This window comes from Carex rostrata, chromosome 18 (genome assembly GCF_964058835.1).
Source record: "Carex rostrata chromosome 18, lpCarRost1.2, whole genome shotgun sequence".
NCBI classification, from domain to species: Eukaryota; Viridiplantae; Streptophyta; class Magnoliopsida; order Poales; family Cyperaceae; genus Carex; species Carex rostrata.
The window spans coordinates 7,672,877-7,744,965 of record NC_135935.1 but is presented as its reverse complement, the minus strand read 5'-3'; the positions used below and the strand labels follow the sequence as shown (position 1 = coordinate 7,744,965).

The window sequence follows — 72,089 nt, the reverse complement described above, 5'->3', positions numbered from 1 at the left end:
AATATAATATTTTAAACACGGCCAATAAATAATTTCTCGAATTATATTCCGGTCGTAAAATTTCAATATAATTTGCTGATTCACTTCCATCACCTTTTTTTTTCTCAATCTCCATCACATGTATATTTCTCGCTTTCTTTCTCAGGCCAAATTGAATTGAAAGATTTTTGTTTTTTCTCTTAGAATAAAATACTGACTGCTTTATTTATTGAATTGAAAAAAAAAATTACATCAACCTTAATTGTCTCCTAGCTGCATCTACAGCTAATCCTTATCACAAGTCGTACAACATATATACCAGTCTATCTCTCTCTCTCATTTTCTAATCTTTATTTTGAAATAATTTAGGACCTAGATGAGAACCTTGCTATTATCTGCGCTGCAAAAAGGGGGATAACTCACATTGTTGATTTCCTTTTGCAAGTGACTGAGTCCATCCAAGGAGTGATATGGACCACAGATGGGTTGATTTGCGGGTGAAATAGAATTCCTCTGTTATCTATAACATCTCTATTCCTCTTCTTCTCCCTCTAATTTCCTTAGCAACTTATTTGATCATATATTTTATTAATTTATGAGTACATATATTGTGGAGTTTGATTGAATTTATGAAATAATTTGTGTGGTGCATGTAAAACAATACAATACAAAGATACATAATAATATACTTAGTTTTCTCCAATATCATAGACTAAGTGTTATTTCTAAATGTAACTTAGAAATCATATTTAAGTATGCTCGATTGATACATTTAAAGATCACATTTTCATTTTTAAAGACTACTTTTCCATTATAAATTATTTGGTACTACACTACTCACATATATATGATGTTTAGGAAATGCACTATGTGTGAAGAAACAAGACACATAAATTATTAAAAAAGAAAAATGGTACTGAAAAAAAAAATATTGGAGAAAACATTTTATTACAACTTCCAATCGGAAAAAATAAGTTTTGATTCATTTTACACATGCTATTTTTTTTTTTTTTTTTTTTTTTTTTTTTGGTTTGAACACATGTTGTTAACACAAATTAATAATTCCCTCGCCGAAATCGGTGAAATTATGTCTTGTGCCAATCATATGCAGACAATTATGATTTTCTATATGAAAAAGAATAAAATTACAACTTATTTTAATGACACCACAATACTTAATTTGTTATATCAATAATTTAAATTTTAAGTTTCTGTAATAAATTTTAATAATTTATTTTGTTCTATATCATATGGTGTACTTGTGCACCAAAATTTATAAATTTATAATCAATTGATACAAGATAAAGAGATGAACATAACTAACAACAACAACCAACAGTTTGTTTTTTATGTACTGGTTTTTCACTAAACGAATTCTAAATATTTTTTCTCACAATAAACAAGATCAACGGTTCGTTTTAAAATTTTAAAAATTAAATTGTTAATGCATAAAAAAAATTATTGTCACAAAAAAATAGTTTTAAGTGGTTTCCTAGTACTTCAAATTATACCTATTATGCAATAAATTTCAAATAATAATTCTTCTTTTATTTAAAGTCAGTGCGTTATATCCCTAGCAACAACTTTAATAATTGGATAATCAATTTAGCAATTTTCACACTGTTTGTTAAAAATCAATACTGATACAAAGTACAAAATGAATGTAATGGATAAAGAGAGATATAAGAGGTAGGACAAATAAAACTTTATTAAACCTTTGTAAAACACAAATAAAGCTTGGAGAAATTTTCCTTTATCACACTCTCAGTGACTTCCAACTAATTAAATTAATTTATGCAATTTTCTCCTCAATTTTTTTTTTAAATATCTTCAAACTAAAAAGTTATAAGCTGCCTTTGTTCTTTGGTTGCTTTTTGTGTTGCATCTCCAGGTGGATCCCTATCTGAAATTTCTTTTTGCTTCTGAACAACATTTCTAAGCCTGCCATAGTTTTTGCCAAACCTAGACCGCCTTCGCTTTCAAGGGAGACACTCAAATCTAATAACTAATCCTTGTTTCCAGCTAAAATACATTAGAATTTGAGTGAGTCTATGCTACTATGCATATCACGGGTTGATCCGTAATACGGATCAATATTTTTGTTTTCGAAATTCTAATTATCGATCCGGACCGTTCAACATGATCCCCATAATCACCTGATTTTCTACCCATCTTAAAAATAGTAAAAAAAATTTAAGAATATAAAATTCGGTCTGCAAGTACATATTCATATGAAAATAATTTTGAACGGTTTGGATCGCTGTTAGAATTTTAAAAATGAAAATATTGATTCGTATTACGGACCAAATCGTGAGATGCATAGTACCATAGACTCACTCTTAGAATTTGGTCTTGAATTTTTTTTAAAGTATCAAGTTAGTCCTCAATTTTATTTTTAAAGTACAAAGTACAAACCAAGTGAATTGATATCAAAACTTATGTTTGTAGTTTGTACCAAATAATCCTTTAATATTAAAATTAATTACTCAAGTTAGTCTTTCTCAATATAATTACCTTGATTCTTTTGAGTTTTGATTTTTGAGAGGAGTTGAAAGACTTTAATTTTCGTTGAAAATTAAACATTTAATTTTCAGAATTTTTTTTATGGTTGTCGGCAACAAATATATAAATATATTGATCCCGAAACTTTGAATTTTTCCTTTCGAGTATTCATCTAAGGGGAATTTCATGTATACCCCTCAAAATCTCAAATTTACATAATCCCCCCATAAAATATTTAATATCATATTTACCCTTCTAAATCTTAAAACCTCACAAATTTATAAAGTACACATTTTATCCTTTATTAAAAATAAAGTTATGTAGCATGTATAAGAAAAATGTAATTTCTTATAACTTGTCAGTTTCTGAGGACAAATAATTCATTTATCTATATGTGACGCGTAAACAGTGACATTCCAGCATACGCTCTGTATACATCATAAGTAAAAAAATTAACCTTACTCTCTCAACCGACCAATTAGCTAGAAGACTGAATATTTTACCGAAATTTTTATAAATACCCAAAAATAAAACAAAATTATGAAATCTACCCAATTTTTGAAAGAATCTCGAAAAATACCCAATCCGCTTACTGAGAAACCGGATTTTCAATTTCTTTCCGATAACCCAATTCCCGGAATTGGGAAAAATGTCCGGTTACTTGGTAACCGGAAATATGGAGAGTATCCGGTTATTCAATAACCGGTTTTTTTTTATAATATATATATAATATATGTATATGTATATGTATATGTAGATATAATATATGTATATATAATATAATATATGTATAATACATGTATATGTATATCAAATTTGACCTCAACTGGTAAATCAGAAAGTCTGTACTGATACATAGATCAAACTACAAAAGTAATTACACCAGCATGTAGAGCATTCAAAAATACACAAATTTGACACAAATTTCAATTTATTTGGATTTTTCTACAGTTAGTTATGAATTTTCAAAGTTCAGCTTTTGAAAAAACTTTAAACAGCCATAACTTTGGCTAGGAAAGTCGGATTTCCGCATATGAGTACTTTTCAGAAAGGTAGGGACGAGACGGATCCAAATATCACCCAGGGAAATTCCCGGGCATCCAAAGCATCAGAATTTCAAAAAAACGTCGTTTAGTACCTCAAAAATTCAGTTTAAGTTTTCGTTCAACGATAGGCATACAACGATCAGTATTTTGTTTATAAACGTAATTTGGATTTTTTTTTATAATATATGTATATATAATATAATATAATATAATATAATATTATATATATATATATATATATATATATATATAGGCTGTGGCTAATTTGTTGCCGGCATATGAGTACTACCGTTTTTTTTATTTTGTGATGTCCAAACAACAAATTCAAACCGTTAGATGTTTAATCTATATTATAATATACCTGGAGACCAAATTTTACATTTTTTGGAATTTTTTTACTATTTATTAAGCTAGTTTGAAAACCGCTGATTTCAATGCTGCAGAAATTTAATGAAAACAGCGGTTTTCAAACTAGCTTAATAAATAGTAAAAAAATTCCAAAAAATGTAAAATTTGGTCTCCAGGTAGATTATAATATAGATTAAACATCTAACGGTTTGGATTTGTTGTTTGGACATCACAAAATAAAAAAAGGGGCGGTAGCACCTCCGGCTAAAATGCTGCCGGTAGCAAATTAGCCGGTCCCTATATATATATATGTATATATAATGAGGAGGGTTCAAATGCACCAATATTTTCTGCTCCAAATTCGCTCCAAATTTTTGACCGTCCAACTCATTTCAGATTAATGACTGAGATTTTTCTTTGCCCTCCGACTTTTCATTTCCAAAAACGCACGATCAATCCTCTCCAGTGAACACTCCCACCCCCCTCCCTTTCTCTGTTTCGCTCTCTCCTCACCCCTCAACCTTGATGCTGAGCTTTCCCCTCGTTCTCCTCAAGCTCTCTCCCTTCCGTCGATCCAGCACTTATTTTGGAGCCTTCGTTCCCCTCTCCTCTCTCCATTTCTTGGGCGATCCAGCCCTCATTTTGAGGATTCTGTGCCCCTCTCCTCGTTTCCTTGCTTGCCCTTTAAAAGAGAAATCGACCTCCGGCTTGGCCTTCGTGGCCCTCTCCTCTCTCTGTCTCTCCGTCAAATTAAAGCATGCAAATTCATGAACATTATTTTGCATAGTATTAATCAAGAAAGAAACAATGCTTCCAGTATGATCTAGGACTTTCTATCTGCATCCATAAGAAGCACACAATTTGATTATTTCTTAGCTAGCAAAAAGAAGGAAAAGAATCACATAATCGTTTTTTTGGTTGAACCCAAATTGATTTGATTATTTCTCAGCTATAAAAAAAAAGAATTGAAAACCGTGTGAAATTCTTCATCGTGAAAGGAGAGAAATTTATTTCTTTCACTGGAGAGGAAAGAAATTTAATAGGAACTTAAATAAAGTACGTCAGAGAATGAAGATGAGGGCTCGATGGAGGTTGAAGGCATGGCTGGTTCACTGCTAGGCATGGTAGAGGCCGGGGAGCAAGTGCATCGATAATTTCGTACACTGAAGAAGGATAAATGTTAATTATTTCATCGTGGGAAGGAGGAAGAGCCATGGCGACTTCATTCACAAGAGGGAATCGGAAGTGATCTCCACTGGAGAGGACAATAGGTCATTCCTGCCTATTTTGTTCATTGGAGAGGAAAGAAAAGAGTTCAACACACGTTTTTAGATATGAAAAGTCAAGGGCGGAGAAAAATCTGAGCCGTTAATCTAAAATGAGTTAGACGGTCAAAAATTTGGAGCAAATTTGGAGCAGGAAATATTGGTGCATTTGAACCCTCCTCATATATAATATAAGAGGAGGGATCAAGTTACCACAATCATTTTCTACATTTTCAAAGTCTAAATCATTGATCCAAACCGTTAGATGTGATCTTGTCACACTCCAGATTTTTACCATCCGGAGCGTGATTATATAAGCATCTTCACATCTTTCTTTGGCCCGTCAACCTACGTCACCAACAGAAATGAAAATAAAATAACAAAACGGAGTCAGCTACAAAGCTCAGTAACTGGTTATTTAACGACACGCTTCTCTATAATTGGCTTAATTTAACAACCATTCAAATATATCAGATTAATCCACACAAATTCACATCAAATTATCCACGCATAGTTCATCGGCGATAGCACGTCAGTCTAGGTTATCCATAAAACAAGTCACATCATTTTCAACCATCGAACCCGACTGCAACTAGCAATCCCCGTATATCGGTCCCGACCACGACTACCAGCCCCCGTGTATCGGACAAATCAAATTCCAACCTCAGATCCGCTATCCCGTTAAATATGTCATCATAATCCAATATGCAATACCAATATCCAAATCAACCATACAAAACGAAAACACAGATTATAGAGAAGTCCGGTTACCTGATAGCGAGATATTCAGAATTTCAAATCGGTTTGCAACAACAGTTCAGCAGTACTACGACGTAGTCGGAATCAAATTAGCGATATAATAATCGATATCAAAACTTGTACAGATCAATATGCCTTTTATTTTTCTCTCAATTTTGTTCTCTTCGCAAATTTATTTCCATTTTTATTTCTTTCTGAGCAGGCAAAGAGTAGAAAGGCTATTTTAAAGGGATTTAGACAGAAGATCGGTTATTCAGGAAGTCGGTTATTTAGAAAGTCGGTTTAATGCATATCATCTCCGTTATTAAAAAAAATATGTTTCTATTTGATTCTGAAATGAATAGGTGCGTTAAAGAGGAGTTATGGGTGCATGGTTAGGGCCGATTGGTTTCTTTTTTTGTATTATTCTAATTTTCAAATGGAAATAAATACGATTATATATTTATGATAAAAAATTAGATTTAGAAATTGATCACCGGAAAAAGAATGGAAATTAAATAATTGTAGCAATTAATAATTACTATAGTTTGTTCATCTACGCAAATTAATTTATAATTCTTCAATTAAATAATGAAAGAAAGGTAATAAAAAGTATTAGTTTATCTTCAAATAATTAGAATTCAGATATTAGCAAATTAAATTATTATACTAGTTACCTCTTTATATTTTCATTAACACAAACAAAATATTTTACTAAAAGACCAACGATTTTCTTTATTACAAAATTAAAAAAAATCTTGTAAATATAAATTACAGTGATTCAATTTTTTTGGATGTAAATCTACAATAAAATATGCTTGAAGACCAAATTTTATATTTTTGAAATTTCTTTACTATTTATTAAGATGGGTACAAAATTCAATGGTTTGAATTTGACTAGTTTTTGTACCCATCTTAATAAATAGTAAAAAAAAATTCAAAAAATATAAAATTTGATCTCCAAGCACATTTTATTGTAGAGATCACATCTAACGGTTTGGATCGACGATTTGGACTTTGAAAATGTAGAAAATAGTTGTGGTAACTTGTTGTAACTTGTTCCCTCCTCATATAATATATGTATATATGTATATATTATACATATTATAAAAAAATGAGTTTATAAAAAAAAAAAAACCAACCGTGGAAAATGAGTTTATATATACATATACATATATTATATCTACATCTACATATACATATACATATACATATATTATATATACATATACATATACAATATACAATATACATATATTATATATACATATACATATATTATACATATATTATAAAAAAAAAATGAGTTTATAAAAAAAAAAAAAAATCGGTTACCAAATAACCGGACCAAAACCAGTTATTGGATAACCGGACACTCTCCATATTTCCGGTTACCAAGTAACTGGACATAGGCATCAATTCCGAAAATTGGGTCACCGGAAAGAAATTGAAAATTCGGTTACCCAGTAAGCGGATTGGGTATTTTTCGAGATTCTTTCAAAAATTAGGTAGATTTCATAATTTTGTTTTATTTTTGGGTATTTATAAAAATTTCGGGAATATTTTTCTTAAACATGCTACATATTTTTCTATTTTTTTAATAAAAATGTAAAATGAGTTTTAATAGAAACGTCAATAAATTGGTTAAATTTGAGAGTTTTTGAAATTTAGAAGGATAGATATGATACTATCAATTTTAGATGAGAAACACGTAATTTAAGTTTATAATTGGGACAACTTTGTAAAATTACATTAGGCAAACTTAAAACATTTTAGGTTTCATGTAACAATTTCAACACTTTCACATAAATTCAAAATATAAAAATCAAAATAAATTCATTAAATGTGATTTACTTATCTTTTTTACGCTTTACTCTAATTCAGATTTTTCTTAAATAATATCAAGAGCTAATAAAAATCTATTAGTACGGACAATTTCTCTATACTATACTGACTATTTCAAGCTTTTTATTCTCACTAAAATCAAGTCAAAAATTTAGAGAAAATAATATAAATCCTAATTAAATATTTATTTTCAAACACTAGAAGGCAGTTATGGATACGTCGTGTCAATGAATCTTCCATCTGAATTTTGAACATGTGATCTCCCACAAATGATCTTATCTTTAATTGATTTTATAAATTTAACTTTGTCAATAACCAATTCTGATAGTTTGTTTTTATTAATAATATTAGTTTTCCTAATCTCCACCTCAAGTACTAATATTATCATTAATTAACACCTTAAAATGTTGGATATTTTATTAAATCATTAAAATGTAATAAGAAATTAATGGACCGGCAAACTAACATTTATGTTCCACATTGTGTATAAGTTGCTAAATCTTCAAAGCGTATATTTTCCTATTTTAAGATAGACAAAAAGATTGAATGTCCAATACTCTGTTTTGCCATGTCTCCTAAATAGGGGTGCAAACGGGTCGGATATTATCCAACCGTATCCATATCTGAAAATTTGATATGGATATCCGATATCCAAATATCCGTGCAGATACGGATACGGATAAATAGTAGATATATACTATATAATTTAGTATATATTATGAAAAAATTTATGTTATTTGCCATTATAAAAAACAAATATTCATATCCGGATCCGAATCCGAAAAATAAAAACGAATACAGATATAATTTTACCACTATCCAATCCGTTTGCACCCCTATCTCCTAAACCCCCTTGATCCAAAACCTTCAACTATAATTTAACACTTAGTGGCTTACATCAAAATAACAATTTAAAAGGATTCTAAAAAGGGTATATTTCATTAGCACCTTGTTTTGATTGTAACATTTATAAAAATGGCGTAAAAAATAGTAGCTTTGATTTTGCCTATTCGATACACATTCATGCTGCCTTTAATAATTCATATGCCTACATTAATATTCCATTACACATGTGCTTTATTATTATTTTTCTTTTGATCAAATAGTAACTTTGGTTTTTCTCATTTAAACTTCTCCGTTGCTTTTAAATATCCATATGCCTACAAAAGAGGTAGGCATATAATTAAATGAGAGATTACTTGAATATTTCTTTTAACAATTTAGATACTTTATAAAAAAAATAAAAATAAAAAATAAAAAGTTAATTTGAAATCCAATGTTATAACATGCCTATAAAAATTGATGATAATTGATTTATGTTTCATCATATAGAAATTAGCGGTCCATAATGCAGAATCAAATGATACTCAAATTTGTATGCAATTTAATGCGTTCGTTCAATCTGCGTTAAAATTAATACAAAATTTATACGCCAAAGCTAATTAGACGTTTGGTTTCTAACATAAATATTAGCTTCTTGAATATATTAATGTTTGGTTTCTAACATAAATGAAATGAAGCAATTTTCTAAATTTAAATGCTAATAATGTGTATTACATGGGATATTATGAATTAATTAGATAATTTCATGTCAAATACTTTATTCTTTATTCTGTACAATGTACTGACTATAATTAAAACCAGAATTATTTTTCTTTTAAGTATGAGAAGAGGGCTTGGTCACATAATTAAGATCCATTTTTTTTAACATTCTCAACTTAAAAATAATATCAGGTATCATAAATTTCAGCTAAAATTTTGGTACATATACTAATACCATGTACTATGGATAATTAGCTACTCCCTTATGCTTGCTTTATAACAAAAAAAAAATCTTAGCTTAAATTTTGCAAGAAGCTAATATTGTTTGACTAAGTCAATGTTTCTGAGAAAACCAATATTTTAATAAATTATGACGTAATTTTGATTTTACTCGTATATATCAAAGTTCTAAATAGCGATTATATAGTATTTAATGTCCGAAAAAGCTATAACTGGCTATTTACAATCATTATAAAAGAAAAGCGGTTGTTATAGTTTTTGAGGTCCGAAAAAGTTATAGCACAGCTATTGCGTAGTTATATCTAGCTATTTAGAATCCTACTATATATGCATGTAGTAGTGCAATAAAAAATTGAATTTTTTTTTCAATATATTTAACTGTTTCATCGGAAATTCGGAACTAGACATTCAGATTATGAGGATCAAATATGAATGGGGGGTCGAGCACATAAAAATTTTCTAATACTAATGGGAGTCAATTTCATACTATCCATAATATTTTAGTTTAAACTATATTAAAATTAGAGTATAAATACAAAAAAATAGAAAATGAATTGAGTCAATTTCTGTTCATTGAATGTGAATTCGCTCCTGAAAATTACAATAGTTGGCTTGATATATAGTTTCCACCGTCCGATTGAACCCTATAATTTCATCTACTGATCAATGTAGAAATAGTTTCCCTTCAATGCTAACTCATCATTATTCTCACATTATTCTCTGCATTCCACACTCAACTAAGATCTCGCATGAATCATTGTTTTGCATAATTTTTTAGATTGTGCTCCACAAAATTCACGCAGAGAGGAACGGAAAGGAAGAGAAAGAAAGGAGACAACACACGGTTTTTCTCGCTACAGTGATTCTTACATTCCTATTTGGGAGGTATAAATTTGAGAAATTTGTAGTGTTACCCTCGCTGTAGTAGCACCTTCCCTCATTTTTCTCTCTGATTTTGTTCTCTTCTCTTTCGTTCCCGTTTCTTTCCTTTAATGAAGAGATTTCTACCCTTATGTAGAGCACAGCTTTAGTATAAACAAAATTATTCTATTTCCAACTAAAATGCACACTTATAAGAACTGATATTAGTCTAACATGATTGTAGTTCAAAGATTTGACCAAGTAGTCTCTTATAAATATTTAAAATTGATATGTAAAACCATCATTTATCTAAAAATAATTAATATGCACGATTTTAAATTGATATGTACACTTATATTTAAAGAGACTTATTAAGGTTAGCATGCATATTTGTTTCAGCAATGATGCCCATTTAAAATTAAAATTAGCATACACATATACAACAAGATAAATGACAGTTCGGATAAACAAAGAAGTGATGCCATTGACCCGTTAAATAAAAATTAGTTGTAGATGGATTTAACTTAAAATTTTCCTTATTATTGTTATAGCATACGGTGTGATGGGTCATCAGTAAATAACTAATAACCATAGTAACAATACACGCGAGTTATTCGCGAATAATTCGCGTTTAATTCGTTATTTTTACGTTTCCGAACCGAACTCTAAATAAAAGGCAAAAAACGTATAATACGTTTTATTCGCGAATAAAATGCGTAACGAATTATTCGCTAGAAAAATGCCAAAAAAAAATATAATTTTTTTTGGGTTTTTTTTTTTTGCTTTTTTATTGTACCGAATTATATCCAAATCACAAACTTTTGACTCCGTCAAACCGAACCCGAACTATTTGTTTGATACTATGTTAATAACGAGTTAGGCTAATATGACATTGGTGTTATTTGAAACTAAATAACACCAAATCTTAAACCCTTAGATCTGCTTTAAGATTCGTAATATCCGCTTTTACTGTTCAAGTACTTTATTTTGTACGAATCTTAAAACAGATCTAAGGGTTTAAGATTTGGTGTTATTTAGTTTCAAATAACACCAATGTCATATTAGCCTAACTCGTTAATAACCTAGTACATGTCACATACCGTAGCGTGGCTACACAACAACCTGTGCACAGAAAATCTAAATTTGGATAAGGTTATAGTGCAATAATGATTGTGTAATGTGTATGTATATTCTGATATTTGGTATCTTCTTGAAGCCTTGAACTATCATTCAATGTATGACCCGCATTCGTTGGTAGAAAACTAGAAATGAAATAGTGATCTATCCTTTATTTAGTATACAATTGTAACCACTTCCAACTAGCTTACTGTCACTTTATTGCTCTAGATGTGATATTATTGTATCCCATGTTCAGATAGTATGATTACCTCAGTCAAGGAGCACTTCAGACCAGGAGCGGAGTCAGACTTTCGAACTATGAAGGTCAATTATATATAATTTTTCTATGAAGAATGAGAGTCAATTTTATAATATCAAGCCATTTCATTCTAAATTGTATAGAAAATTATATTTAAATACAAAAAATTAAAAAAAAATGAGGATCAATTGATCCTCATTTCGTATTAATGCCTCCACCCCTACTTCAGACACGACTATAACAGCATTCAATATAATAACTAAACAAAACTATTTAAGTGTGCAGAGTTTGTACTAAGAAAAACAAAATTTAAAAAAAAAAATTGGAAGTCAATTTTATAAATATATATATATAGAGTATGGCTAACGCGCTTCCTCTAGCATATGGGCCGAAATGCTTCCGGTGGAAAGTTGAAATTGCAAAATCCAAAAAGTCGATCTGAACCGTTCATCTTCTTCTCCATATTAATATCTGCTTGGAGACCAAATTTTACATTTTTCTGAAATTTTTTACTATTTATTAAGACATTTTGAAAATCGCTGATCCAACGGTAGCTTCTGATTTTTACTGTTTGGTAAGCCACCGTTGGATCAGTGATTTTCAAAATGGCTTAATAAATAGTAAAAAAATTCAGAAAAATGTAAAATTTAGGGTGTTACAAGTGTTCTCTATATACAATACGTGTGAGAGGAATCCAGAATCCAGATGGGTGGAGAATAATTTGACCACTTGGAATAGAATGGTTTTTGTGCAAGCCATGTAAGCACTTTTTTATGAATTTGAGTAGTAATTGGGTAGTTCCCTCTTGGTGCTCTCATTTTTGAAAAGTGAGATTGCTGCCTTTTTGCACTTGAAATGCTGGTTTTGGGTCAATTTGCCAATGTCCAACGATCCAGCTAAGAGTTTACATTTCTGGGATCTTGATATAGAAACCTTGAGGGAGAAAAACTTTGGCATGACCAAGTTTTAGGATATAATAATGGTGCCACTTGACCTTCAATTATTCTTTTGGCTGGAGCACACTCAAAAAGAAGTATTGAGTTGAGTTGAGTTGAGTTGAGTCGGCGCAGAGCAACTACCGAACAAACGTGTGCGAGAGAGAGAGGCGTGTACCGTACCGGGCAAGGTTTCATGCTCATGTTCCTGGCAATTATTCACCAAAGGAACCAGAAAAGGAAATAAAATGAGTTTCACTGTATCCAAACCATTTTTCTGTATCTCGCCATATTTAGATGGAATGACGTAACAGGGCCTACACATTTCTTTTGTGGTGTGCCAATTCCTTTAAAGAGAGAATAAAAATGCAAGACAAAAGAATGGTATTGAACTTTCATGAAAGAAAAAAAGAAAGGTTTATTTTTTTCAGTTCAGAGAAATTATTTTGCAAAATTAGTTGAATTCGTTTTTGCTCAGCCACCATTCTGTGTCGTGTCAATTAGTCTGTAGTTGCGTTTGATCCTCGTAATTATTAATTTGATAGATGATCAAATAAATTACTTTTCAATGATTTTATATTAAATTCTTATTACAACAGATTGTATGAATTTACCTAATTTTCCCGCTCCATGTTGGGTGTCTTGAGACCAGCTGATAGGTAACTCTTAACTATGTTGTTAATTTCAAAAGTAATGAAGTATTAACTAATGTGAATTTCAGGTATTATAATAATGGAGGCTCCTTGCTTATTTTAATAAATATTGCTATGTAACCTTTGCTTAGCACAAGTCCCGCTCCCACAACTTCTGGGAAATAAATTAGCTGTTATTCCAATCCCAACCGTTCCGTTCAAATTTATTCATGCACAAATCTCAATGAAGAAACTTTTTCATGCACGATTCTCAACAAATATTAACTGTTGGGATCGGAATAACAGCAGATTTATTTCCGATCTAGACACCCCTTTGTTAGATGTTGTTGGCATCACAAAGCTGAACTAATTTCCTTAAAACAAATCTGATATCTAAAAGGGATCGACTAACAGTCCCCCTACTTCAGTCCCCTATCTGTCCCCCGCACTAAAAGACAAAAAAAAATAGATAAAACGTGCTAACTACCATCAAAGAGCAAGATTAATGTTATTTTATTAATAGTCAAAACGTATAGTATTCATACCTACGAATTTATAATATTCATACTTATTATCAGAACCATTCGTCATATGTAAACACAAGCTAGAGGGGACCAGTAACGACCAGGGGGACCGCTGACATCTTGTGACAGCCTGGATTGGGGACCGCAATCGTCTGAAACCGACATTTGTCAAGATTGGAGACCACTACAGCAAATCTATATATTATTCATATCTAAATAAAAAAGTATTCATATCTAAATAAATGAAGTATTCATACATGTTTGAAATAATTTATACAATTCAAAATTCAAAGTCAGATTCATCTCTCTCACCACACCTCTTCCAAGAAGTATTCATACGGATAATTACGAAGTATTCATACATGTTCGAAATAATTTATACAATTCAAAATTCGTTGTCAAATTCATCTCTCTCACCCACCTCTTCTAAGAAGTATTCATATCTAACTAATGAATTACTCAATATCTAACAAATAAAATATTCATATATATAACTATTCATATCTAACTAATGAAGTATTCACACATGACACTAACAATATTCACATCTAACACTAATAATATTCACACCTGCTCACGTGAGGAAACAAAAAAGAAAGATTGTTAGGGAAACAGATTCAAGGAAGACAACATCTTTACTCTTTTACTCTATCTAAAAATAAGAAATAGATCTCTAGTAATTCCCAGGCTAATCTTGTTGGGATAATTCACGAAGTAAAATAGAACAAATAAAGGATTTTGAGAACAAAAGCCACAGTCACAAATCTGAATTGATCACAGAATTAGCAAGAGAACAAACTGAGGGAGCATAATTAATGCATGACATCGGAATCCCACACACACACAGCAATGCTTCTACATTATCCATACAAAACACTTTTCGCATATGTACATCAAATCACACCACCACCAACTCCAAATCAGATTTGGAGGCCGACAACCCTTACATCAAACAAAGAAACTGAAGCCAAACAAGTGCAATCCAAAAACAAGGTAAAACCAAAAGCACACTTCAACAAATACAACTTAGTGCAATTAGGACTCACACCCAGGCAACTCCCCCTCAACCCCCACCCAAATTCCATGCACCCAACCTAAAAGCCGATTACAATTGCAAAGCCTGATTAACCCAATATGGTAACAACCTAATGTGTCCCTGTCATCTCCGCAACCAGCTCTGAGCTAGTGTTGCTGCGCTGGCCCCAGCTTGATCTACTTGAATTCACCATACGGCTGTCGATGTTCTCAACTGGTAAGTTCTCACGGGTTATTTGTTCTGGGTCAGAGAACCGGGCATCCTTTTCATCCAACAAACCCCCCATGCCAACCTCGAGGTCACGGACTGGGTCCACTGCGGACCGAGGCTCGTCCCAGGTGACAGGCTTGCGGGCCATCTCAAGGTCCCCCATGGACTTGCCCATGTTGGGGCTCATGAAGCCAGCAGCCCCACCACCAGGGGACCGGGTCTGGTTTGGATGTAGGCTCGTTTCTCGTGACACCCGTGCCCGGAAGTTGTTCTTGGAAGGAGGAATTGGAGAGAAGAAAATCTCCATGAAGTTGCTGACTATGCCCCGGTTATATGGGTTGACCCTTCTATCATATCTATACCTGAAGTTCTCATATGTTGTCTACAAAACAATAAAAAGAGGAAAGAAATGAATAAAGACCATACCCAAGAGAATTGCAATTTAAACAAATACATAAAAGCAAAGAGCTTTACATTCATTGAACAGGAGTCCGTACAAACCTTGCAGATATACCCTCTTAACAATAATTTAGTAAAAGCTAATCTTAGTAAATTTACAGATTGATGCTATGACACAGAGAGGTCACCAAAGATGCAGACATAGACAAAAGTGTATGTGCATAACACACATTGAGGGTCAATCATATAAAATTTTCATGCTAAGAATGGGAGTCAAATTTATATAGGCATAACATTTTACTCTAAATTGTATAGAAAATCATATAAAAATAAAATAGGGTCAATTGATCCCCATTCATTACAATTGCCCCCCCCCCCCCCCCTCCGCGCATAACTAAATAATGACAAACCAAGAGAAACAGGCATTTAATACTTGTGGGCATTTTCTTGCAGTATATTTAATTATAAAATTGAAAAGAGGACCGAAGATTTAGTTACATAATTACACCTTCCTAGACCAAGGGTCAAATAGTAATTTACCTGGTTGGTGCTCATGAGGTAGAAATGAAACACGGACAAGCCACCAACAAACCATACACACACAAAGCAATAGATGATTAGGACAATGGAAGCAGGTGATTTGGTCAGAGCACGCCAAATAGTGATGTCTTCAGAGTTCTTGATCTTCACAATATAGACCCAGCAAAAGGAGAACACAAAAATGCAGAGCAGAGTTGTAGAGAAGACAAACATGTAGAAGAAGCGGTAATTCCTCTGAAATTCAAAGAAACAAATAAATCAATCAGGATACCAGTAGGTTTGGCTACAGTTCAACAGTACTCTTTTATGTACTGGGTGTGAAACATGACAGGGATAATCATACTAAAATCTTTGGCAAATCATTTGCAAAAATAGCTATACTACATGGTACTAGTACATCAAGGACAGTTTAACTGATACTTACCAACTGCCCATAATTGGGGGCTACTTCCTTAAACATAAAGTAAGCAGAGAGCCACACATAAAACACCAAGCACTAAATTTCTGAACAAGAAAGTACATGCCAAATTTCTGAACCTGCTATATACCAAAGCTTGGGTATACGAATCCCTTAATTCATATATAAAACATCATACCATCCATATCAATAGTCAAACAAATGTACAAAAAAGTACTAAGATTAAATTTGCTGATTTAAAAGAACTGTAGGGCATACAAGAAAAACTCACCAATCCAATGCATTGGCCGACCCAGGGGCAATGATGGTCAAAGCGCTCGACACAATTATTACAAATAGAGCAGTGGGAACATCTAGGAGGTCGGTACAACATGCACGTGTCACAATACTTGATTTTAACAGTAATTCCATTTACGTTTATGTCCTTGGTACGAGGCAGTCTGAGCTGCTGCGGTGTACCGCTTGATCCTGTCTCAGCAGTGCCTGCCTCAAGCGGCTCTGGCTCAGGCGGATGCGCATTGCGAGGAATAATCCCGGGGTCTCGCCCGGAGGTGAGCAGCAATAATGTCAAATCCTATATTAATTAAAAAGATTAACTTGCTTCTAAAAAGTTATAAATATCATATGATTATAATTTGCAGATTTTACCTTGACAAGTAAAGAAAAGAAGCAATTTTCTTTTTTGAACGTCCAATGCAATATTAAATTTCTAAAGCTACAAGTCAAAGATGTTGGCCTTACAATATGATTTTCCCCTTTCAATTTTGAAAGTGCAATCGAAGTTTGAATTCTAAGCTACAAATCAAATGTCTCTTGACTTGACATTCAATTTATTTGCATGGATATGAAAAACTTCGATATATTCAATCCACATCCTGACATCCTTGTTTTCCTCAATAGCCTAAACCAAAATTTATTTTAGTTAAGCCAATAATCTAGTGGCCAGACTGTAAAATAGAGTACAACACCAGACTATTCTTATATAAAAGAAAAATAAACCAGAAAAACAAGGCCTGACTGACCTAAGACCTAAACCAACCTGAAATTTGACTTTTTTTAATCCCCATACAACCCAACCGAAACCAACTAAAACCTAATACAAGGTCCATGCTCAACACAATCCAACCAAAAAGCTGAACCTGACCAAAAGAACCAGGGGAACAACAAATATAACTGAAAAGGTGAAAACTTTTAGCTGCCATTTTGTGGTCCTGTGCTCCCATTCCACAGAAGATTAATAAACAAAATATGACAGATATGAATAAAAGGCAGGACTTAAAAGATTACACCAAACATGTCTCACTTTCAACTAAAACCAACCTCTTAAGATTTTAGAAAAACGAGACTGACTAAGCAAATAAAATTCACAGCCTGACTTTGAGATGTGTTTGCTTGATGAGTTCATTTAGTGCGTAATGAAAATTAAAAGAGAAACTTGTCAAATAAAAATAAAAAACAAAACACGCATAAAGGTATATAAATTGCTCACAAGGTTCTACCATAAAAAAGAGGGTTGCAGTGCCACAAGTTGCCACAACCTCTCATTAACATTAATATTTTAAAATCCAAGCCTCTGATCTTGTTCATTTTCACCAGGGATGCATCAACATAAAATTTAATAATGTTTCGAGTTTTTTTCAAATAAGATAATTAAATTTAAAAATGATTAATCAAGTTAACTGCAGTAGATAGTGCATCCACAGACAGGATTCTTGATATTGTGCAAAACAGAACTCAAAAAATATGAAACTTTATGTGGATGCATCCCACTTGAAGAGAGAATAAGATCAACAATTTGGCTTCATCTTTTGGATTTTGAATTTTATGTACTAATATCAAAGAGAGGTTGTGACATCTGGCACTGGAATCCTCCTCCATTACTAAAAGTTGTAAGAACCCGTTCAGTTTGATAATGATCAATTAGGTCTGCAACATGACCTATTTCATATGTTGTTAAGTTATAGTTAAGGCAAATCAAATTATTAGTCCTAAGAGAGGCTTGAAAACATCAATCCCATCCGAATAAACGAGGAAAAAACACAAAAGTTTCCCTTGTACACTCTTCCTGAACACTCACAACCCCCCAAAAGAAGAAGAAAAAAGAAGTCAGCATAATTTGAGGTGTACCTTCTATCTAGACATACTCGAAGCACTAAAGAGAAATATGAACATATTTTCTCTCCCCATTAAATAGGAAACTTGCCTGATCTTCTCCTTGTAGTTTTTATCTATGACTATGAGGAAAACAGAGAAGAACGAGGAGCAAAGGACGAGGAAGGAGATTAAAAAAAAAAAATTACTCTACTCTTTCACTCATGACCTCCTATTCCATGAATTATGCTACTATAATTCAGCACTTCTTTCACTTTTTTCTAACTTCTAGGGAACAAAGGCAAAAAATGCATTTCAAATGTGGGATTTGATTTAATTCAATTTACACAATACGAAAAATGCTTGATGCCTAGTGCAAATAAAAAAATAATAATAAGTGCTATTTGCAACTGAATACATAGAACACAAGTAAAACTGGAAATGAAGAACACCTACATAGATGGTGAAGACAACAGCAATGACCATGATGGAGATGCCAAGGTGATTAGAGAAATCATCCATCAAATGCCGCGCAACGAAGACACAAAAGAATGCAACAGGTGCCACAATTAGAAAAACTGTCAGAAACAACGATCTCACATCCGGCCCAAATATGAACCTCCCTTGAAGAAAGAACACCTAACAATGCATATAAAATGAACTTTGTCATCAAAATCCAAGTGTGCTTCCAAGAATAATAAATTACCATGTTTTGGAATGCTGTCAGAAAGACACATATGAAAATAAGCCCATATATACATTTTGATCAGTATATAGAACCATACACAAACTAGAATGATATATAAAAAAAAAAAAAGTGGCATCATTTTTCCCAATTTGTCTTTGCTAGCATGATCTTTAAACTTTAAACTGCATAGTTGGAATTCAATTAAGGTAAAAATGAAGTATTATCCAGACATAATAGCATAGTTGAGCATTAATTTTCGCCAAATTGGGTACCACTGAGGATTTCTATGTAGAGGGAACAATTTAAGTTGGTCTAGTGTAGTGACCAAGATTGATGCATTAATGAAATTCCTACATAATAATAGTTCCAACATCAAATGGAAAATCTTGAATTTTGGGTATGTATGGAGTATTACACAAATGAAGAATACTGTCTGCTTTTCTTATATTAGATTCCAACTTATAACATATCAACAGAACCAAAATACAGTGGTGTGTTTTGCAACATATACAGCACCAAAACGTACTAGGTATTTAGGCAGAGTGACACCATGTATTTTATCATTAATCTAACTACATTACTTCCAGTTTACTCTGTTCCAATAATAGTTATTCTTTTCACAACATACACTTAAAAGCATATGTTGGACCATTGGTACTGTATTCACAACAAGACAGGTATTTTGCAAAGAGGTAACATAATGATGCAATTTATGCTTAAAAGAGGAAAGCATGTCATTTCACCAAAAAATTTAAACAAGGCACCTTATAAAAATTGAGAATATAAAGCTGCTAATACATGCTTCAGCTCATCATTTCACCAAATTGTTTTACTTGATAAACAAGCTACCTTTTTGACACATCAAACCAACCAAACCTCAAACTAAGCTCCCAAGCTTTCTTAAAAAACTAAAAAACAGGCAAGCAATAGTGTTTTTGATGGCTATATCTACCCAAAAGAAGTATAAACTATAACAAAAGCTAACAAGTATAGCACTCTGATAATAATCATGCAAATAGAGTGGATCCAAAACCCTAAGTAGCAATTCTCAGAGGCACCATAAAAAGAAAAAATAACCTGCGTTTATAATAGAAATTTTGGTCCCTAAAGTTAAATACAAACTCCAAAATAAGGTGGACAGCTACTCCCAGTAAACTCATAAGTTGGTACAACACAAAAAAACATGAAGTGCCAAACGCAAAATACTCCAGATCCAAAACCTTGAAGCACTAATTGAGATAAAAAAAAGCGTATTTCAGAAAGATCGACTCACATTACTACCCTTCCATGCCTCGAAAACCCTTGGCACCACACGGTCACCTGTGCCATCACCAGCCACATCCAATCCTCGAGGCGGAGGCACCCCGTACATCTTTCCTCTTCTTCTATTACCAAAAAGGAAACTAATCGAAGCAAATTGCACCGGATCCCCCTATGCAGTTCAGTTCCGAGTTTCAAAATCGATGAAACAAAATCGCAAGCGATGGGTCTGAACCTAAGGAGCGCCCTATTGCTAGGCTCCGATGCGCCCCCGATCCTTAACTATCCTGCGCCGCCGCGGCTGGTGCGACCAGTCCCTGTCTCGAAAAAGAAGAAGAAGAACAAAGCGAGTCAGAGAGAAACGGATCGAAAGTCTCGAGAGAGAGAGAGAGAGACAGACAGAGAGAACTTCTTTCGAGAAGTGGAAGTTGGACCGGGTCTATTACTTGGACCTCGAAAAGTCAGTCACTGAACGCGGGTCCCACAATAGCTCCAAGTCCTATTCATCTCTGATTTTGAGCCAGCTGATATATCATACTTTTGTGATAATACTATTAATAACCCACAAAAAAAAGTTTTTTACAAAAATAACCTCAAAATCTAATTTTTTTCAAATATAACCAAACCGCCAGGGTTGCTGGCGGTCCACTTCTATAGCGGACCGCCACTATTCCTGGCGTCCACTTTTTTTTTTTTTTTTTTTTTTTTTTTAGAGATCTGATTTTTTTTCTTAATATTTTCATTTGTGAAGTTTTAGTTTTTTTTTGTTTAGGGTATTTGTCAAAAAATTAAGGATTTGACATTTATTAAAATTTTAAATTTCAAGTTCTGACAGCTTGGGCGGTCCACTAGGGACCAGACCGCCAGTATCCCTGGCGGTCCGCTAGCTGTCTTATAAGCATGTTTTCTCTCTCTCTCCAGCACACAGTCTCATTTGTTAAACCACAGAGAAGAAAGAGAGAACGATTTTGGCGATTTTGAAGCGATTTTAGGCGATTGCTACAGGTATTTTATTTTTTATTTAATTATTTTCTGTTTAATTTTTAATTAATAATTATTATACCCGCAGTATGTAAATACTATAAATTAGTCTTTAATTAATATTATAATTAACTTTTAAATTGCAAAAAATAATGAATCTATTATACTGTAATTCTTATGAATTTTTTTTTTAAATGTAGTTTGTTAAGGAAAAAATGCTGATTGCACTGTACGTGGGCGGTAAGCTAACTAAGGGTGTAGAGGGCGTGTATTACTCGAAAGATGCCTCATTCGGCTTGCAGGTTAATGAAAGAACCACATTTATTGAACTTAAGCAACTAGTATACGAAAAGACTGGTGTAAACCCCAACCGGTATGACTTAGAATTGGCTACCCGAATTGACACACAACGGGCTGGGGCGGGTAAACCTTACTTTGTGAGTTTTCCTATAACAGATGAGGAGTTGTGGAAGGCTGTGTACCAACAATTTGAGTCTAGGGGGGTCGCGATGATAGACTTATATTCCAGGAGGGTTCCCCAGGCCGGGGCTAGACCTTTTAGTGCGGCTGGGGCTGGACCTTCTAGGGCTCCCCCTGTTGGACCTTCAGGTTATGACAATTCGGCTTATGACAGCCAGGGGTACCACCACTCCCCTCATGACAGCCAGGGGTACCACCACTCCCCTCATGACAACCAGGGGTACCACAGTCCCTGTTATGACAACCCGGGGTACCAAAACTCCTGTGAGTTTACTGAAGTTGTACCACCACCACCACCACCCAGACAGGCACCCATAATCCCTACATTTCCAGCTATACCAGAGTCAGTACCGATACAGTTATCCGTTAATCGAAATGATACTAATATTGATGTTGATGCTATTGATGCCATACCGGAAAGAGAAATGGAAACTGGAGATGAATATTTGATTCCATACCAGAAATGGAAACTGGAGATGAATATTGATGTTGATGCTATTGATGCCATACCAGAAAATCTTCTCGTCTATTGGGTCTATTCCGACGTCGTGAAAGATGAACTTATTATTTTGCTTAGGTGAACTAAGTTATGAATATTTGTGAACTTCAGTTGTATCGTTGAACTTTAATTGTATTTGTGAACTTATTATTCCGACATCGTGAAAGATACGTTGTAATTTCAGAAGACCATTTCGATGTAAAGCAGAAAAAACATAAAAATCAACATGAAATATAAAATAAAACTGCAATCATAATAAAGAGCTACAGTCCAAAATACATCATAAAAAAACTGCAATCATAATAAATACATCATAAAAAAACTGTATATGTATATATGTATGTGTATGTATATGTGTATATGTATGTATGTATATATGTATGTATGTATGTATGTTTGTATATATGTATATATTATACATATATTATAAAAACCGAAAAAAAAAAGACCAACAAGCTGTCAGAACTTGAAATTTAAAATTTTAATAAAGACCAAGTCTTTAATTTTTTGACAAATACCCTAAACAAAAAAAAAACTAAAACTTCACAAATGAAAATATTAAGAAAAAAAATCAGATCTCTAAAAAAAAAAAAAAAAAAAAAAAAAAGTGGACCGCCAGGAATAGTGGCGGTCCGCTATAGAAGTGGACCGCCAGCAACCCTGGCGGTTTGGTTATATTTGAAAAAAATTAGATTTTGAGGTTATTTTTGTAAAAAACTTTTTTTTTTGGGTTATTAATAAAAATGGCCGCATACTTTTTGTATAGAAAAACCTGTCCAGTAAATATTCTCCAAATGGTAGGGAATTCGCATCTATCTCATATTTTGCGTGACTTTTTGGATAATCTCAACCGTTCAAATACATTCTACACGAATCTCAAATCTCAAATAATACTGGCCCCCGCGCTGTTCCGAATAGGCATCGGACACGTCGGTCACGCAAAATATGAGATATCTCAGAGGATACGCACTCAATGGTAGGGGTGCTCGCGAATTTGTTCACCTAAGGTAACATAATATTACTGTTTAGATCCAGACCGTTAAAACAGAATCTACACGAATATTAAAGGTAATCGTGCATTTCAGCTCGGGCCAGATTGACCCGAATTCTGATTGGACGGTAAAGATATAAACGGAAATATTGTGGTACCTCCGAAAATATGGATTCACTGGCTGCTAAGTGCTGAGGAAAGCTGAAGTCTTCATTTGGTCTAAACTATTGCGTCACTCAATTAAAAATAATAATTACATTTGCCTACCGGCGTTGATCCTAAGAAAAAAAAACAAATAATTAAATAAAAAATTTAAAACTATTTTAACTTTTCTATTTTACTAATTCAAACTTCCACCTATAGTACTTCCACAAAAAGATTATACTACACAAAATTTTAGATACCTGTAAATAACGATATGCAGTTATCGAACGGACAGGTACCGTCAAGTGATTAATCGAAAATAACCGACTATAATCGGAAATAATCGGCCAATTAATCGGAAAAATCAGTGATGGTTTGACTACCGTCAATGACTAATCGGCCTAAATCGACGGATTTTACAACACCGGGCTAAAAATCTGTGATTAATCAGAAATAATCGGAAAGAATCAGCTATAATCGAAAAATAATCGGCTAATTAACCAAAAAAATCTGTAACAGTTTGACTACCGCCAATGACTAATCGATCAATTAATCGGTCTAAACAGACTTTTTTTACAACACTGGAGGTCCTTTTAAGTGATGACATGGCGTCTGACTTTCAGTTGATGGCTGATTAGTTCAGACATGTAAATTCAAAGACCGTGTAATTTTAAGTTTAGATATTGACTCTTGATGTTGATATATATTACACATTTGTTGAGGAGGTATTGGCATTTGGCAACTAGGGTTGCTCAAACGGTAGGTTCGGTTGAAACCAATTTTTTTTTCGGTTTTTAAAAATAGAGCTAAACCGTACAAACTGAAGTAAATTTATATTTGTTCGGTTCAAACCGAAGTAAACCTATTGATCTCGTTATTAATGAAAATTACACATGTTCATACACAAATTGTTCAATTCCGTACAAAATATGTCGATGTTCTAAAATATTTAAACTAAAATGAAAGAAATGAAGCAATAATTTAATCAAACAAAATATAAACCATATTTGAACTAATATAATTCAGTTGGTTCAGTTTAGTAGGTTTTGAAAAGTTTAAATCGAACCGATCCATTTAAACCGAAATAATTCAAATATTCAGCCGAACCGATCCATTTAAACTGAAAAACTGAACCATTCAAACCGAAACTTTTCAATTCAGTTGAAAACTGAACCGTTTAAACACCCTTATTAGCAACCTTTTTTTATTTAATAACAGGAAGCACAGAAATTTGGTGAGCTTTTTTTTTTAATTAAAATCTTTGAGAAGAAATATATTGTTTTGCTAGGCTACTATTTTGCTGGAACAACTTTAGCGTTTAAATTTGAAGTACAGTGACAAATTTGGAATTGAAAATAATTCAACGAGGTCTATAATTCGTGATTCAGATATAACATGAGGATAATTCAAAAATTTTATTTTTACAATATATAAAAACATATCAATATTCTAAAGTTTAAAGAAGAAAAAATGAAATATAAATTATGCAAATAATTCAGAATTAATTAGTAAAGTTTGCAAAAAGAATCAAGCATAATTAAAAAAAAGGCGTGTGTTTAATACTTTAATTTGTTTATTCATTCAGAAGGTACTGGAAGAAAATAATTTATTAAATATTTCACAAGTTTTGCTACTATAATTTGAACTAAAAGAAATGTTTTTTATGTTGATAATTGTTTGTTTTTATTAAATAATTTATTAAAAATAATAATTTATTCATTCAGAAGGTACTGGAATAAATGCTTTTTTTTTTTAAACCAGGATAACAAAATGATTCATTGAAAATTGAGGGGCATAAACAAGATAATAAAAAAAGAGAAAAGAAAAAAAAATTCATGTTCCTCTGTGGTGGCATTACGCCAACATATATAATATTTTGTGTTAATTGTTGTGTAATTTGACTATCAGAAGTAGGAATATTATATTTTATTTTTCAAGACTTCATCTTCAATTACTCACCAACTATTTTGACTATATTTTTATAAAAAAAATTATAAATATGCATCAAACAATAATTAATTGTCTGTTGTATTATAGCTAAATATTTATTATATATAATCAAATAATATGAATTTTAGAGTGATCGTAATAATAACTATAGTTATTTCATCAAATATAAAGACATGCGTCTTTCATGCAAGAGGTTATAAATTTGAAAGTCAGATGAGAAAAATTCTCTGTGTAATAATAAAGGTTTTAAAAGAGTGTTGGGTTCCCCAACCCTCTAATTCAAATAATTATTCATCGTATTATTTCACCAATTATAACAATCTCCAATTAGATATTGTTGGTGAAATAACTTATTTTACTCATTTTATTCAAAAATCATATTTTATAATTATTAAGTTTATTGTAATTAAATTAAAAGAGAGAGAGAGAACTTATGAAACAGTTTTAAGTTCCGATACTAGAACAAAGAAATTTTTTTTTATATAAATAATTAAAATAAAAAATTATGATACACCTAGCAATTAATAATTCATCCAACAGCTTGGTTTGATTAAATCCAACTGACTATTTCCAATAAGTCAAATAACTGTAGCGATATGGTAGGTATATAACTGCTCTACAATTGCTTTTCGCCAAATAATTATACACCACAGAGTGTTGGGGATATTATTCACATATCTACCCATTATATATACGAATTATGATCTGGATCCTTTGGTCCTACAACTTGTTTGGGCATACTAACCAGTCGTTTTTCTGGAAAAAAAAATATATATATATATATCACCCCACATGACTGGAATTTTTGTTAAAAAAATATTTTAAAAGGGTTCCTTAAAGAGGAATCAAATCTGAGCACTCTCCTATTCTTTTATCCGGATCGTTCAATTTGTTTGGTTTTAAAATTCACAATATTAAAGGGTTAAAAGGTAATTTTTCTTTTGACTGCCCATTTGCAACCTACTGATGTGTTTAAAAAAGAGAAATATCTCAAAAATAAAATTATCATTACTTCTACAAATGAAAAAGTTTAATATTAGTTTTATTTAAAGTATTATCATTTTAGTCACTTGACTTTCCATAGCATTTCCAATTTAGTCACTAAATGTACAAGTATTTTCATTTTGTCTCCAAACTACATTCTATAATTCGGCATTTTCTTTGTCAATTTTTCGTAATGTCATATTGTATATATCTGGAAAGGGCATTTCCAACGAGCTGGCTCGTCACTAGTTGAGTCCAGTTTGTACTCATTATGAGCTGACTCATTCGAGTTACGAGTGAGCTGATTGTAGAGGTCTAAGCTGAAATTTCAGCTTGAAATCATCACGAGCTGGACCAATCTAGCTTGCGATCTGACAAGCTGGCTCGTTGGATTTGGCTAGATCTTGTTTTAAGAAGAAAATAAATTATACAGACTTTTTGGACTGAACTGGACCGAGCTGAACAGTATAAAATGTACATAAATTCATACAAATTCATAAATTGATACCTAGTTGAGCTAGCTTGCGAGTAGACGAGCAAGCTAAGCCCAACTTGAACTCGTTAATTCTAGATCGAACTAGTGGCGAGCTGACTCGTTAACAGCTCAATCCAATATTAAACGAGCTGTTAGTGAGCGAGTCCGATGCGAGTTACGATAGAACCACGAGCCTTTTTTTTTTTTTTTTTATTGATTTCAAAGCCCTTGGGCAAAGCCACACCTTTTTTGCCACCCCTTACCGAGACTGCCCGTAAAGGTCCAAAAGCATTTCATTGCAATACAAGAAGTTTATTCAATAGTTACGGCCCATAAAAAATGCATGCCCATTTTAAACTTAGAAGCCTTTTTTTTCCAAGCCCGGCCCACAAAGACCAATTAATTTACTTATAAAGTTTTTAATCGGCCCAATAATCCAGCCTTTCCTCTTCGTTTTGAACTTTAAACACTTAAGCAATTCAGTCCCTCGGATAGGCAGAAATCACAAACTTCCTCAACCGAAACTTTTTTTTTTACCATCTTTAAAATATATATATATACGCATTAACTTCTTTTTTTTCTCAGAATTTGAGAAATAGCCTGGTTGCTATTTGAAATGGAGACCCAAAACAGACTAGTCGCCATTTCAAATGAAGAACTATTTTTTTTTTTTTTTTGTCAATGTTAATAGTAATTTTTATTGAATGGTTTTAAACAGAATTCTAAATACTATAGCGTAGCTATAGTTTTTTCGGACCTTAAAAACTATAATGTTATTATCAAAATTCTAAATAACTAATTATAACTGCACAATAATTTTTTCGGACATTAAAAACTATGACGCAATAAACACTATCTATAATCTTGGTTTAATTTGAAAGATTGCAACTAATATGGGGCACCTGGTACGAGGCATTAATTTTTCTGATTTTTACCAGAATGATTGCCATGATCATATTAAAATGAGCAAGATGCATGGGGTGCTACAGAACAAATTATTATTTGAAGAAGGAAATCATTTTTCATTAATTGGAGAGAGTTGGGACCAAAAAAAGAATGGCGATTAGGATAAATTTGAAATTCTGATTAAAATTTGATTATTGGATTTATTTTTTATTAAAGATGGTAAAAATAAATATCTTGTCTTCCTCAATACGGTTCTCAATTCAAATTAAAGTTGTACCAGCACAAGCGCATTCCGTGTATAATAAATTAATAATTGTTTTTGCAGGGCTAATTTTATAACATAAAATTATCAAAACTTATAATTATTCTTTATTTATTATCTAAAATCTGAACAATATTATTTGAGTAATTTTGAATGGATGCATAAATTTTTGCGCAAAGAAAACCAGCTGTAAGAAATTTACGGTACGCTGGTTGCTTATTGGATTTTATGAATAATTCAGGACTCCAATTAGATTGATTTGTAAATGTTACATCGGTTTTTACGCTAACAGAATATATAGTTAGGTTAGGTATGCATTTACCAATCCAATCATGATTGGGCAGTAGTAGTTATTATTAGAAAAAACAAACTACATGTTGTTCTCAAAACGTTATTCAGTAGTTACATGATTGATTTATTAATGTGATAAAAATTTCATATAATGCATTTACAATATGGGTGTGGGGTGGGGGTTAATATCCTCATGATTTTCATACATTATAGTGCTTCATATTTTTTATCTTTATTTTTTAAATTCAAACAGTTGATCTGATTCGCTCAGCGTAATTCCCATATTAATATGTGCTTGGAGGAGTACGGCTAACGCACTTCCTTTAGTATATCAACTATATTCTTCCGACCTTTAAAATCTATTGAATATCGGCTTCAAATGACAAATTCAAACTGTTCAAACCAATCTCCTTAACGAGAGCTTCGTTTCCATTAAAAAAAAAAAATCGAATTTACTTACTATCAAGTCAAGTAGTAAAAAAAATGAAAGATATAATGCATTAAAATACCAACAAAATCTTTTTTATTTTGACCGCTTGACTTGATGATAAATAAATTCAAAAATAAAAATAAAATTATATGGACACAAATGCTCTCGTTAAGAAGTTTGGTTTAAACAGTTTGAATTTGTAGTTTGAAGTCGATTCCATAGATTTTAGAGGTTGGAAGTATATTGCTAATATGCTAGAGTAAGCGTGTTTAGCCATATTCGTGCTTGGAGACCAAATTTTATATTTTTTGTTTATTTTACTATCTTTTCATTTATGTACAAAATCATTGATTTTTGGACCATTCAAAAACATTGATTTTGTACATATCTCAAAATATAATAAAGTTTTTAAAAATATATAAAATTTAATCTCCACGTATATTTTAATATAGATATAATACAGAGCAGTTCGGATTAAATATTTAAATAAAAATAAACATATATAAATAATGCAAGACACGATGCACATTGAAGACATATTATTTATATTGTTTTTAATTAATTAAGGACTCTCTTTTGCAGTGGTAAAATCACCAAAATTCACATTTATTCTTAAATTATTATCTAGTTCATGAACATTGATTTATAGAGGCATCAAAAGATTACATCAGCTTATATGTATACAAAAACCTATGTAATGAATATTAGTTATATTTTAAATTAATTCAGTGTTAATTTTAACTCATTCAATCATTAAAACTAAAGTAATATTTATTCTCAAATATTATCTAATACTTGCGCAAAAAAATATTAGAGTAAATTCGAAAAGATTCATTATTGTTTTGCCAGAATAAATAAAACACATTTGCATCAAGTTATACATATATTTATAATCAATTTGTACCCACTCTCATCACACACACACACACACACACAAAATTACCCACTCTGAATCAAAAAATTACCATATTTACAGTTATATATTCTAATAAAGTGTCAAGTTAAAGAGAAAAAAAATGACTTAAAATATTGTTTTCCGGTTAAATAAATCATGTCTTTTCACAATAATTCAAATATGTTGAGAGTTAATTAATTATTCCATTAATTGGTCGCACCATTTCTTCTTTGACAATTCTAGTCCGACAATGCTAAACAGTAAACAGTGCTTGATTTATAAGGTACAACAGTACTACTACACTACACTACTAGTTGTCTAACCATTCACCATTTATAACGGTTGTCATGCATGCCTCTCAAGGTTTTGTTAGTTTTATTTTTATATGGCCTATGTTATTATTGTGTATTAATTTCATTCATATTATGTTTGCTTGTGGACTAAAGCCAGGGTGCAATAAGAAGTTTAATCATAGTTATTTCACCAAACGGACATTAATTGAGTCAGACTAAGATAATATAAGCTGATCTTTAGACCGGCCTAAATTAAACCACTTCACATGGTGGTTTAATTTTATTACACGTCGTGGTCTAACACGAATGATTATAATAATATATTATTAGTATATAATTATATAATTAATATCTTATATTGTTAATATATTAAATAATTATTATAATAATATTATATAATCAGTATCTTTTTATTAATAATTATTATTAATATATAATTATAATGTTATATTGTTAATATATTAAATAATTATTATAATATATTATAGTTATTATTAATATATTAATATTATATAATTAGTATCTTATCATTTATTAATAATTATTATTAATATGTAATTATATAATTAATATCTTATATTGTTATTAAATCATTATTATAATAATATTATAATGTATTATAGTTATGATTAATATATTAATATTATATAATTAGTATCTTCTTATTAATAATTATTATTAATATCTTATATTGTTAATATATTAAATAATAATTTAATATTATTATATAATTAGTATATTTTTATTAATAATTATTATTATTATTAATATTATAATTATATAATTATTAAGTTATATTATGAATATATTAAATAATTATTATAATAATATAATAATATATTATAGTTATTATTAATATATTATTATTATATAATTAGTATCTTATTATTAATAATTATTATTAATATACAATTATATAATTAATATCTTATATTGTTAATATATTAAATAATAATTATAATAATAATACTATATATTGTAGTTATTATTAATATATTAATATTATATAATTTGTATCTTATGATTCATAATTATTATTAATATGTAATTACATAATTAATATGTTATATTGTTAATATATTAAATAATTATTATTATGATATTATAATATATGATAGTTATTATTAATATATTACTATCTTATTATTAATAATTGTTCTTAATATATTAATATTATACAATTAGTATCTTATTATAAATAATTAACCAACTTAGGCTTCCAAAACTTTAGTTCTCCACCAACTCTAACCAAACAAGGAATATCTTAAGCCACGATCAATTAATTTAGGCCTCCTTAGCTTTAGTCCACAATCAAACACCTCCTCTGCTTTGATGAAAAAAAATTCAGAGTGCTATTTAATAAATATACTGGTCCCAAAGGTTGCCTCAGAGTTATTAAAAAGACCTCTTCTCTTATTTGGACGCCCCATTCTGAAAAAAAATTCGTCCACTTATTTTACTGAAAGAGAGAAGTAAAAGAAAACGTCAAAGGTCTCCATCATCATGTCTGAGGAAAACTATTAATAACCGATATTTATGCTTCCGTCAAACGATGCCATCACTTCAGAACTGTAAATTTAAATTCATTTGCTATTTTATTTTGAATTTACGATTTCTGGACACGTTATGATTTTATTAATAATGCAAACAAGTTTTGCACATTTCATCTCTCTCTACAGTGGAGAGGAGATTCTCCATCTCTAATGCAAACAAGCAAGGCAAGAACACGGCTGTGCAAATTTAAAAAGATAAAAAAAGATTAACATGTGGAGGATAGGCAAAGAGAAGAAGTATGTTGGCCGACAAGGCTAATAGTTGGGGAATGGAAATTAATTAGATTCACTATTTAGTGGCGATATATTTAACTTTTGTTTTAAAAAATTCTGATCTTGAGATTTATTGTGAACTTATCTTCTCTGGTTTTTTTTTTTTCGGAACTACCCCTGATATATTACCTCAATTGTGAAATGAAAAAGTGAGAGCAGAGCCTGGTTGTCAATGGGTACGATACGGGTGGAAGTATTTTCATATTCATACCCACTAAGAATGACCTTATTCATACTCTACTCTTACCCGTTAAGAATTTATCTTATTCTACTCTACCCTTACCCATTAAAATTATCTGGTAATTAACGAAACGGTAGCGGGTGAATAATGAATAATACTAGTATAATAATTAGTTTTATTATATTTTACAAATAGAACATCAAAACTTATTTATTTTGCCCATATACAATGACATTACTAATAAAAAATAAAAATAAATGTTTAATCAATTTCAACTAAATTGTATTTTTTATAAAACAAAAATACATCTTCCGACAAATTTAATTATTTAATTAAAGAACAAGACATGCGAATAAAAATAATATGTTTAATGTTTTTCTTACAACAAAAATAATACACTAAATAATAAAAGTACTCACTAATTAGTGCTCAAACATTATTATATTATTATATAATTAATCTATAGGGTAACGGGTACAAAATAGCCTTTACCCGTACCATTATCCGTTTAGCTAATGAAGAAAAATTCTTATCCATACCCATATCCAATAAGCTAACGAAAAAAAAAATCCTTAACCATACCCACCTTATCGAATACGGTACGGGTTCGGTAAATGGTTAAAATTAAGGGTATCATTATTGACACCCCTACCTGGGTAGTAGGCTGGATATTTTTCTATTTAAGAAATATAAAATTTAAAATTAAAATTTTGGAAAAATATTAAAATGAATGTTTGGATTTAGAAAGTCAAAATATTTAATATAGTTCAACATTTTAGTTAATAAAATATAAAAAGAGAACAAGGGCCATGATTTGAGAGTAGGCATTTAAGGACTGAAAATCCTGCCTCTTAGGTCATAATTTGAAAATTAAACCTTTCTTATGCGTGAATAAATATTAATAATTGGGATTTTTTTTTTAAAAAAAAGAGCAAAACAGTAGGGTGGTTTTTTTCTTCTATTTAAGAAATATAAAATTTATAATTAATTTTTTGTAAAAATATTAAACGAATATTTGGATTTAGACAGCCGGAATACAAAATATAGTCCAACATTTTAGTTAATAAAATATGGTTAGTAAATTTAATTTCCTGGTCTTTCTAAAAAGAAAAAAAAATATAAATATTTTTCCACAGATGTAATTTGAAAGTTTGTATCTATTAAATAAAACATTTTTGTGGTAGTAGGCTAGTAGGCTAGTAGCCTAGTAGGAAGAAGTAAACAAAGGTAACCGAAAGCTTCTTAAACAAATGTGAAGCAATGCAAAAACCAACGCATTTGGGTAATTGGTATTTGGTAGTTGCAGTTCTAAGCTTCTGAACAAACATGAAGCATTACAAAAACCAACGCAGTTTGTATTTGCAGTTCTTCTAAGCTTCTGAAACAAACACACACATGAATTATGAAGCAATACAAAAACCAAAGCATTTTGTAGTGACAGAGCTTTGTGTCGGTCAAAGTGAGTAATGATGAGTAATGACCCCTCTTTAATTTTAACAATTATTATATTATATACGCATCAATAAAGAATTAAATTCTTATAGTACATATCTAATATGCTAAAAATATAGGCTACCTATAAACACTTTTTTTTTAATTTTTTATTTTAAAAGCTAGTTTTAGAATAATCTCATAATCAATGCAATCTAATATTAAGGTTGTGCTTCACAAATGCAGTGTAAAGAAAAAGGGAAAGAAAGAGTCCGAGTGCAGTTTCTCTCATTACAGTGAAACCTACACCTCGATTTGGGATTACAAATTTTAGAAATTTGTACAACGGCTTCCCCTCGCCACAGTAGCGCGTTCTTCTCCTTCTCTCCGATTACTTCCTCTGAAGCAGGGTCGCAACATGGACACCGCGTTTTTTTTCTCTTCCCCTTCGTTTCTGTTCCTTTCCTTTAATGATAAAGTTTGCATCCCTCTGGAACACACCCTACATATTCGGAATTAATAATCTCACTGTTAAAAATTAATCAATTGTATGCATTAGGAAGCCAATCTGCTCCTTTGACCCTCCTATTCTTCAATCCGAACCGTTCAACATTGATCAAACGGCTTCAATTTCTTTTCAACATGGCACAAATCTGAAAGCACAAATAAATCAGATGTAATTGAAGCCGTTTGATCGATTTTAAATGGTTCGGATTGAAGAATAGGAGAGTCCTCTTTTCTCAAGAAAAGAAGCAGATTTCATTCCGTATGCATTAATACCCTACAAAATACTTAATATATATTGTATATGGTGGTTTATATAATTGCTTGGAGTTAAGTATCAAACAAATGGATTGAGAGTTGAGAGCATGAGAGAGAGAGCGCGCTACAGCATGAATACAAATTGCTTTTAATGCATTATTAATGGCAGAGTGAGAGTCAGCTGGACCTGCCTCATCTCTCTCTCTCTCTCTCTCTCTACAATTGCTGGAAAACCGTGCTTCATTAGGAAACTGTGCTTCTTAAATACATGAGACCATAAAAACAAAAGAAAAAAACAGGAAGCATAGACCCATTTCAGTCTCTCTCTCTCTCTCCCTCTTAAATTTTTGTTCTGCTTAGAAAAGCAAGAGACCAATATCTCTTCTTCCCCTCCAATGTCCAATGCTATCATGCGTCACTTCTTCTAGAGCGAGAAACATCTTCTGGGCTTCCGTTTTAGAGCGAGAAAGATCTTTTTTATCTCACAGGTACACCTTTTTCTCATGATCATTTCTTTTCCAAAAACACTTCTCGTTGTTTGGTTTTCCTCTCTTGCTTAGGTAGAGAGAGATATATATAGAGCGCTTTGTTTCCTTTTAAAAGTAATATAACCCAACCTCTGTTCCTCTCTCTCTCTACCAATTTTTAGGATTTTAAGCAGTTGAGTTTGATTTCAGACCATCACAGTTTGATTTTAAGCAGTTCGTTGCATGCAAAATAAATCTCTTTTGATTTCTTTGCCAATCTTAGTTGCTATCTAAACAGAACAAACATGGTTAGAGAGAGAGAGAGAGAGAGAGAGAGAGGAGAGAGGCTCTCTCCCTTAAATTTTTGTTTTGTTCTAACCTTGTTAGTTGTATCTACCTGTACTTCTTACGTAATCATAAATTCCTGGTTTTGGGTCCTGTCAGTGTAATTTGAATAGTAATATTTTGGCCTTTTCAGTGCTCTCTTTGTTTTCTTCAAAATATGGTCAAACTTCTGTATTAACTATTAACCTCTTTCCTATAAGAAAAACATGGTCAAACTTTCCATTCAGTCAATGAAGTTAAAAAACATCTCTCGTTCTCTCACTCTCTCAAATAGAAGCTATCTTTTGTTGAGATGCTATTCCTCCAAATTGCAACATTGAGTAATACTGATTTGATTTATTCAAAGTTACTTGTAATAGCTTTGTATTATGAAGGATCTAAAAGTTAGATATGTATTGGGCACAAGAACCCTCATGGCCCTGTACTGGTACCAAGAATAAGTATACATAGATACCGGTACATATACCATGCATAACCTTAGGTTGAGGGCACTTTAGTAGGGATAAATTGCAGTGTAATTGAGCAACAAATACACTTAGATAAACCCAAAAAACTGGGGACCAAGATCCTCAACTGTTGTTCACAATAAAGCCAAGTAAATCAATGTCTATTATTGATATTCATCCTGTATTGATTTTAACATGCTTGCTTTTATTCAAGGAATGTATAAAAATCAGTTGCAAGAGCTAGCACAAAGGAGCTGCTTCAATCTCCCTTCATATGCCTCAATTCGCGAGGGCCCCGACCATGCACCTCGGTTCAAGGCCTCAGTTACATTTAATGGCGAGACTTTTGTGGGCCCCAGCAACTGTACAACCCTTCGACAGGCTGAGCATGCTGCTGCTGAGGTGGCACTCTCCAATTTATCCAACCGGGGTCCCTCTAAATCGCTGACAGCCAAAGTCCTTGTGAGATTTTTTTTAGTTATTTTAGATTTTTGAACAGGATTTAATTGATTTCAGAGACTTTTGAGAAAAAAAATATAAACCAATTGGGAATTCTCAATTTTATTGGTATCATGGTACGAGACCAAATCTTCCTTTAAGTATCATTGAACTCAACATAGCATGAAACATCGACCTTATCTTGCTTCTTCTTTAATAGTTTGTTGATACTTGATACCCTCCTATACGTTGCTTATTTGTTTCTCTGAATTTATTTTGTGAAATTTGTAATGACCTATTAAGTGAGCTTATGCATTAATTTAGAAGTTACAAATTAATCGAACCTTAAATTTGAGAAATGTTATCATTATTTCATAAAATCACCTGATCTAAACTATTTGTATATGAAAGAACTATTGCAGCATGTTATGGCATGACCAAACCTCCTACCAGACTATGTCAACCCAAGGCTTAGAACTTGGAGAGTTGTCGTGTCATATTAGTTGAACAAGAAAACAGAGCACTGGTGTTTTTTTTTTCTTTTATCTGAGAATCTGCTTAAAGAGATCACACAGCATTTAATTTAAATTACTCAAAACCATGTCATAACATTCTCTTTGAATCACATAATATGATAATACCACAACATATAAATTTAATGGTTTTTTTATTATTTCGTTGTTATATATAGGATGAGACTGGTGTATATAAGAACCTTCTACAAGAGACGGCTCATAGAGCAGGTCTAAAGCTACCCGTTTACACAACAACCCGATCTGGACCCGGGCACTCCCCTGTTTTTTCTTCTATTGTCGAGCTAGCTGGTATGAGTTTTAGTGGTGCTCCGGCCAAAACCAAGAAACAGGCTGAGAAAAATGCTGCTCTGGCTGCTTGGGTGGCTCTAAAACAAAGTATTGTCTCTCTTTTAATTTCTTCTTCTTTTTAAAGGTCTACTTCTTCATGGTTTGATTTAATAATGTTACAAATCTTTCTAAAGACCAACTTGAACATATATAATAAATGTAGGGACCGCAGCATAACCAAAATTGTGATAACTCTAGGGACCATGATACAATTCTTCCCTTGCAAAAAGATTACCATGTTTATACTCTAAGAAGAAACTTTCCTTTGGAGTAGGAACATTCACAATAAATTCAAACTTTTGTCAGAAAATTCATCATGGTTATTCCAAATAAGAAAAGGAGTTCAATGAAAAGTAAAAGAGAACTCTTATATTTATTTGAAAAGATTTTGCTTTGCTTAAGATGTTATAATTTTGAATGTAAACAGTGCCAGATTTGGGTTCAACTCATTATCAGCAAAACCAACAACAGAAAGAGATTCAACCTTCTAATGAAGAACAAGATCAAGTAGTTGTGGCAAGAGTTCTCTCTACTTTCAAGCCTAAGGAGGACAAAATGTCTGTAAAAAGGACACCCAATTCGGGTCTGTTAGATACTACGCGCCCCTCTTCTCCTCGCAATCCTAAACCCTATCTACACCAATTGCGGCCGTTTGAGACCGTCTCATTTCCTAAGCCAACCTATCAAAATGCGTCAAAGTTTGTACTGCCGTTACATCTCAAGCATCAATTAAATGAGAAGGAGAAAAAAATTACAACACAATTTGGGAATACTTTTGAATCTGGAAGGTCAATGTTGGATCAAAAGATAAATTTCAATTCAAGGCAATTTGGCAATTTGGGGGCAATTCAAGTGCCTCCTATGATTTGTAGGGGTGGATACAGCCATTCACCAGCAATGGCACCTATGGTGCAAATGCGATCGGTTGTCCCTGTGTATGCTGCACGTCCCTCGCCGGTGACTAAGAAAGAAGGTGAGGTTTGTAGTGCCTCTTCCAATCTTAGTAAGCTCCAATTGCAAAGAGAATGAAAAGGAGCAATAAACAGAGTACTAGTTGATTAGTATAAACCCTTTTGGGTTTATCAATCTATAATGTGGGGCTGGTGTTCTTAAAGAGTTTTGATATTTCTCTTCATGTAAGTGATTAGCCTTGTCTTTAGTTTCATACTTTTGATGGTTAGCTCCTAAACAATTGTAGCCAGAGACGCATGCAAGCGGAGTTGCATGCATCCCTTGTGCTTAATTTGACATTACTTTTCCTAGAATCTAGCTACTCTGCAAGGTTCACTAAACTTACAATTGGCCTAATTGTCTTTGAATTCTGACTTGATAGTTTATATCTACACATACTACTAACATATTTAGTATCAACCCACACACACACACACACACACACACACACACACACACAATGTGTCCCCCAAGTGTTTATGTAGTCTGAATGAAACATGATGTATAGTATTTCTTTTTCACTGTTAGTTAGCTGACTTTGCTGTATTAATTTTAGAATAATAATTAGGTATTATGTGATGAACATGATGGCTTGACAAAGTTTTTAGCATGACAAGTTTTATGTAGATATAAAAGCTGAACAAATTCATTGAAGTGTTGCACTAACAACTTTTGTATGAAATTATAAGAGACATGGAGAGTTACCATGTTACTGAGATCTTATATTGTGATGCAATTATGTAGTAGTTTTTGTATTTTTAATATGTAAATATGTTAAGGGTATTACCAATATCTACTTAATTAATTAAAAATGCAAAGTTCAAGAGGCAAATATATCAAGCATCATTTGCACATTTTTCTTCCAAATAAAGCCATCCAATGCCTTGCTTTATTATCATAACTAATATTTGTATTTGAAATGGAATGGAGGCATGATGACATATTTCTCCCTTGTACCAATTTACCTTTTGTATTGTTAGCACATGCACGTACCAAAAGAGATGGTGCTGTGAAAAGATGGAAGAATTGCAACACAGACAATTCTTCTGTAGCACAGAGAGAGAGAAGAGAGATGTGATCTACATTAATGAGCGATGCACAGACATTTATTGCCTTCTCAGGAGGCCATGAGAGAGAGAGAGAGAGAGAGAGAGAGAGAGAGAGAGAAGGGGGATGGCAGGGCTACTTAAATGTGTACAGAGTCATTTATTAGTGGGCTCTGTACTCAGCCATTAATGCTCTTCTCCTTCGTAGACCACTGTAGTACAACTTCTTCTTTTTTTACAAATTAAACTTCTCAGTAATAATTAACCTACTGAAAACATTACCATCAAAATTTTTTATTTAGTTTGAGAAATATCTTGCCAAACAATCACTATCGCGAGTCTATTATCATGAGATTTCACATCACATGTCTTGACTGATATACCTATTATATCTGCTGTCGCTAACGATCTTTGTCAATTTCAATTAATGAATCAACGATAAATGAATTATTCGGATTCGATTTGGCGAGGTCAATAATTCGTATATAATTCGAATTATTCAGATTAGAGATCTTAGTCCTGCAAGAGAGCAAAAAAAAAAAACAAATAATAAAACAAATTATAGGAAAAATTCGGAAAGAAATTGTGAATAATTCATAAAATTTGGGAATTATTCAAGTTTAATTCGGTTAAAGTTTGGTCAACCGAATAATTCGCTACACATAGCAAACCACAGCAAGAAAAGCAGAGAACCTACATGTTGCTATAACCTGTTAAGTCAAAAACAATAAAGATTTTGACTGGGCTAATAATTTTAGAATTTCTATAATAATATATGTGCTTATTAAGGGTCACTTCTTACACCAAATTACTACCTATTTGTCAAAATAATTTATTGTTTTTATTGACAAGTAAACTATTTGTCGAAGGGTTATTTTATTAATATTTATTTTTTGGCCATATATTTTATCATCTCCTCATGTGCAGCAATTAATGCTATGATGTGCATTTGGTCGGCTGGGGTTGGTTTCAGTTTTAACTTCTAAGAGCATGTTCCATCAAGTTTAATATTATATATATATATATATATAGTAAATCTAGGGTGTGATGTGTTCATCAAGAGGATTTGGTGAGCACAACTCCAAAAGTATATCGGATCGACTTTAAAGGCCTAATCTAAACCGTTGAAATCCTTGTACTTCATGAGTGATGCATGTACATATAAAATTTTAAAAGTTTCGAGTTTATTTGCTATACGGTCAAAGAAAGAAACTTTTTATAACTTAATTTATAAGTTATTTTATATATTCAATTTTTATCATTTTTTTGACCGCTTGACCGTGTAGCAAATAAACTCAAAACTTTTAAAATTTTATATGTACATGCATCACTCATGAAGTACAAGGATTTCAACGATTTGGATTCGGCGTTTGAAGTCGATCCGATATACTTTTGGAGTTGTGCTCACCAAACTCTCTTGGTGAGCACATCACACCCTAGCTTTACTCATATATATATATATATATATATAGGATTTGGCTAATATGTTATGGGTAGTTAAGAGGCCTCCCGTGCTACGGCTCAATATTCGACTTTTCAAAATTCTAACGGTCGATCCGAACCGTTCATCTTGTTCTCCATATTAATATGTGCTTGGAGACCAAATTTTACATTTTTTGAAAATTTTTTACTATTTTTTTAGATTTATTGAATATCGCTGTTTTTTATGGTCCAGATTTCTCTGAAAAACAGCAATTTTCAATAAATCTGAAAAAATAGTAAAAATTTTTCAAAAAATGTAAAATTTGGTCTCCAATCACATATTAATATGGAGAACAAGATGAACGGTTCGGATCGATCGTTAGGATTTTGAAAAGTCGAATATTGAGCCGTAGCACGGGAGGCCTCTTAGCTACCCATAGCACCGTAGCCAAGTCATATATATATATATATATATACGCGCCTCTCAAGTCTCAAGTCTCCGAGTACTAATTTTTATCCTGTTTGGCTGTTTCTTTGTGTTTACCAAGTTTACAAGGTATGTTTAAATGCATGACATCAAAACTTACATCTACAGTGTACGTAAAATAAAATATAGACTGTTGCGTGTACCGCTTTTACTGAAATCAAGTTAGGTTCAGGTCTCGGCTCCTCTGAACTGGTACGGAGTTCAGTGCTAGAATCAGATGGTTTTTAATTTTTTTTATCGGATCTAACCTTTTAACATATTTTTTTTATTGGATAACCTTTTAACATTAAAATTGAGCGGGATGATGTTAAGTACATAGTAGAAATGCCATTACATCTGTCTCAGCTGACCATTGGATGTAATACACACGGTCAAAATCTGTTTAGAAATTAGAGTCATCCATTAAAGTTCGTGCAATTGGAGAGCAGTCTAACCCGTTATATATATATATATATATAGAGGTAGGCTAATATACAATCGATTGTTCCTGAGGTCCCGTACAACCAAGTTATTTTCTGATTTTTAAAGTCCAAATGATCGATCCAAATCGTTTATCTTGTTCTCTATATTAATATGTGCTTGGAGACCAAATTTTATGTTTTTCTGAAATTTTTTACTATTTATTAAGCCACTTTGAAAACCGCTGATCCAACGGTGGCTTAACAAAACAGTAAAACCAGAATCCACCATTGGATCAACGATTTTCAAAGTGGCTTAATAAAGAGTAAAAAAATTCAGAAAAATATAAAATTTGGTCTCCAAGTACATATTAATATGGAGAACAAGATGAACGGTTTGGATCGATCATTTGGACTTTAAAAATTGGAAAATGACTTGGTTGTACGGGACCTCAGGAACAATCGATTGTATATTAGCCTACAGTAGTGTTTTGCAAACGGTCCGGTCCGGTCCAAATCTCTCCGGTTTTTGGGTTTCTTTCTCTGATCCACGGGTCTGCATGTTTCGGATTAGACAGTCCAAATTTGGAGAGGATGACCCAAACCCGTACTAAGGACCATGGTCCAGACCCACACGGGTTGGTTCGGTCTATGGTCCGGTTCAGTTGATCCACGGGTTAGTACAGTTTTGCACGGATTAGCACAATTTTGACGACGGGTTTAGCATGGTTTTGACGACGGGTTAGCACGGTTTGACTATGCAAAACAATTAAAATTTGTTTAAGAAGTGAGAGAGATACTGAGAACTGCATGTAATATTTCATTTAAATTAGGTCTAGTTTTATGGCAACAAGGTCGGTCTAAATAGATGGAAAATAGGCGGACAAGAGGTAATAGAAATATTAGACTTGATGTGGGTCGTCAGATCTCTAAAAGTGGGCTTTAAAGGAACCTCAATGAAATCCATTTCTTTTAATCAACCGAACAATTTTTTTTTCTTTTTCAAAATGCTCCGATTTTTAGTGTATTAAGACTTGATTTGATTTAGTTGATGCTAAATAAACCAAATAAATATAAACAGTGATATATATTGATAGCAGTGCAATATCACATAAATTGATTCAAGCAAACTAATTTTCTATTCTTGATTATAAATTAAAACTTTATAGTAATTCAATTTATACAGATAAACCAAATTAATGCTGGGTATTCGGTTAATAAGTTTCTTCAATTCATTTGATTTATATTAATACAAAACAGAGAAATATTTGGCGTAACAAATTTTAGTTGCATTTGAACACAACTAAATAGGGGAAAAAGGGTTCATTTTGTGGTTCTAAATACTACCTTATAATTTAAGCATTCTGACAAACAGTATCACTGCACTGTAAGCCCACACCTATGTAGAGTAGATCGTTCAACACCCATTTTAGAAATCCATTTAGTATATTATAGCCCAAGAGGAAACAATCCCATCACAAGAAAAATATCTCAAAGGCATAGAAAGAAAAATAACACAAACAGCCAATCATCTAAGTAATTAAACATGAAAAGAATGTGTTCAAAGGAAACTGGATGGAAAAAGCAATTGACAAGGTTACAAAAAAATTTCACTGTGTCATTTCAGAACATTGGGCAGCAATCCCAGTATAAGAGCTTGTACGCTCCCAATAAGCATGAATTATTAAAGCAAAATAACAAAAACAAGCTACATCTATCATCCTGGTAAGGTTTAGCGAGAAGAAAAATAAAGGAAGGAGAGATTACTGCATTGACCCGAACCGTTTGGCAATAAGCATGTTCATGTCAAGGAATCGCTGGGCACAATTTGTGAGGCAAGTTGTTTCACTGGAACTGAACTTGCTTCCGGGTGTACCAGTGATGCATTTATCCCAGCACACACTTGTCAGCTTTCCTACCATCTCATTTAGCATTGCCTTTTGCTTCTCTTGCTGCATTTTATTTTCAATACAATCAGACACCAAGACAATAGCAAAAGTAAAGTCAAAAGGCCAGAGTTAGATTGGGATTTTAATTAAAATTGAATTGGGATCATTTACAGGTTTCTTTTCATTTGTCATTCCAGTGGGGTCTTGTCTAACTTATTTGTCTAAATTACTTCTTTTATCGACTATTTTTTCCAGATTGATTAGTGCTTAGCATAATTCATTGAAATAAAATAAAATTTCAGCCACTAAGACATTTGCTTATATACCACATATGAGTATTTTTTTTTTCTTTGTAACAGCATTTTACCAGTTTTGTACATGCCACCTTACTTTCGCAATTCATCAAATCTTTGTTTTCCGTTTGGGAATTATATATGGAATTGGTATAGCAAAAGGAAAAATGATGATAGAGCCATGTCCCCATATAGTTATCTGCCAACTCCAACATTTGCTTCCATTCTTTCTTCTTTTTTACTTAAAAAATAATTACGTTTTCTTTTGGTTTTTGGTACATGTTGATTCCTAAACCATCTCTGTCAATGTGACTGGCCTTGGTACAATATTACTAGCTGATTGCAATTTCAAGCTAGGAGAAAATAGGTAGTGCTTGTATAGTAATAATTTAAAAATACAAAAGCAATACGACTCAAAAGTTCATGAGACAGTTAATTAAGCAGTATCATTTATACTAGAAGAAAAATTATTTAACTGGCATCAAATAATTATTCCTTATATGTTTCTTTTTTTGATCAAAATTAAATTAATTAATACACTAAAAAGGCATTTGGGTATCAAGTACTGGTAAGAGCAATTTGAGAAGTAAAGATAATGAAGCATTTGGGTATCAAGTACTTTCATAATCAATAGCTACCACCTGAGAACCTGATCCTTAAAACTTAATTAATTTTCCAAATACTAACATCTGAAGAACATAAAATTACAACATTTTTTAGTATAAAGAGAAACCATCTCCAGGGACTATTGCTAATTACATACACACACAGAAAAATGGTGGTAAAAGCAATTTCGTTAATTATTTAAAAAAAAAAAATTGGGTCAATCGTAAATGATGGTTGCACTAGATTGATATAATACAACCACAAAATATAGGATCCTATTGTGTAAAATTATTAAAACAACTATTCACTAAAAAACTGAAAAAAAAAATATCCATTGGTTTCGTAACGGTGTAATTAGATTAAAGGGTCAATCAAAAGATTTGATCTTTTGAACATGCACAGAAAAATGCTCCGATAAAGTGGAACAAGAATTTAAGATGAAATCCGAAATAAAGAGAAATTAAAGAAACTTCGCAACAAATTACCTCGATAAACCGCTGTAACTCGGCTGAGTCCTCCATTCCTGCTCTCTCTCTACCTCTCACCGCACGCACGCTAAAACCCTAGACGAAGAAGTAAACCCTAGATTAGAATCGAGAGAGAAGAGCTATGTAATAAGTTGGATCGAATATTAAAAGAGGGGAAGATAAAACCAAACCCGGCCCAACTAATTTTGGGCCTCTTCCTACTGCGTCCGTTTATAATCCAAAATTAAAGTTCGAAGTCCGATACAAAAGCGGATCGGCCCAACTAATTTTGGGCCGAAAAAACAACATGTTATCGTTTAAAGGCTCAATTAATATCTGAAAAGTACTGTTTCGTGGGTCAAGATTTTAACAGAGTAGTTTTAGCTTCATGCATCGCACAAACCATGTGCAGCCCTGTTTATACTCTATAGTCAGTGTGCTGCATGGAGCAAAACCTTATCTGTTAAAATCTTTACCCCTGTTTCATCTGCACTGTTTATAAATTGAATGGTACAAGGTTCTTTATAATGGTTTTACTATTTGAAAAATCCAATATGCTTTAATTCTTCAATAATGGAACTTGGGCATTTCATTCTTTCTTACTCTTTGCATAAATGTTACCTACTCAATGCTTTTACATTCAAAACTTGTCTCAATAAACACCATGTCCAATCAGAAGTACACTTTTTACAAAATTAAGATGAAAATTTAAGTCCAATTTTTTTTTTTTTTTTTTTTTAAAATTTCAAGTATCAAGTAAAAGACATGAGAACATATGCTCTATTGCTTTTAAGGGATGAAAGTGTAGAAAGTCATTTTTGCTCTGCTCATTTCTGTTAAGTATCATTTTAAAAAAATTGCCAAATTTTTAACTTCAACTATTTCCATGCAAAGAACATATTAAAAAAATGATTAATCGGAGACCATCAGGTCTAGATTTTTTTTTAATCTTTTAACGGAACAAGCACTGTTTGTGGTAAAGTTATAATAAAAGACACCAGGCAAAAAAATATTTTCTTCACCTACGATCGGTGGAGTCATTTTCAGACCACTGATAGTGCTAATTTTAAATAAATGTGAAGTTTTTTTCTCCACCGATCTCTAGGAGTCATTTGCGGTGGATTTTTTTTATAGCTTCTCCACGTATAGTGCTTGTTCTATTAAATTTTTTAAAAACAGTTATATTTAAAAAAAAAAAAACTCAGGTCTAATACTCTCCCATATGGGATTGATTATCATAATCTACATCAAACCTAATATCCCCTTAATTAAACGTGTTAATTTGGTATTGCAAACCCTGACCCAACCTGCTATTAAATTAATTAATCGTTGCCCGAAGGATAACTTAACCAATTATTCAACCAATGAATAAATATATAGGATGACTGACCCACTATCATACCGTGGTTAATTGGTTAAGCAATCAACATCCATTAACCATTGAAAGAAACAATTAATTATCAACTTAATTAAGTTAGTCAAAGAGTGTGGACCAATTAATGGGCCATTTTGGGTCAACAATTCAAACACTGCACTTCAAATTTCTTCATGTTTTCAAATGCAAAAACTTATATATTGTCTCTTTGTTGATAAAGTAAAAAATGTAATACAGAATTGTACTTTTTTATTTTCCTTTTTCTAACTAACTTAGTTTGGTGGTATGTGTGTGTAATTAATTTAATGTCTTAATTAAGACTTTTTTATGTTCTACTTATAGTACCATGAATTAAAATAGAAATGTAGAGCATTAATTTCCTACGCATCCTCTACCAATCAAACGAGCAAACCACCAATCATACACAAAACAACAAAAGATAATTAGTATTTAATTATCAATTAAGCAAATTAAGAAAAGAGGGAATAACAACTGGTGGAAAGAATAAAAAGCTAATGACAGACAAGAGTTATGGGGGGTGATGTGGAGTCCCACTCATACACTAACAACCATTCCCACATCCATAAAAAAATAAAAATAAATAAAAATAAATAAAAAGGATGGAAAGGAAGAAGGAATTCACATCCCCTCAGGTTACCTGACTGAGTATACAATTAAATCGGACGGTCCAAGATTGAAATTTTTAACTTGACACAAATCTCAAAGCACAAATAATACTGCCCCCTCCATCATCCCGAACAGGCACCGGCTGATATTAAACCTGGGCCGTCCGTTTCAATTTTGTTGAGTCAGGTACCTGGGAGGATATGGATCCAAGGAAGAAGTGGAAAAGAAAAGAAATGACCATGCACATTCCCTCAACAAGACACAATATAATTAAGCATTATATAAGGGGATATATAGCACTTGCATATACAGTGTGTCTCTTGCTTAGCCTAACTTGAGGCTCTAGCTATCTCCTTCTTTCTATCATAAGTTCATAACATGGAAGGAGTAGAGTACATTACGACTAAGAATGGAGGTGTAATAAAATTACCACCGGGGTTTCGGTTCCACCCTACGGATGAAGAGCTTGTGACACAATACCTAAGGCGAAAGGTTGCATCTCTCCCTCTCCCGGCTACCGTAATACCTGAAATAAACCTCCGGAAGTACGACCCATGGGATTTACACGGTACGTGCTTTGCAATTTTTATTGTTCTTATTGCTCCTTGAATTCTCAAGTGCCTGTGAGCTATTTTGAGGGTACGTATAATTCATCTCATTTGATCTAGCATGAGATTTTGGTATATAACACACTAGTTGCCAAATGTAATAGCTAGAGATTGATGTCAAAATCTGATTAATCAAATGTCTAGCTAGAATTAAATCCCCATCTAATTTTAGAAAGAAAAAAACAGATCTCTATGGTTAATAAATATTTTGAATACTTCATGCACAGTCGTTGACCAAATTTATTTTTTAAGCAGATAATTTTTGTGTAAATGTGGTGTTTTATAAAATTATAAAATGCTACTTTTCCTTAATTAGTTTAGCATTAAATTAAGAAGTATTGGGTCCATAATATATGCATGGGCTTTTTCTCATGACAAATTAATAATTAGGTGGAGGAGAGGGAGAGAGATACTTCTTCACAACCCTAGAAGATGTGAGACAGTACAGTAGAGGGAACAAATCAATTAGAACAACAAATTCTGGGTTTTGGAAGGCCAGAGGGAAGGCAAAGGCAACTTATGCTTCAAGAGGTGGGAGAATAGTAGGGATTAAAACTACCTTCGTATTTTACCGTCAAGAGAAGAAGCCGTCGCACAAGATTAACACCTCTCGTACCAATTGGATAATGGATGAATACCGCCTTCCCGAAATCGATGCGCTCGGTTCTGAGATCCGTAGGAACGCTGCAATGATTAATGTAAGTTTAAATAAGGTTGCATACCTTTACATAAAATACTTCTCTTTTATATATGTTACGTGTACCATATATATAGATATATATAATTATATATATATACATTCTCTAGGTTTTAACAATTGTGTCTTGTGTAGAACTATAAGATAATTAATTGGTCAGAAATAAGTGCTTAAGGAGCTTTTTCTTTGTTACATTTTTCATAATCAGAGCAAATTATACAGGTCCGTACAGGAATACTGTCTGTCACCTAATTATTTAGATGAGGGAAAAGAATAGGTGTATGTTATTAGTAAAAGATTAAAGATACCATTATTATTTAATTATTAATTCTGTCCTGTTTATGAAAATGAGAAAATTAACGATGATATATAGGCATATAGCACCCTTTATACAAAAGGTCTAAAGTTAACATGTTACTAGATTCTTCTAGCTCTTATATTAATTTGAGTCATTATTCATTTATTCTAGCTAGAAGCCTGGCTTGATTTTCCATTGATCTAATTTACAACTGACTTATCTTCTTGTGGTTATATATAAGATACACCTATATATATATGTAACCAAGTAAACAGAAATTTAATTAAGAGACCATGAATAATTAGTAACAGAATTTAACATTGTTTTTTTTTTATCTGCATTTAGGGTTTATTGCCACTTGAGATGAAAGATTGGGTTGTCTGCAAGATTTTTCAGAAGAATAGTTCAAAAAGAGTGGATAAACAAGAGAGAGTGCAAGGCTCCAATAATTGTTTGGTGCCTTCTCTGTCATTGTCAAGCTGTCTTACTGACCTGGAAGAGGAGAGAGAAAAAGAAGAAGAAGAAATTAGCAGTTAGAGAGAGAGAGAGATGGTGCAACCTCTCAAAGAGAGGTTGCTTAATGAACTCTCTCTAAGTATATAACTTAATCAATATTTAAATTTAATTTAGCGGAGCACATTAGCCTTATTAATTAAGAAATTGATTAGGGTTGCATGTTAGTTAGTCCAACTAACAAATTAAAGCAACATGCTTTTCCTGTACCATGGCCAAATAATTTTTTGTTAATTTCTTCTCTATAATTTGTTCTCATGTATGTTTTATTAATAAAAATTAGACATTTACCCTTGCATTGTTTGTATGATCTATTCACTATCAATTTAATTATCTAATTTAATTAAGTCATTTGGTTTAATTCATCTGATATTAGAGAGGAACAATTGTGCTTGAATTTGACCTAAGTTAACTTGGGTGGTGTTTAGTTGAGGCCTAAAGTTTAGGAGGTCTAATTAAGTTAGTTGTTTATTTTTACTTAGGCCGGCCTAAGTTATTCATATTTGGTTGAGGCCTATAGTTCTATCGTGTTTAAAGTACTTGTTTCGTTAGAATTTGGTGGCTTAAATTAATGGTTTTTTTTTGTGTTCATTAATTAATGCAATTATAAACTTAATGAAGAAATTGTGTAGGTCTTGCAATTTTTTTTTAGTTTACCTTGTGTATTAATGTTTTTTTTTTGTTTGTCTTTTGTTGTTGTTTTCTTTACTTAACTTTGATTGTACTACAAAACATAACAAATAAAACTGAAACAATTCCAGTTTTTATTACTGCAAAACATAATAAAAAGACTAGTACCAATTCAACCAAGCTTTTTATAGTACCAACTTAATTACAGTCGAAATATAGTAGTATAAAATTACAAGTCACATGATTTTTGCAAGGAATGAGAAATCATAGAAAATTACTAATGAGAAATAACACAAAAAATGCAATAGTTGCATGATTACTAGAAAAAAAAATTACAGAATCATATTATTTCAAACATAGCAGAAAAAAATTAATAGAAGGAATGTAAAATAATATAATTGCATAATTTCAAACAAGTTCAAATACAACTGCATGCATAATAAAAATATCTTACAAGAGTTCATGCTAGATCTATATATTTTCTTAATTTGTTTATGATAATAATAATAACTTGCGCACAAACAAAGTACAACAAATAAAAGAAACAAAAACATAAATAAAAGAAAATTAAGTGCTTATGCTTTAAGAAAAGCTAATCTTTTCGGATAATCAAGTTGGTCCATTGATAACTATTTTCATCAATCAAAGTCAAATAGAGACAAGTGAGAAGAAAATAAAATACCACAATCTAGATCAATCAAGAGATTCCAAGCATACACAAATTAATGCAAGATCGTGCGAAAAAAAATAGGTTAGAGCACAAGAAAGACTAAACATTAAACCAATTTGATAGATAGTTTAATTTTTTGCACTTTATGCTGACATAAATTCGGCTTAATATTTCATCTTAGTCTGACTCAATTAAAACATATTTAGTTGCTTAACTGAGGCATAAACCCTTTATTCCATTATTTAGATCACAACCAAACATATTTGGTGGCTTATACTGGCCGTGTATAGGAATTAAAATGAAGTAATTTGAAATTAGCTTAGTAACTTTAGAGGTTTACCAATTACCGACAAAGATATATAGCTGGAGTAAAACTAGGGTGTTCTTAAGTTTACCAAGTTTCTTACTGAACTCAAGTCTAAAATCCATCAAATCGGCTTCAAATGACGAATCTGAACCATTGAAACCTGCTTACCTTACGAGTGATGTGTCTACATGTAAAAATTTTAAAAATTTGAATTAATTTAGTATAAAGTCAAGCTGTCAAAATTAAAAGATTAATAAATTAATTTTAATGCATTTATTTTTTTGAATCTTTTTTTACCACTCGACTCTATACAAAATTAATTTTAAAATTAAATTTTTTTACATGTAGACGCATCACTCGTAAGATAGGCAGATTTCAACGGTTTAGATTTGTTGTTTGAATTCGATTCGATGAGTTTTAGACTTGAGTTTGTCAAGAGACTTGGACGAAAAGACTTAAGAACACCCTAGTTCTATACATTTGATCAAAAGAGGAGCAGATCCAACAACATAATGTAAATTATGCTGTTCGTAAAATTAATAAAAAATTGTGAAGACAAGGACAACTTTACAATGAATTTAATTAGTAGTACTAAACAGTATGCAAAAGTAAAACAGGATAATCATGTATTATCATTACATTACTATACTGTTTAAGGATGCAAAAAGTACAACCTATAAAGGATATGTGAATTTATGCCCACAAAAAGATACAGACATCCCATCAAAAGAAAACAAAAAGGTGACAATCTGGCAATATTACATGTGGTTGGAGAAAGAGATGCTTAGAAGGTAGCTAGAGAGCATATTAATAAGAGTTTGAATCCTCTGAGGCCATACCGTCTAATAAACTGTGTGGTAAAGCACTGACATTAATTAATTATAGTTCAAAAATCTTTTTATGGCCATTTCAGTCCCAATTTTTTTTTTGGGACCGAAATAACAATTTGATCCCAGATATTTTTCAATGTATTTTTTTCTCGAAATCTATGAAAACGGCTAGGACCGAAATGACAATTCGGTAAAAAAAAAAAAAGGACCAAAATGGCATCTCGGTTCTTATAGTTTTTGTAAAAAACAAAGTAATCAAATTGGTTTGGTAAAAATTATTATTTTTATTTATGGTTTCTAAAAAAAAAATCATTTTCCAAAGGTAAAAGAAAGAATCTGTAGCTTCTATTCATTACATGGTCAAGTTGTCAGATAAAAGCTTCATGATATGGTGCATATGTACTCACCAAAGAATCTGCATGCAATCACTAAGTATCAGTTTCTTGTGATAATTGATTGCGAGAAATGAGAATATGGGTCCCTAAATCAATCTACATTTCAACACTGTATTGACAAGAGAATCTAACTTAGATTTGCGCTTTGAACTTTTGCGTCAGATTGTATGTTGTTGCCTTGCGCCGAAGTTGTGAGATATTACCCAATATAATCATTAATTATTAATCAACGCTTCAACAGTAATAAGTAATAACTTATCCTTCAAAAAAGGTTGAGATTTCTTTTCTTTTCTTTTTTTGAGAAAAGAAAAAGGTTGAAATTTCTTGAGTTCTGACATCAAATGTCTTCCGATATAATTTCTAAGAACAAGAAATTCGATAGATGCATGTGCAATTCGAATAACTTATCATATGGATACGTTTGGATGCACTACAGAATAGCTAGAATAGCTACTATTAAGAATAACTACTATTTGATAATGATGCTAATTCAAAACTATTCGGAATAGCTAAAAAGTTGTTTGGATGCATTTTTTGAAATAGCTATTGAGAATAGCTACTATTGAAGAGCTCATTCACGCATTAAGTTCTTCTTTAACTATATATAAAGAGGGAAAACAATTCTCGGGTAAGCTTCTTATCAACTAATTTGGTACATTAATATTTTTTATTTTATTTTGTATAATTTACATTTTATATTTTAGGTTGGACATGAATGATTAATTATGTTTAGGCATAAAAATTTGGAAAACAAGATTAATATATAGTTCCATTTAAGTACATAATTGCCGAAAAAGGAGATATATATAATTAATGGAAAAAAGTATTATTCTTGTACACATTTAGTTAGTTTTTTTAATACATGTAGTCTGTGACATAGCTATAGTTTTTTTAGAAGTAGACAAAAAAAATATAATAAATTTCATTCAAAATTGTAAATGTTCATGATTTTTTTTTTCCATATCCTTAGTCAATTAAAAAAATAGCAAAAGAAAAAATTTAGAAGAAAAAATGAAGAAAAAGAAAAGAAATATAGAAACTAATTCAAACACATCATAAATGGAGAGAAACAAGAGAAAATGAGAACAAATTAAAGAAATGAGAGTTAAATAATTAGAAATGGAGCATCGATCCTATATGTATTTAAAATGGAGTGGAGAAGCGAAAGGAAGAGCCAGCTTCTTCTCTCAATATATATAATATAAAATGTTGTCTCTTTTATTATATAGACATAGCTCACATAATACCATCACAAACTTTTTAATAGCTTGTGTGAACTAAGTTCAAACGGGTGAAGGGGTTATATATCTTTCCCAGATAATATTTGAATATCAAAACAGAAAGTAAACTCAGATATGAAAAATAACGAAAATGAAAAAGGGATGCACATTTTTCAAGTTGAATTACTGCAGCCCGAGAAAGAGGAAGTTGAGAAGAACACATTTGCACCGTTGTACACTTCACACTTGTACTGTAGGGACAGACAAAAACTAAAATTATACGAGTTTAAGTTTGATTATCAAATTTCAGAGGTCGGGAATTGCCAACCCTTAAATTACTATAGTTTTGCTCAGTGTTGTAAAAAAAAATACTGATCCTATGTGTTAGGTACTGAATTGAATTAATCTGAGCCGTAAAATTGTGAGCTTCACTGTTCAATACCTAAGAGGATGTCCTGCTTTACGAGTTTAGATCTCTTAAAGTAACTCAATTTTTGAGTTTAAATCCGGACCGTCAGATTAAAAGAGTCCCATGTGCTCCACCTCGAATCGAGAATTGGTCCGGATTCAAAACGGACGGTCCAGACCTAAACTCAAAAATTGAGTTACTTTAGGGAATCTGGACCCCTGCTTTACGAGCGTATTACTTGCTACTGCAGGGAATCCGAGTTCCAACTAAAAGCTGAAAAATAATTGACATTTATCTCAAACTGGACACATCATATCACCATATATCTTGAATCATACAATCTCTCATATTAAAATGCACCAATAATTGATAATGCGTATAAGTAGAAGGAATTTTTTTTAAAAATAGAATTGTTTTTAATCATTTTAACGGAACAAACACTTTTTTTTTTTGGTAAAGTTATAAAAAAAAAGACTCCACCGATCTCTATTATTTTCTCCACCGATTCCTACTATTTTCGAACCATCGATAGTGTTGGATTTAGATAAATGTGAAGTTTTTTTGGAGAAAATTATTTTTTTGTCTCTGTACAATCTTTTTTTATAGCTTCTCCACGTATGTATAATGCTTGTTCCGTTAAAAAATTTAAAAACAGTTCTATTTTTTTTTTTTTTTTAAAAACAGTAGAAGGCTAGCACTGGTAATGCGTATAACTGTTAATTAAACCAAAGCCTTCTATAGTTCTATCTGCTATCTCCAATCTATTTCGCAATAAACTCACTGGCGATTAGCCTGATATATATAGTGATATGATAATGTTATGTAGTTGAATTCAATTGCGAGATACAGAAGACCATACCATGAGTGCTTTAGAAAAACTTGGGTGCGTGATGAATTACTAGTTTGGTTTGGTACATAATTTTTTTTTTCATCGTTGGTGGTGATGTAGGTATTTCGTCATGAGGCGTCACCACCTAGCATGACAGATATATCGTCACAAAATCTTTGTCAATATTGCAAATATACTTTTTGTCAAATTCAAATTCGACTTTGCTAGATTGGTCTGTCATGCTAGGTGGAATTCGACTTTGCTAGATTGGTCTGTCATGAGTCATGACAGATATACCGTTTAGTGTTTTTAATGGAATTTTTTTCATAAACCATAATTAATAAATAAAAAATTAGGAAACTAATATGATTACTTTTTTTTTTTTGAAAAACCACAAGGACCGGACCGTCCGTTCGGTCTCCAAAATTTTCTTTTCTCAGACCGAACGGACCATTCGGTCTCAACTTTTTTTTTCATTTTTTTTCAGTTTTTCATGCGGCCGTTTGTGTGGCCATCTGCGTAAGGTTAATTTCTGGAGACCGAATGGACCATTCGGTCTCCATGTATATATATATATTTTTTCATTTCTATTCAACAAAGTTCGAATATTTATTATTGTTTTCATCATTTTTGCAACCGATTTTTGTTTGTTTCCTATGACTTTTTGTAAATAATTTCAACGTAAAGATAAAGTAAACTTTTTAATTTTTTTAAAGAAATAATTATTAATAGTTTGACTGAATAAGTGTTATTATTGGCCCGACAATTTTAATTGCAAATAAATAAATCATTCAACAATTACTACATGCATTTACATAAACTATTTATACTAAAAAAATTACACATAAACCATTTATTTATACTACATGCAAATAAATTACTACATAAATCATTATTTATACTACAATTACTACATAAACTATTTATACTACTAAAAAATATTTTACGCATAAACTATTTTTTTATACTACAATTACAACATAAATCATTTATACTACTAAAAAAACTATACATAAACTAATTATACTACATAAACTATTTATTCATAATTTCATATTATTTATCAAAAATAAAAGAATTAAATACATAACCTAACGAAACTTGTAGATCTGAAGCTCTTCTTGTTCTCATTTTAAAATTATACAAACCTATGTAATTATAATAGAAATTACATAAACTTTGAGAGTTCAAAAAATAAAAATTGAATGAGGAAGAAAGCAAGAGGAGAATGAAGAAAAAAATTGGGGTAGTGCGACGCAGAGAAGGGAGAGAGAAGGGAGAAGAGGAGTCGTTGGGTTAAAAAAATTAAATAAACATGAAGACCGAACGGAGCATTCGCTCTGGGGAAAAAAAACGCAGGAAGGGATCTTCTGTGGCCGCAGATGGAAAATAATGAAAAAAAAAGTTGAGACCGAATGGTCCGTTCGATCTGGGAAAAGGGAATTTTGGAGACCGAACGGACGGTCCGGTCCTTATGATTTTTCAAAAAAAAAAAACAATCATATTAGTTTCCTAATTTTTGATTTATTAATTATGGTTTATAAAAAAAATTCTTTTTAATGGACCTATTCAATAAATAGGTTATAATATATGCGAGGTGGAAAGCTACCGTTGGTAGTCCACAATGTTGTAAATAACTTTTTTTTATCAATGTATCTTTTAGTTGGTTTCTCCCACTAAACTTAAAAAAAGAGTCATAATTTAGTGATAATAATGTTCATCATGACATTACGAGTATGAGAACATTTGATAAAAAAATTTATTAATAGCAGAGGAGCGAAAAAAGTTGAATTTAAAATAACATAGTTTCTATCAAAAAAATATTATGTGCCAAATTTAGAGCAACTTTTTTTAAATCCTAAACCTTTGTAAAACGAAAAATCCTAAACCTTTGTAAATTATATTCTGACTAATACAAAAAATTATATTATTTTAAATAGGAGGGTTCAAATGTTCTATTGCTTTCATGCTTCAGTCACATTCCACATTTTTATTTTTGATTTCAAAGTCTAAATACACGATCCAAACCATTCAACATGATATCCACATTAAAATGTGTTTGGAGATTAAATTTTATATTTTTTAAAACTTTTTTACTATTATTTTAAGATAGGTACAAGATCATTGTTTTTCAAAAAAAAAAATTGGACCATCTAAAAACACTGATTTTGTATCTATTTTAAAACAATAATAAAGAAAAATTATAAATTATAAATTTTGGTCTTCAAGCACATTTTAATATGAATATCATCAACATGCTTCTGATTATGTGTTTGGACTTTGAAATAAAAAATAAAGATATATAATTTAATTGAGGCATCAAAGATTTGAGTCCTGCTCTATTTTAAAAGTTTTATGACATATATATATAGTCATATCAAACATAAGAATTAAAAAAATATATAAGGTTTTCGATCATGATATATTAGAAGAGAAAAACAACTTAAACGGTTGATAAGAGATCTGACGTGATATAATTAAAAATATTAAGATCATCACTTTTTATGTAAGGTGCAAAAAGTTTTTTTTTTTTCTCTGTCTAGATAGAAACTTCCAAAAACATTATAATTAAGATTGAAAAGCGTCACAGCTAGATACAAAATAAACCAGACACGTAGGTCCATCAATTTAGTGCATTTTGAATATCATTTAATTCGCCAACAAAGCAAACACCAAAAGGCAATGAAAATCCAACTACTTCTTCCACTGGATGCTTCAAATAATGGAACAACCTGCCACGAACTTTTTTTTATAAACCATAATTAAAAAAAAAAGTTGTTTTACCAAACCAACATGATTATTTTTTTATTTTTTATTTTACAAAAATCATAAAAACTGAAATGCCATTTCGGTCCCAAAATATGGTGTAGCCGTTGGTGTAATACCTTGGACCGAGATACCATTTCAGTCTACTATTTTTTCAGCTTGGTCCCATGTATTTTTTTTTTCTTTTTTCGGGCCTTTGTTTCGGCTCAGTTTTGGCCTGAAACCCCCAATCTCGGCCCGGAACAATTCCTGTTTCAACCAGGAACCCTCAGTTTAAGATTTTTTGTGGGTGCGGGTTTGTAAAAATGTGAAATCACTAGAGACCAAAATACCATATTGGTTTTTGTAAGAAAAAAAGATAATCATATTAGTTTGGTAAAAAAAAATATATTTTTTTAATTATGGTTTATAAAAAAAAAAATCCACCTGCCACAGCCCAGTTTTTTTAAAAAGAAAAAAAATGTAACTACATTGCTTTCATTATTGGGCTTCGTAAATGTCACGCCACTTCGGCCCAATAACACAGGAAAATCAAATTGTGTTCTGACAGACTAGGCCTGATAACTGAGCCTCCATCACTGGTTCATGCCATGGCCCAATAATTTATGCAGTATTTTTTTAAGTCTCTCTGTTCGGCAAGACTCAAGGAGCTCCTTAACGTCTTAATTCATTTTAATCTCAACGAACAGTTCCTCCTTAGAGAAGTTTAAACAGGCCTCCTTAACGCAAAATCTTAAGGCACCCTCCCCCTCTCCTTAAGAATCTGGCCTCCTTTGTTGTTTCTTAAGCCCAAATTATATTGTTTTCGGACAAATTTCTTCTCAAAAAGTTAGAGTTCCTTGACAACCCTCGTTCTGTTTTTTTTTTTTTTTTTTTTTTATTCTCCTCCTCTCTTGTTGGGAGAACAATTCCCAAGACGAGAGAAAGAAAAAGCTCCTCCCCCTGACGAAAATAGGAACAATAGGGATTAAAAATTACGCCAGAGAGAAAACAGGGATATATTTGGTGTAAAAAGAAGTAAAATAGGTATTCATCATGCATAGGATTCTAATTAATATAGGCCATTTAATTTAATTTAAAATTGTGGTCAATCCTATATTGGTCATGAGAAAGAAACATTATGATATCCAATATAGGTTTAAAATAGGCATTCCAATATCTCATAGTTTATATGATTAATTAATGTTTAACATGAGACTTAATTTCGTGAGAAATAAAAGAGGAATAGAAATGGGGACCATTATATAGCTTTCTAGCATGCATTATGAGTACCATCAACATATAAGGAAAAAAAAGCAAGGAGTATGCGTAAAATTTCAAGCGTTTTTTTTTTTTTGCCCCTTTAACTTTTTTCTAGCTAGTGTTTTTATTTTATGGTTTATCTTAGTTAACTAGATGTTATATATTTTTTAAGAAATGTAAATATAGATTCAGAATTCATATTATATGAATAAATATATATGAAGTCAGGTTGATATATAAGTATTAATTAAGTAGAACGGCCATGGTTTTGATCATTAATTAATTGTACTTAATTAATGTACGAATACACTGACCAATAATATTAAGGATGGGTTTAAACTCAGTTATTTTCCAATCAATAGCTACGTTATCAGTTCATATAAATATTAAGGTAAAAGCTAATTAGAAACACACCAAAATTGACACACCAAAATGTAAGATCTGAATAGCACCTCAACAATTCATTCGATTTTTGTGATATAATTAAAACCTACTCAAGAACAGACATTAAGTCTAGTGGAAAAAAAAAATGTCTTTGTTGTGTTGTTATGAGAGATCATGCGTTGGAAATCCGAATAGAAGAAATCTTTCATTATAATTACAGAGATATATAGAAATTAGTAGGTTAGATCTCCATCTTATTTATATAAAAAGAAAATTAAAATCTTATCCAGTTCAATTAATATTGCTTTTGCTATTGCATAAATAAAAAAAAAAAATTCACGTGTTGTTAAGGTTGACTTTATGTGTATTATGTATAATAAAACAGCTTACGTAGGATGACATGCAAATTAAGTTGAAACCACATGATATTTGTTTGGTTCCATTTATATATGATGCAATGAGTAGAACGATATTTGTTTGGTTCCATATATATATGATGCAATGAGTAGAATTAGGGTGTTCTTAAGTTCACTAAGTCTCTTGGTGAGCTCAAGTCTAAAACTCATCAAATCGGCTTCAAATGACGAATTTGAACTGTTGAAATCCGCTTATCTTACGAGTGATGCATCTACATGTGAATTTTTTAAACATTCAAATTAATTTAGTATAAAGTCAATCGGTCAAAATTAGAAGGTTAATAAATTAATTTTAATGTATTCATTTTTTGAACTAATTTTGACCGATTGACTTTATACTAAATTAATTTGAATGTTTAAAATTTTCACATGTGGACGCATCACTCGTAAGGTAGGCGAGTTAACGGTTCGGATTCGTCATTGAAATCCAATTTGATGGGCTTTATACTTGAGTTCTACTCATGATGCAATATTGAGATATTACTGAAGAGTATAAAATGTCATTTTTTTCAATATAGTGACAAGTAAGCAAATAATTCATAATTTACATTGCTTGTATTTATTAGTTTAATTTATTTTACAGATTAATAAACGCCATCGGCTCATACCGACGGCGTATGGGTACACATTTTCTATTGGGACTATAGGCAACGGTTCGGACTCCGATAATGGATAGCAATTTCAACCGATAGCAAAGTGTTTGTCTCAAGTAGTGTGACAAACATCATGAATTTTTGCATATGATACATGAAATATAAATCCGTTTTAATTAATACTAACTAATGAATTTGTTTACCGGGTGCTTAATTTCCAAGAGTCTCCATGGTAATAATTAAAATGCATGTGTTTGGTGTTGTCTACATTTGCAGACAACGTACGGGTATAGCACCCATAACATGCATCATTATTAATTTTTTTGGTCTAGTCATAGACTAGATGCATTCTTTCTTGGATGTATATTATATATACTAGACCTTGATATATAATCTTAAACAAAACATGTGATTCAAACCATTACTTAGAAAAGATAAAAAATCTTTCTCCATCTCACATCCACTTAACTATCAAATTCTCTCTCCATTAATATTTGATTTCCCAATGAGACTGAGCCCATTGGCAATCTCAACCTTTTTAAGCTTTAGCATATATATGGGCTTCTCATTCCTTTCTGAAGGTCGACTGCATGCGACTGAGTCCTACAAGCATCGATCATCCTAAGATCTAAGATTGATATATCATCCGACAAATTAAATGAATAAAATAGCTAAGTTTCTAAATGATTAGTTATCCCTAACCCAACCTTGAAACCCACAAATTAATATAACATATATTAATTATTAACTTCCTAACGTCATTCAGCTATATAATATATATAAATCATTGAGCTCAAGTTTCAATATGTTAGCCTTGGGCTGTTTAAGTCCATTCATTCATTTTCCTCTTGATCGTTAAATATACTTTTACATATATATAATTCAATCTAATTACTTAAAGATTACTTCTATCATTATGATCTAAATTAACTTTTCTAATATTCAATATGTTAGCCTAAAATATTGATTGATGACCAAAGAATCATAATCTGCAGTAAATTCCAAATTATAATTCTTTACTATAGGTTCTTTTGAGCAAAGCTTCCTTAAGCCTCCTTAAGACTAAAATAGTCTCTTTTAATTTCTTTAGTCGCTTAATTCTACCAAACATCGATTCCTTATCATGGATTAAGATCACCTCCTTTATTCTCATTTTTTCCAAATCTTAATTCTCCGCCTGATTCCTAAGGCACCTCTATCCCTTCCTTTAACTTCTTTAGTTATCACTCATGGATTAAGACAACCGAATATGGGTTCCTTAATCCTTCTTAAGACTTATTCTAATACGAATTAAGAGATGTTGCCCAACAACTCATACAAAATTATAATTTGACTGTTTCGGTCAAATTTCATATTAGATGTTATTAGAGGTGCTATCGGGTCGGGTAGGATCTGGGTACTATTATATTTGGATCCGGACCCTAAAAGTGTTCGGGTCCAAATTTCGATCCATATACTTATTTGTTTCAAATCGGGCCGGGTCCGGATCCGGATACCTATCTACCCGTAGATATTTCGGGTCCAGTCTTTCGGTTCCGGGTAGATAGATACCCGTAACTTGTTTGTGGATTATCGGGTCTGGTTCAGATACGGGGCGGTTCTGGATCCAGAGCGGGTATAGGTCACAACTCCAAAGTATTCGAGAAATTATTTACATTTAAATATAATTATAATTTCTTAAACATCTCATATAATAAATCATTACAATATAAATTAAAAACTACTGCAAAATAAAAATTATACTATTAATCATGTTTATAAATAATAAAATATATCATGCTACATAGCAAAATAAAAATAATAACTCTAAATTATTAGTTGGTTGTTGGTTGTTTGGAGTACTCATGGTGTAACAAAAAATATTGAATTCAATTTTTTGTTAATAGCTTTTGAATTCAGGAGGATGGAGGAGATATAATTTTTAGAAAGTAAAATATTAGAGATGATGATTTCCTTTTCTATAATTCAAAAAAAATCTATGAATTGAATGTAATAGAAGAAAAAGGGTATAAAATAAGCTGGTTATGGAAGAATAAATTTGACAATCATGTGTCATGTGTCACATGTGTATAATATAGAACAAAAATTAAAGGGCGTAATTAAAGGGCTAGTTAAGGATGTAATTAAAGGGTAGTGTAAAATAGTAGTATAAATTTGGTTAAGTTTTATCAAATTATAGCTCAGCTGAAATATATTATCTAACACAAAAACTTGATGCAGAGTTATTAATATATATTTTATCGGGTATTTATACGGGTATCGGGTCGGGTCCGGTTATGGGTCGGATAATTAAATGATACCCATATCCTACCCATTATAGTATCGGTTCCGGTTCGGATCCGGGTCGGATATTAAATTATTAATTTTGTACCCATACCCATAATTTAATTGGTTATATTTTTTAAACCATATCCTATTCAAATTAATCGGATCCGGATCGGTTCTGGGTCGGATCCGGTTCGGTTCCGGATCCGATCCGGGTACTCGGGTAAAAGTAGCACCTCTAGATGTTATTTTGTTCAATTAAAATTCGGCCTTACAATAAATTTAGCCTCTTCTTTCTGTATAGTATTCCAAGAAAGGAAATATAAAACTATCCCGTAATTTGCTCCTTTTATTTTGAATCTAATTATAACCGCAAATTTGATTAGAGGAAACACTACAAAAAAAAAATATTTTTACCATTGCTCTTGTAGACACCCCAAATTGTGTAGTCTTGGAAAAAATATATGCTTACATCAAACTCTGAGTAGTGAAATTAATGACGAATGAAGAATGCAATCTCGAGGTATCTGCAAAAGAGGTATGCTGTGTAATTGATTTTCTTTATGGTTAGTGTCATTTATTGTCTATTTTTGAGTTGAATATATATGTGCACTATAAGGTGAAAATTAATGCAGCACGAGAATATTATATAATTATATCCACGATAAAAAAAATTATTACTGACGGTATCATATTCATGGGTACTTATTTTTGTCGACTTATTAATGACATTAGTCATTCATTTATCTACGGTTTTGAAATAAATTTTATTAGTATAATCTCACAAAATTAAAATAAAATCCAAACATATGACGAGAAAAGATATACTTCTCAGATATATTATCTCGCAAAATTAAGATAAAATCTAGAAATATGACAAAAACCAGTTGTTTTAAAGTGACTAATTTAGCCCTGATTAAAGAAGAACGTCAAATTTTCAATATACAACAAAATACTGGTTTTAACATGTTATTCTATTAAGACGCGAATTAAATTATGGTAATATCTTTAATTTAAATTATGGATGGTGCCATCCAACACCAACATCCAATAACTTATTAGAATTGCATTTTTCAGATGAAGCCTTATGACTAAAATTTGTCTTTTCTCCAGTACACCCTGCATAGGTAATTATAAGGATTACTATTCGGCAAATGTAGGACCTATCGGTAGTGATAAGTCAAATCCAAAGTCTTACTTAAAAATATACATATATAAATAAATAAACGATATGATAACTTATAAAAGAATGGAAGGCTGATGCGTTGGATTCTTTCCTATAGCAGGTGCAACATGAAATACAATTGATGGTTAGGATGATGATTGAACTCAACTCAACCTTAGGCAGCTGAGTTTCAAAGGAAATAGTCATACCATCAATGTGTTATACGAACCATGTTTTAATTATGATAGCCATATAAAACTATATGCTGGATTGCAGTTCTTCTTGATATCTAGCTATATTGGATTTTAATCACATATACATCTTTCAAAAAGAAAATGCATAATTTGATCCTATCAATATTATTTTCAGTAAAAAATTTTGAACCACCAGAATAATTTTATAAATATGCAAGCTCTTAGAATTCACGCTTTAGTTGGGAAGATATTACAATATTAAGGACATATTATTATTATTTCCATATTGAAACTTCTTAATATTCAACGTACAAGTCATTTTTTAGTGTTCTAGAATTAGCAAATATATTTTATGATGTCACAAAAATTCAGAAAAATATATTTCATGAAGCCTCATGCATGATTATACCATGTCTTAAAGCTAGACAAATTCGAAGAAGTCTCATGAATGGATTTAGTTATTATATGGCAAGTTGTGCTTATAAAATATATACTAAAATCACATTTGCAAGTGGACAAACCAGCCAAAGAACAACTTGTACATCCTTTTTCAGCTATATTCTAGCTCCTTATGTCATTTCAAATCAAAAAACCAACTTGTACTTGACATATCAGCAAGATTTTTGCCTATTCCACATTATATTGTTCTTAGATATTAATTAAATTAATCTTAAAAAGGAATATATTTGTTGGCTTTTATGGAGAATTCTTAGAAGATAAAAGCTACGTACTGGCCAATTTGTTGCAAATCACAACACCTAAATATATATGATATCATCATAAATATATATATGTGTATGTGAGACTCAAATCTGTTATTCCTGTTTATCTATAATCAAAGGTGCAACCTTATTTTATCCTAGATATGTACTTCGATTACCTCATAATTTGCTACCTTGAATCAGGTATCGTGACAATTTAATTAGCAAGGATATGCTATTAAATCTTGTAGTATCTGAGATATTTTCCTCTAAAATTCAGCATGTTAGTTATTTTATAATCAATAATAATAAAAAAAAAAGAAAGGAAAAAACTACAACAAGATTCTTGCATCTAATTTCTTTTCAAACTGGTGTCGACTCGCGTCTGAATTTTTTTTTTTGTGTTCCCGTCAGTGTGTGCTTGAACTTTTCATACTTATGCATCTTAGAAAAATTAATAAATTAATGTACTCATATTTATTAGCATAAAACATCTCGCTTTTCGTTTAAACAAAATGATTTTCGAGTGAAAGAAGCTAGATGATCCACTCCAAACATCTCAAGTATATATCAGTACAATGAATATCAGCTTGCAACCATCCAACTTAAGACCAAAACAAACTTCTTACTTTATATAAAAACTATCTACATGAGATCTCAATTAATAAAATCCTAAATTATCTACCTCTATTTGCAAATCTCAAGAACAATTTCTGATTTTATTCCATACATAAGAAAAGAAAAAAAAAACAGCAAAGGAAAAAAATTCAGCAGCAGCAAAATTCCAGCACCAAATTGAGCAGTGGAAAAATGATATTAAGGGCAATATAATTAGCAAATTCATGTATATTAAAAATATATAGTATGGTCATATCTTTGCAGCAACTTTTCAGCTTTTTATCTTCTTGAAAATCACCTAAAATAAGTACAAATCTCTGAAATGAACAGCAGGATTTCAGCTGCTGTACTTTCCACTTGTTCTTGGTAAAAAACATGATTAAAGTGTGAAAAATGGCCATTAAAATTAAGAAAAACCAGCTAAGTACCTGTATACATTGTTTGGATTTTTCTCCTGCATTATAATCATTATGTTTCAGTGTTTTCACAGCCTTTTTCTAATTCTAGTCAAATCTGTTCAAAACAGGATCAGCTGTGGGGTATGGCTTCTTGCAGCAGATTAAGCATGATTTTAAGCTTCAAATGGCTTCCAACTCCACCTATAAATAGCCCTTTACATCTTCACTTCAGCTTCATGGTTGGTTAGAGCATCCAAAGCACAAAAAGAGAGCAAAACGTCCATAATTCAGCCCACAGAAAAAAACAGCAAGGAAGAAAAACAGTTTTTCCACAAATGTCCTCATGAAACCCTAACATAATGACCCTCAAAAATCATGAGTGACATCCTTGTTATGTTATTCCATTAACCAAGTTCTCAAAATACTAAAACCATCCATCCAAGCCATCGAAGAAATTATCATGACGTGCTAATAACGAGAATGAAGACCATTGTGGCTTGAAATTTTTTTTTATTCTCTCTTAGTTGCTTTATTTCTGTTTTTTTCTTCTTTCTTCCTTCTTTTTATTGTTGTTTGTCAAGCTTGCTTATCTCATTTTGTAATATACATTATCGTTGAAATAAATTTTTGAAAGCTAGAATTAGTAGAGACCAATTGATCGGGTGAGTGTGGTGCCTAACACCTTCCACATTCATAACCAAGACATGAACCTAGCTTATCCATGGGCATAAAATAAATTAGATTGTATATTTCCCGTTGCATTACGGGTGGCGACTCCGAATAAAAGCACGGTAGCTACAGCTCCTTTATCATCGGATGTACTTTCGCACAGATGGTGTACATCTCGAGTGGTAGCGCTGTAATTACGTTCAACTTTTTACCATTAGTTAGCATTTAAGAAATCGATGGCACTAATGGGCCTCCCTTCGCCATTAGTTTGTTTTTATCCAACCGTTGGTTTTGATTGACCCTGCGACATCGGTTGGGATGTTACACCGATGGTATAGATGTGGTGATCTTTACCATCCGCGATGTAGATGAGTCGTCAGCATTAGTATGAACAATACCAACTCTGTTATTTTTTTGAATCGATGGGGATGTTGATGGGGTCTAAATCAAAGCTAATAATATTTATAACCCTAATTGTCTACTCTACTATCGATTCACAAGCGCATGAATCTATCGTATAGTATAGATCGGGGTGTCGATTCGTAGGGATGGTGTATTAAGAGATCTAATAGCAAGCCAAGTCTAAGTTATCGGTTCCTTTAGGTTGGTTGGTTGTGTTTGATTGATTGATTGTTGGTTGTTTGGTTGTAATGTTGAGTTACAACAGTGAAGTAGTAGTATATTAAGTATTTAGAAGGTGGGATTCTAAGGATTCAGACATGATATCCTTCAAACTTGTTTAATCTAGGTTATTGATAACTTAGCAGTTGCATGCTGTTTGTCACCATCCGCATGCTATTGCTGAGACCCGTCAATGTAAAGCTATTCAGTCGCATGTGGTTTTGTCACCATCCGCATGCTACGATGCAAACCATACAAGGCTAGGTTCCACTCCAGTCAGAATCGCACACTGTTTGATCAGAACCGCACACGCCCTGCATTGGTTTCAAATGCAATCTGAGAGTTGCTAATCATGTTCTAGTGTTAATCACTATTATGCTATAACACCATAATTGAGTAGGTCCGGTTCAGGTACCTAGGACAATTGCATGAAGATTAATGATAAATCATGATTACTAACATTATAAAAGGGTCAAGTTCACAATTACGTCCTTCTTATATGCATTTCATAATAACAACAATTAAGATTACTCTTGTCACACCCCAAATCCACGGGTGCGACAGCCTGCCGCGTATATTTATCAAGTGTCACATATACACGCAAGGCAGTGGATCTTTTATATGCATTACCAATATCCACATTTGCTGCATCCGTGAAATAAACCTGAAAATAATCGGGAGGGTGGGGGTGAGAATAAATTCTCAGTGCGAAATTTGCCACAGTTTAGATTATTGGACTTGCAATCAAACTCTATATTCAAAAATGAAACCCAAACAATAACAATGCAAACAGATATATATAATCATAAATAACAGAATGCCAATGCTCGACAACAATTAATCAACCTGAAACATAGTTCACGGAATTTCCAAGATGAATTTCAAAACACAACATATATTTGGCTTAACTTAATTCATTAGGGCTTGTAGCAACTACAGATGTTCTTTCGAGCTGGACCGTTATCAAACCCACATCTGTAGGGTTACAGACGCCTACAGATGGCCAACCAAGCTGGACCCTTTATCTGACACCCATCTGCAGTTGTTTGGCTTAACCATTTCCTAAGGTCTGGTTACAAGTCACCTATACAGGTCAACTTGACACAAATGCAAACACACGGAATCAAAGTCAGCCATACCGCTCAACCTTGCAATTTCATTCAAATAGAATCACAAACAACTATCAGCCTTGCACAATTCATTAAACAGGTCAACGGATAGGTCACCGTCACCTTATCCAGCCACCTAAACAGGTCGGTCTGGCAAATTCATAACAGGTCAACGCATAAATCAGTAGCGTCACCTTATCCAGCCACCTAAACAGGTTGGTCTGGCAAATTCGAACAGGTCAACGCATAAGTCAGCAACGTCACCTTATCCAGCCACCTAAACAGGTCGGCCTGGCAAATTCATAAACACAGATCAACGGATAGGTCACCGTTACCTTATCCAGCCACCTAAACAGGTCGGCCTGGCAGATTCATTCACATCAAGAACAATTAATAGAACTAATCAAATAATAACCATACCAACATGCCAAATAATCTTAACCGAACAATTCAAATCATTCTCAGTTATGCAAGAATCAATCTACAGCATGAATTCCAAAATATGCAACAATTAATCATTCAACATGACAAACGAATAAACAGTTTAATTCCTGAAAATAAAGTATCAAACAAGTCCAAGAATCCCGCACCTGATTACGACGAACGTACTGCTTAATTTAAGGATCAGACGTCTCGAAATGTCCAGCGAAGTCCTACTCGACTGAATCTACACCTATTTTACATGTATGCCGGGTTTAATTCGGTTACATTATCAAAACTTAAATTTCAAAAGCCGTCTTTTAATTCGTCAATTCTTTTATACCTTTCGGCTCATTTATAATCATTTCAATTCAAGTCCAATTTACTAAGGCCCAAAACAATCAATCATTTCAATTTAATTCAAGTGTATCCCAACAGCAAAGTCACGGCTATCATTCCATATAAATTCACATCTTTTTCATATTGGTCCTCAATCAATATAATTTCACACATTGGTGTCTACTTTGCAATTCAACCCTTTTTATTCCTCTTTATTACTTAACATTTATCCAATCTCACATAAATACATACATAGGGTCATAACGTGCTATTCCAAAGCCTATTTACCAACATTTCAATTTAAGGTCTCTTTACAATTATTTAAATTCACATATGGCCGGCCACCATTTCAAACAATCATTTCTTACATTTTAGTCCCTTTAATTCATACAAATCACATCCTACAATTATGCTACGATATCAATTAAATTTGACCGAGTCGGAAAAATCAACAATCCGGACTCGATAATTAGTCAATTCAAGTGCTACGGTCTTTAATCGACTCATCAAGGCCCAAATCAAGAATTTAGAAACGAATTTTAGAAATTATCGAAAGAGGGAATGTCGAAAGAAAGTGGCTGGTTCCGAGGGTTTCGCCGTGCCTTGTGGCCACCAAAATTGAATCAACCACCACAGATTTAGCGTCTCCAAACACCACATTAGCACCAAGAGACACCCGATTAGCACCCGCAAGCAACAACGACAAACCTTCAATTCTAGGGTTTCAGATTCTCACGAAATCAGCGGCAAAAGGCGAAAAACAGAGGGGGATCAATCGAGAGAGGAGGTCCATGGTTTAGAGAGAGAAGAGAGTGATATTTTGGTGGTGGTGGCGTGGGTCAGCGAGAGAGGAGGAGGAGGTGGTGCGGAGGGGCAGGGGAGGCCGAAAAGAGAGAGAGAGAGGCGGGGTTTGGGGTTTCCCGAACCAAGAAGGAGAGAGAGGAGAGGGTGGGGCGGTCTGGTGGGTTCGCCGGCGACGGAAGAGGGGAGGGGGCGGAGCCCCTGTCTTTGGCGCTGCAGAGAGGGAAGGGGACGGGGCTTGGGGGGGGGGGGTCTGTCACGGGTAGAGGGAGAGGAGAGAAAGAGAGAAGGGAGAGGGGTTTAAAGGGCTGCTTCAAGATTCGTGCTGGGTTGTGATGAGTGGTTGATATAATTCCAAACTTTAAATTACAACATTTAAGATCCGTGTTAGATTTAATCGAATGGTCCCAATAATTCAGCATTTCATTATGGTCTCATTTTAATTGGTTTAAATTCCGTTTCTTTCATAAATTCAAATCGAAAGTTCATAAAATTTTGTAACTATATTCGCACATAAAATTCGTATATTTATTTCTCAATTTAAGATTCGAATAATTTGATTTTCCTTTTATATAATTGTATATATTCAATTTTAGAATTCGAATAAATCGATATCGGATAGTATCCATGTCTATATATATAAATATCAAATCAAATCCTTAAAATTCTCAATAAACGAAATTGGTAACTTTTATATAATTATACTCTTATTTGTGATTCAATTACTTATTTATTCACACGAATCTAATTAAATCAATTTCTTCTTTCCTAACAATTAAAAGGAATTGTAACGGATTTTCTAAGTTTCTAATTTACCGAATAATTATAATTTTATTCCTAATGCTATATTTTATTTTATTTCTAAATCTCTAAATTTTGTTATACATAGTTTCATACATTATTTATATTACGAAATTTTAGTTTCGTTTTAGTCGGTCAGAAAATTCCTAAACGATCGTTAATTTAATTAAACTTTTTATTTAATCCAAATATTCGATTTAGAAATTTAATCATGTTTTAAAATTTCGGAATGTAACAACTCTACTATTAGTTATAGAGTGTGACATTCATCTACTAAACTATATCCTAACATGTTTCTAACTAAAGTTTGGATACAAGTGTTCAACAATTATGTCTATTCTACTCGTATCTAAGATAATTATAGCCTTTGCATATTGGTCAACCTCTCATGCATACCATGGAGTGTACATCTCAATGTGTATACGAAGTTTGTTTAAGAACCAAGTAAGAGTAAATCTCAGTAAGAATTCAGATCATAGTGCAAATGAAAATATAAATAAATAACTAAATTAAACTCATAAGAATTCAAGATTACATGTCTTCACCCTAGAAAATAGTTGCTTAGTCGCTCATGGCGGGTTCAACAACAAAAGAGACAAAAGACATTCAGAAAGAGAGTAATAGAGAGAGAGAGATGGAAGGAGGACATCTATGATATCTCTTCTCTCATGCACGCCGTCTTCAAGTCTTGCCTCTACCTTCTCTTCTAATGAAGACTTCGCTATTTTACTAATATCTCCTTTGCATAGCCTCCATAAGAGAAAACCCCAATTCTATATGCTTTCTGGTGTAGAATGGTGAATAGATGTCCAGAGATCATGTTCTCTAGCACTAGTGGAAAACTTGGAATTAGTATCAGTTGTTTATGGGTATTAGTATCGGACTTTAGGCGACACTAATCGGGTTGATACTAATACTTTTAATTAACCGATATTAAAGGTTTAAGTATTAATGTCGGCTAATTAATAAAGAGCCAACACTAATACTTATTAGTGTTGGCTCTTTAATTAATAGCCGACACTAATACTTTTTTTTAAAAATAAATTTTGATATTTGGCCAGCTACCATATATTTTTGCTGGACTATATATAAAACAAGCAATCTGAAATAAAGATATCATATAACACATCCTAATTTACAAATAACACTCACTCAATAAAATATCATCCAAATTGTCAAATATAACATTTACAAAATCAAAGTTAATTTATCATAATTCAAGACATACAATTTCATAAATCTAGAATCAGTAAAAAAATCTAGTTAATTATTTCATAAACCTATTTAATCAAAATTTATCATTATTTGACATACTTTTTGTCGAGATCCCATAGCTGAGGAAATGCATACAGCATCTAGCACAAATATGATAGAAAGGTAATTCACCGAACCTATGATTATAGTAAACCTAGTTAAATGAAGGAAAAACAAATTCAATTAACAAGGAAAAGAATAATAATTCAAACTTTAATTATTTTTTTGAGAAAAGCCCGAAGGCAATAAGAATTCAAACTCACATATAGTGAATCGGGGTCTCCGACACTTGTGCCAGCCACAAATGGCTCAATGAGGTAATCAACTACCTAAATTCCAATATACTCATTAGTCATTACCATTCATAAGATGTGTTATGCAAATTTCTAATAAAGCTAGATTAGCGGACAATTATATTATGATTGTAAGCAACAATTTTGTCTCCATACCTCTTTTCCAAAGTGACGCTGGAAAAAGCTTCTTACACTGCCAAAGGTGAAATAGGAGGCAGTGCCTGATTCTAAAAAAATAAAAAATAAAAAAATTATAAATTCAACTCCATAAAATTAAATATTGGATCCACACTAGGTCTAGGAGAGCGAGAGATTACCCAGCAACTTGGTCATTGAAGAACCAAGGTCACCACTTATCAATAGTTTTATATCCAAGTGCGCGGGTCCATGCTTCTGTCCCACTAAAAGGTATGCACAGATCATGATCGCCACTGAAAATAACAAAACAAACAAACAAACAAACACCGCCAATTTTAAACTGTCTTTATATGTTTTTTTTCCTATCACTCCATTCACTTCTGAATGGCAAACAACCTTAATTTGGTGCTTCAATATTTTTAATCTGCCTAAAGTACCTGTATATATATAAGTGCACGGTAGCCTTGACTAGTAAGGTTCTTGTGATACTCTAACATGCTTCCAGTGTCAGTGTGAAATCTATTTTTGCTGTGTACAACTCCCATCGTCCCGTTATATTTATCTAATTAAATAAAAGATGGAAATAAATTTAGTGTTCTTGAGGGAGCATTCCACTAAAATTAAATTTAGTGTTCTTGAGGCATGCTCAACTAACCTATAATATGGCTCGATTTTTCATAACTGAAATTAAGATTGTTAGTTCAATTAGGATAATACCTGAAATATCAATTCTTCAGTTAGGGTAATACCTATACCTATAATATGACTAGATTTTTCAGTTCGAACAATCCCTTCAATGTTGCCCAATCAAACAAAAACTAGCTAATTCCAAACAAAGGTATAAATTAATATTCGTTCTTTTTGTTTCTTAGATATGAAAAGAAATGATTAGAAAGACCTGATCCGCCTTCTGTGTCTAAGAGGCACTGCCGTCGGGTCGGATCCGCCTTCTGTGTCTGAGAGGGGCGAGATGAGGTGCGGCTGAGAGGAGGACTAGGAGAGCAAGGAGGAGTAGCTGGGTGGAAGAGATGTGCACCCTAAGGTGAGCAGCGAAGGGTGCGCTAAGGTTTTTTCGAGCATAAGAGATGTGCAGAGGGAGAAAGGAGGCTGTGTTTTAA

The 72,089-nt window shown here is 32.0% G+C and overlaps 4 protein-coding genes across 4 annotated transcripts; 2 read left to right on the top strand and 2 right to left on the bottom strand.

Moving 5' to 3' along the window:
• Positions 1–14,571: 14,571 nt before the first annotated feature.
• LOC144569658 (putative protein S-acyltransferase 7) lies at positions 14,572–20,893 on the bottom strand. The gene is made up of 5 exons (XM_078320115.1): positions 20,491–20,893; positions 18,986–19,168; positions 16,710–17,012; positions 16,021–16,254; positions 14,572–15,463 (listed from the first exon to the last, which is right to left on the bottom strand). Exons 1-5 carry the CDS (start codon positions 20,587–20,589, stop codon positions 14,981–14,983), a joined length of 1,302 nt encoding a protein of 433 aa, XP_078176241.1. The 5' UTR covers positions 20,590–20,893; the 3' UTR covers positions 14,572–14,980.
• Positions 20,894–34,548: 13,655 nt separating this feature from the next.
• On the top strand, positions 34,549–38,086 carry LOC144569757 (double-stranded RNA-binding protein 3-like). The gene is made up of 4 exons (XM_078320227.1): positions 34,549–34,746; positions 35,731–35,978; positions 36,646–36,865; positions 37,245–38,086. Exons 2-4 carry the CDS (start codon positions 35,733–35,735, stop codon positions 37,844–37,846), a joined length of 1,068 nt encoding a protein of 355 aa, XP_078176353.1. The 5' UTR covers positions 34,549–34,746; positions 35,731–35,732; the 3' UTR covers positions 37,847–38,086.
• Positions 38,087–42,709: 4,623 nt separating this feature from the next.
• On the bottom strand, positions 42,710–44,558 carry TIM8 (translocase inner membrane subunit 8). The gene is made up of 2 exons (XM_078319627.1): positions 44,395–44,558; positions 42,710–43,073 (listed from the first exon to the last, which is right to left on the bottom strand). The coding sequence occupies exons 1-2, from the start codon at positions 44,428–44,430 to the stop codon at positions 42,885–42,887; spliced, it is 225 nt and encodes a 74-aa protein (XP_078175753.1). The 5' UTR covers positions 44,431–44,558; the 3' UTR covers positions 42,710–42,884.
• A 2,040-nt stretch (positions 44,559–46,598) lies between these two features.
• LOC144569657 (NAC domain-containing protein 83-like) lies at positions 46,599–48,792 on the top strand. The gene is made up of 3 exons (XM_078320114.1): positions 46,599–46,946; positions 47,377–47,684; positions 48,327–48,792. Exons 1-3 carry the CDS (start codon positions 46,757–46,759, stop codon positions 48,516–48,518), a joined length of 690 nt encoding a protein of 229 aa, XP_078176240.1. The 5' UTR covers positions 46,599–46,756; the 3' UTR covers positions 48,519–48,792.
• Positions 48,793–72,089: the final 23,297 nt, after the last annotated feature.

Coding starts and splice junctions, on each gene's coding strand:
- TIM8 (XM_078319627.1), bottom strand. CDS start 44,430: ATGGAGGACTCAGCCGAGTTACAGCGGTTTATCGAG. Junction 43,074..44,394: donor AGTTACAGCGGTTTATCGAG/GTAATTTGTTGC, acceptor AATAAAATGCAG/CAAGAGAAGCAAAAGGCAAT.
- LOC144569658 (XM_078320115.1), bottom strand. CDS start 20,589: ATGTACGGGGTGCCTCCGCCTCGAGGATTGGATGTGGCTGGTGATGGC. Junction 19,169..20,490: donor AGGCATGGAAGGGTAGTAAT/GTGAGTCGATCT, acceptor ATGCATTGTTAG/GTGTTCTTTCTTCAAGGGAG. Junction 15,464..16,020: donor ACCTCATGAGCACCAACCAG/GTAAATTACTAT, acceptor ATTGTTTTGTAG/ACAACATATGAGAACTTCAG.
- LOC144569657 (XM_078320114.1), top strand. CDS start 46,757: ATGGAAGGAGTAGAGTACATTACGACTAAGAATGGAGGTGTAATAAAA. Junction 46,947..47,376: donor CGACCCATGGGATTTACACG/GTACGTGCTTTG, acceptor ATTAATAATTAG/GTGGAGGAGAGGGAGAGAGA. Junction 47,685..48,326: donor GGAACGCTGCAATGATTAAT/GTAAGTTTAAAT, acceptor ATCTGCATTTAG/GGTTTATTGCCACTTGAGAT.
- LOC144569757 (XM_078320227.1), top strand. CDS start 35,733: ATGTATAAAAATCAGTTGCAAGAGCTAGCACAAAGGAGCTGCTTCAAT. Junction 35,979..36,645: donor CGCTGACAGCCAAAGTCCTT/GTGAGATTTTTT, acceptor TGTTATATATAG/GATGAGACTGGTGTATATAA. Junction 36,866..37,244: donor TTGGGTGGCTCTAAAACAAA/GTATTGTCTCTC, acceptor GAATGTAAACAG/TGCCAGATTTGGGTTCAACT.